The sequence below is a fragment of the Erigeron canadensis genome, chromosome 9 (assembly GCF_010389155.1).
Source record: "Erigeron canadensis isolate Cc75 chromosome 9, C_canadensis_v1, whole genome shotgun sequence".
In the NCBI taxonomy this organism is placed as follows: domain Eukaryota; kingdom Viridiplantae; phylum Streptophyta; class Magnoliopsida; order Asterales; family Asteraceae; genus Erigeron; species Erigeron canadensis.
This window is the reverse complement of record NC_057769.1, coordinates 25,688,774-25,749,721: the sequence shown is the minus strand read 5'-3', so window position 1 is coordinate 25,749,721 and position 60,948 is coordinate 25,688,774. Positions and strand designations below refer to the sequence as shown.

The 60,948-nt window shown below is 33.2% G+C and overlaps 6 protein-coding genes and 1 long non-coding RNA gene across 7 annotated transcripts; 4 read left to right on the top strand and 3 right to left on the bottom strand.

The window, feature by feature from the left end:
- Positions 1–1,339: 1,339 nt before the first annotated feature.
- On the top strand, positions 1,340–4,461 carry LOC122581391 (UMP-CMP kinase 4-like). The gene is made up of 9 exons (XM_043753616.1): positions 1,340–1,439; positions 2,790–2,850; positions 2,939–2,993; positions 3,114–3,231; positions 3,316–3,472; positions 3,562–3,642; positions 3,784–3,891; positions 3,987–4,058; positions 4,197–4,461. Exons 2-9 carry the CDS (start codon positions 2,821–2,823, stop codon positions 4,206–4,208), a joined length of 633 nt encoding a protein of 210 aa, XP_043609551.1. The 5' UTR covers positions 1,340–1,439; positions 2,790–2,820; the 3' UTR covers positions 4,209–4,461.
- Positions 4,462–4,979: 518 nt separating this feature from the next.
- Positions 4,980–8,165, bottom strand: LOC122583906. The gene is made up of 2 exons (XM_043756278.1): positions 7,835–8,165; positions 4,980–5,459 (listed from the first exon to the last, which is right to left on the bottom strand). The coding sequence occupies exons 1-2, from the start codon at positions 7,951–7,953 to the stop codon at positions 5,063–5,065; spliced, it is 516 nt and encodes a 171-aa protein (XP_043612213.1). The 5' UTR covers positions 7,954–8,165; the 3' UTR covers positions 4,980–5,062.
- Positions 8,166–8,229: 64 nt separating this feature from the next.
- On the bottom strand, positions 8,230–9,727 carry LOC122583905 (50S ribosomal protein L18-like). Its single transcript, XM_043756277.1, has 2 exons — positions 9,515–9,727; positions 8,230–8,787 (listed from the first exon to the last, which is right to left on the bottom strand). Exons 1-2 carry the CDS (start codon positions 9,665–9,667, stop codon positions 8,392–8,394), a joined length of 549 nt encoding a protein of 182 aa, XP_043612212.1. The 5' UTR covers positions 9,668–9,727; the 3' UTR covers positions 8,230–8,391.
- Positions 9,728–13,931: 4,204 nt separating this feature from the next.
- LOC122583418 lies at positions 13,932–30,943 on the bottom strand. Its single transcript, XM_043755823.1, has 2 exons — positions 30,832–30,943; positions 13,932–15,577 (listed from the first exon to the last, which is right to left on the bottom strand). Exons 1-2 carry the CDS (start codon positions 30,941–30,943, stop codon positions 13,932–13,934), a joined length of 1,758 nt encoding a protein of 585 aa, XP_043611758.1.
- LOC122581304 (protein transport protein SEC13 homolog B-like) lies at positions 29,829–33,183 on the top strand. The gene is made up of 2 exons (XM_043753507.1): positions 29,829–29,937; positions 32,022–33,183. Exon 2 carries the CDS (start codon positions 32,068–32,070, stop codon positions 32,971–32,973), a length of 906 nt encoding a protein of 301 aa, XP_043609442.1. The 5' UTR covers positions 29,829–29,937; positions 32,022–32,067; the 3' UTR covers positions 32,974–33,183.
- Positions 33,184–50,760: 17,577 nt separating this feature from the next.
- Positions 50,761–56,968, top strand: LOC122581694 (protein DETOXIFICATION 24-like). The gene is made up of 9 exons (XM_043753947.1): positions 50,761–50,942; positions 53,878–54,140; positions 54,293–54,834; positions 55,152–55,238; positions 55,328–55,384; positions 55,479–55,717; positions 56,322–56,440; positions 56,560–56,646; positions 56,748–56,968. Exons 2-9 carry the CDS (start codon positions 53,889–53,891, stop codon positions 56,820–56,822), a joined length of 1,458 nt encoding a protein of 485 aa, XP_043609882.1. The 5' UTR covers positions 50,761–50,942; positions 53,878–53,888; the 3' UTR covers positions 56,823–56,968.
- A 1,048-nt stretch (positions 56,969–58,016) lies between these two features.
- On the top strand, positions 58,017–59,257 carry LOC122580989. Its single transcript, XR_006320939.1, has 3 exons — positions 58,017–58,089; positions 58,491–58,551; positions 58,920–59,257. It is a non-coding gene; the product is annotated as an uncharacterized LOC122580989 (long non-coding RNA).
- The last annotated feature ends 1,691 nt before the right edge of the window (positions 59,258–60,948 follow it).

The window sequence follows — 60,948 nt, the reverse complement described above, 5'->3', positions numbered from 1 at the left end:
TGTTGAAAGTTACATGGGGGAAATGTCTAAAATGCCCTCCTATGTAATATTTTCACCTACAAGGCTACAACCCTTTAATATATTTTCACATACACTATTCTCTTAACATTAATAATTAAATTACACTATCAATCCTTTGATTTTCTAAAATATCTTCATTAACCTTTTAAATCAATTACTTTTATATGAATTATCTACGGCACTCGACGTCGCATCCACCACCAACACTCGCCTCCACCACCACACCGTCGCTGTCACGACCACCGCCGCATCGCGCGGGTACAATGCTATATATATAATATAAACCAATCGAATTATTTTGGTTTTTTCATTGTTCCATTTTTTATTGGTCCATATATATTTGTAAATAATATAATCTTCATCTTCATATATACTATAAGACAGTTGAAGTAATGACTTATTAACCAATCAAATCGCTCAATTTTATCAAATTGACCCTCGCTTATGTCATCATTTAGATTAACTATAAATTAAAAATCCTAATAATCATTATCCAAATATATTATTATATTGGTATTTATATTAATTTGTAAAAAAAGTCTTATTAATTTACACTTATTTGTTTTTCATCAATAATTAACACTTTTTACCCCTAAATACTTAAGTTATATTTATTTTTAGTCATCAATTTGAGAAGTTTTTCTTAAATTTTTTAAAAACGTTACAAAAAGTATTTATATTTAATTTTTTAAAGTTACAATTGTTACTCAAATCAAAAGTCCTATTTGTAATCAAACAATATGAAAACAATCCTAATTGTTATCTAATTATCATAGGACAGTGATTGAAAATAAACATATTCATGTTATGAGTCGTATCAAAATCAAACACATATACTTGAATGTCAAGTACAGTTTATATTTTAATTCTTAATAATATTTCATAATAATATCACATTATGAGTACAATTGGTTTCAAAAAATTATATAATAGAGAAATTATTGTAGCATATGCCTTGTGGAATGACTACGACAAACAATGCCATCAATATGCATTGGCTAATAATGACAATGACGAACATTGTACTACAACTTGCAAAGTATAACACTTAGAACTGTATATCTTCAAAATTATAATTTTTTATGAATTAAATGTATAAAAATCTAATATTGATAATAAATCTCACGTCCAATGTTGAACACGGGTCTAAAATCTAGTATTGTTTATAATATGCTAAATCGCTTGTGTAAGTCTAACACTTCTCCCTTAATTAACCTTCGTCGATAAAGAAAAGAAAAAGGAAATAGAAAAAGTGAGTAGAAGATCCCAAAAAACGGAGCGAGAGGTGTCGGTTACACAATAAAAAAAACGCGGTCCAAAAAAATCCGTCCCTATAAAACGAGCGAAAAATCAGCAAAAAATTTGTCAGATCCAAAATTTTCTTTCAAAGTTGCTAACGTCTTTTTTTCTTCAAATCGGTAATATTTTCATTCTTATTCTTATTGTGTTGTTTCGGTCTAATCATATGATCTTGTCTTGTTTTATATAAATCTCATACAACTTATGTCTCATTTAATGTTTTCTTTTTTTCTATTTATATAAACAAACTAATTACATACACATATTCATTTTAATATGTCACATCCATATGTGTTATTCCTTTTATTTGATCTAACGATAAATTTTTTTTTGCCTATTTATAATTTAGTTTTTCCTTGATTTGATTTAATAAATATGAATATTTGTTGGTTAAATATATTCGAGTATGTTGATCTATAAGTTTAGTCCAGGATTAGATGTAAATGTATGTTTTATGTTAAATGGGGTACACGATCTTGTGTCGGATCTGACTGTCTGATGTTGAATGTTTGTGTTTTGATTGATCCCCCTTTGAAATTTTGATGTGGATCTCTTCGAACGTAACATATTCGCCGAATGTATAGATGACAAAATTTACTAGGTTCACATTTATACAATGTATATATATATATATTTGTGAGGTGGCTTAGATGCACATTTTTAGAAATGCATATAAATCGGGACCCCTCCGTTTTTCCATTTAGCAGTGTAGTTTTATCCGTTATGCGTCTGAAAACTTAGTGTTATTTCTAGATTCCGTGACTTTTGCACCCTCTGAGTATTTTCCCTAGTGTTATTTTTTTGGTCTCATGACTTTCGGTCCCTCCTGTTAAATGGGTCAAGATCCTAATTAGATACAAGTCCGTCCGAGCTTTGTATATGTAATGGTGGATCTATGGGTTTATTCCATTTTTATGCATTTCTGAAGATCTGCATCCATTTTATCCACACCTATTTGAGATGTACGAACGCGAATCTAGTGAATTTGTCGACTTTATGTGTTAACCAATATTCAACCATATTAATGTTAGTGGCCAACTTTAACCCTTCTGTGTAAGTAAATGATTTTGCAAAAAAAAAAAAAAAAAAAAAAAAAAGAAGAAAAGTTGATTACTTTTGACTGTTTTTGACCAGTATCCTCTTATGCATAAATCGGATAGGCCTACACCCCAAAACCAATTACTCACCTAGTATCCGGCCAAATTTTTTTCCTCGATTGTACGGAATTAATTTAACACATTTGTTCGGGTGGGACTTGAATCCACTGGCAAAAACTTCTTCGTTGGTGAGTCACTTTGATATCTTGTAGAGCAAGGCCCTTTGGTTTCTTCATAGGTTGTTTTGATATTCTTCATATCTATTTGATTTTACGAATGTTATAAAAGGCCCTTTTGCTACATCATATGTAGCAGTATCGTTAACATGTCACACTGATATCATATGTATAACCATTGTCCGATTTAATGCAGAATTAAGTTAAACAGACGCTAGCTCAGACTCATGGGGACTGTTTTTGATGCTGCAAAAAAGGCATACAACGTTATTGTCTTTTTGATTTTTTTTAATCATGGGGTAAGTATTATTGTGGATCAGTTTTAATAAGCTTATTTGGTTGCAGGAAGAAACCACAAGTGCTCTTAGCATCGAAAAGCCCAAAGTTGTCTTTGTGTTAGGTGAGAATTTTTAAGTCTAGGTATCCATATAATCATGTTTACAAGAAAGGATTGATTTATTGAGATAATGTTTTTGCGTATAAATATGATTCTCACTCTTACTCAACTTACATTGAGCAGGAGGCCCCGGAAGTGGTAAGGGTACACAATGTGCAAATATTGTTGAGCACTTTGGGTATACCCATCTTAGTGCTGGAGATCTTCTGCGGGCGGAAATAAAATCTGGTTCTGAAAATGGGTATGTTTTCTTTTTAGAGATTTATTTTGTGCACTTAGTTTGGAAAGTATCTTTATTCTATTCTTTTTGTTGATGCTTTTATAGGACCATGATTCAGAACATGATTTCCGAAGGAAAAATTGTTCCTTCAGAAGTTACAATCAAGCTTCTTGAAAAGGCAATTGTGGAAATTGACAACGACAAATTCCTTATTGATGGGTTTCCTCGTAATGAGGAAAACCGTGCAGCGTTTGAGTTAGTCGTGAGTTTTGGATTATGGAATTTCATGGAAGTTATCTTTATTACATGTAATCATGTAGCGCTGATACTTGAATTTTGTGTATCTTATAGACCGGAATTGTGCCTGAGTTTGTTCTTTTCTTTGATTGCTCTGAGGAAGAGATGGAAAGGCGCCTATTGAGCCGCAACCAGGTTAGGCATATAATTTGTTTGAACATAATAACTTTGTAGGTTTATTGATGAAAGAAAAATACCTTGTCCAATTGACATATGGAAATGACATTTGAAAAGTTCGAACATAGTTTATAATATTTTATATTTGTGGCTATGAAGGGTAGAGTAGATGATAACATTGACACCATAAGGAAGCGGTTCAAGGTTTTTGTTGAATCTAGTCTTGCTGTTATCGAGTATTACAACTCTAAAGGGAAGGTGAAAAAGGTAAATATACCCCTTTTGGGTTATGTTACTACGCGTTGTTGTGATTTCAGAAAATGTTGTTTTTGGTGTTTATAACTGATTTAATGGGGTCTTAGATTGATGCTGCTAAGCCCGTCGGAGAAGTTTTTGAAGCTGTTAAGGCTATTTTCGCCCCTGTCAGTGACAAGGTAATGTAACACTTTATGTTACACAGATATAGTGTAAAGAAGCCTGGAAATGCCATATATATATATATATATATTCAGAAATGTCTGTCAGTTTACCCATTTATTGAACTTTATGGCATGTTTTTTTATGATTTGCAGGTTGCCGCCTAGGTATTGTCTTTATTACAATCTCTGAAAGGTTTTGCATTGAGACAAACAATTATTGTAACATGAGGGATTATTGTGATTTAGTTTAAGATTCCTCCAATTAATCATACTTGATTCATTCCATGCATTATATGCCCGAATGATCATGTATGAATATAGTTTATATGTATAATGGTTATTTTTACTTGTCAAAAGGATTACATGATGAGTTGTAACAGTAATATTTTACATCTATATGATTGATTGTTCTTGATAATCGAAAGTTTATATATATTTACGCGTACGTTTTTGATGATATTAGAAACACTTTGAGAGCGACGGTTGTTTAATCTGGTGAAACAATTGTAGAACCTAACTTTATTTTTACAGCGAACCTATAATGGTTCACCTCAACTTAAGGTCAACTTAAAGTTTGATTTGCATTTAATGTGTATACGACCATAATGGTTCACCTCAACTTAAGGTCAACTTAAAGTTTGATTTGCATTTAATGTGTATACGACCGAAAGAGGTTTGTATTAATCATGCGGCAAACATCGACTAATAATTTTCATCTATCTAAAAATATCTAGATTATTCGTACTTGACATATAACTTTAGGTAGTCTAACACTAACTAAATCAAATCAGGCCGTAGCAGTCGTGTTCATCGGCTGCTAAGCTTTAGCAGGTGTAGGGTAATCTATCCTCGTATAATTATGTATAACTGGATACTTTATTGTTTCTTAATTTTCAAAATTATATATTATTTAAAACACACATTTTTAGAAAAAAAGAAAAAAAAGAAAGAAACACTAGAATTTCCAGGATCTGAGAGTTTGAACATAGAATGTCAGCTATGATCATGCAAGTATCTAATTATAAAGATTTCAAACAATAAGTATCCTTGATGGTATCAAGAACAATAGCGAGCCTGTCTTCAATTCGTTCGTTCTTTTTTGCTTCAAAAGCAACTGCAAACACATCTGCTTCTTTTGATCTCTCGGCTTTAAACCTCCCAATGACTCTGCAAGCCTCATTGTCTATCCATGATGGCAAAGTGTTTCTTAATTCCTTTGAATTTGTGGTGGCCACCGATACCACTTTGCTAGTACCTGTATGCATCACTTTTGCATGAATGAATCTTTTTGAAAAGAAAACGTTTCGTTGAAATGGTCTCATGTACATATCCGTCCTCTGTTTCCATGATTTCTTATTTGGTCTTTTCTGCTTCGCTTCTTGATCTTCATGTCCATGCCGCTTGGACAAGTAGTCCCTACAAAGTAAGTGTTAAAACAAAATAAAAAAAAAAAGGAAAATAGAGTAAAGGAAACAAGACAAATACTGATTCACAGCAAGACGGCATAGCTTAGCAACATATTTAATGGAAACAAATCTTTTTCATGTCAACCAGAAAAGGAAACATGCAAGAACCGTTGTTCAATTTCATGTTAACATATCAGCTACATGGTCTTATGCTAATGACCTAATGTGATCTTGAATTTATAGGTTTCTTATTTTATAAACCAGTTCATGATTATGACTGAGCAAAATTATTGGAGGGGCCAAGGCCCTCCCCTGCCCCTTTCATGTTCTGCCAGACCAGACACAAGGGTGAGCAGGACAGCAAGAAGACAGACAAATCCAATTGCGTTATATGCCTCTGACATTTCCATTTCGACCGTGCACCTACAAGCTTTCAAAGGAGATCAAACACGTTTTAGAGAAGTATATCTAACACAGTATGCAAATGTAAGAGGCATACAACGGGCTCCCCTTTCAAAGTGTGTTAGATTTGAGTCATGTCCTGAAATTTCGAATGAGTTTCTGATGATTTATGGGATGAAGGATTAGTGTCGTCTACGCAATAATAGATTTAATACCCAACAACCATGATACAGATTTGAAGGAAACAACTCAAATCTCGATTCGAAGAACATGAGACTAACTTATTATACATAGGTAAACTTTATCCCCAAAATAATCAGCCATTCCTCACAATGGTTCTGATCACGTCAGACTCTGACGCTCAGAGGCTAATGCATATACATGTGTAACTACATGGATAAAGCAAAGACTTGGATTCATCATATATTCATATTAACAAGAAATGGGTCTATACCTTTTGACTCCTACATGAAAGGAAATTTGGAAGTAATGTGAAAGATTTAAATTTATCATATGTACAAGAAATGTGAGCCACCAAACATTTGATTCTGATATAGCAAAATGCATGGTGGAGGAAAATGAACTGCAAACGATAGCCAAGATGGGAACTTCTACCATTAGATGTGAGCATTAAAAGAAACTGATCTTGTCAACAAGTTGAAATCATGAAAAACTTATGGTTACTGATTCCCAAGAGGGACCTATGACAAACCATAGCTCCTCAACCTTTGTACTAAACAAACAACATGCAACAAACTATGCCTAGTTATGGCAACCAAAAGGTTGTACCAGAGCAACATTAACTTCCAAAGAGCAAGCTCGGCATCAACATGAAAATGAACTAACGACTACTCACGTACGAGGACAAATATATCTTGTGAACAAATGACTACTTACGTACAATGATAAGTATATCTTGCAGCATTACATATAGAAAGTACCAATACAAAAAATCTTCCTCACAAGTTCCCAAACAGTAGACTTACACTTACTCCCCAAGAATGTTAATAAACAACCCATTTCCAACTCTTTCGAGACTCAAGATTCTGCTTAGTTTGGTCACATGCTAATCACTAAGTCAGTCAAGAATGTCATCAAACGTGAAGATGAGTTTGTCACAAGAAGCCCCATCGTTGTTGTTGCCTTTAAAAAGTTAACCGAAATGGCTACAACGAGAAAACATAGGTTGAGTTAGCCTACTCACTACCCAGGGATACATGGGAATCTAGTTACAACTTCTTTTTCTCCACATTAGAACATCTCGGCTGATTCTCCATCGAATTGGTGGTTTTGATGCATGTTAAACCATAAGTGAAACCTAAAATCCTAAATCCAAGGGCCAAATCCCCATGTGGTTTGCTGATATACAAGGATGAGATTCGGCAATCCAAACCTTATGCAATACAAGAGACATTCAAGATAAGACACTCGGATTGTGTCGAGTCATTTCTAACATAAAATCCACACTTCAAAATCAGTATTAGGCCAACCCCTAGAACTTTGAACTAAATTACATCAAATACTAGCTTCAGCAGTAGGGAGTATGTTTTGACTTTTAATAGTCAAACAAAGTTATTAATAACTTCAATTAGGAACTAAACCATAACAAGCTTTCCAGAAATACTATAAACCCCATCATTTTTTGTACTACTAACATTATCAAAAACTTCAAGTACTTAAACATATAGCAAATTCACATAATTTTGTACATCATAGGCAGCTCATTTGACTTCAAAAAAGTCAAACCACAAAAACCAAGTTCGCCCAGTAGAAACATAAAAACAGAGGTCTAAGGTTCAAATCCCGCGCCATCTCCTTTTAACGCCATAGTGTCACGATTAGCCATCAGACCCATCATTTTTGGGTCAGTTATCCATTTACACACTTGTGTGAATTTTTATTTTATATATATTTTTTTTACTAATAAAGATTCAGACAGATTAATCAAAAAAAGAAACAAAGAAAAGAAAGAATTGAAGATACCTGATTCTTGAGGTTTCTATTTCCCCAAGCATTTGGAACCCGTTCGGGGCACCGCCGTGGACTGGGAAGGATCGTTCCGGGTATGGGAACCCAGGAGTATGATTATACTCATTTGACATAGGGAGGCCAGGGCGACAATCATCAGACACAGGGTAACCCGGCCGGCTTGTCTGGTGCTCATATCAATCTCAACTCCACACCACATGATACATTTGACTCTGACAGTCAATAATGTAACCTTCCGAGAATAAAAGACTGAAAGTCAAGGGAATCGAATGGCTCGCATTCAAAGTCAATGGTCAATAAAAAAGTCAACGTCATGTGAACAATATATATATATATAATTATATATATTGTATATGTATGTATAATAGCCAGATTAGTGTCCTCGAATATTTCGGTTTAATAGGATACTTTTATTGTATGTTAATTTCGGAATTATGTTATGTCATGCATACATTATTAGAAAACTGCAAAAAGAACTAGAATTTCCAGTATCTGATACTTTGAACTGAGAATGTCAGCTATAATCATTCAACTATCTAACTACAAGAATTTCAAACAAATATGATACCATTATCCTTGATAGTATCAAGAACAATAGCAAGCCTGCCTTCAATTCGTTCGTTCTTTTTTGCTTCAAAAGCCACTGCAAACACATCTGCTTCTTTTGATCTCTCGGCTATTAACCTCCCAATGACTCTGCAAGCCTCGTTGTCTATCAATGATGGCAAAGTGTTTCTTAAATCCTTAGAATTTGTGGTTGCCACCGATATCACTTTGCTAGTACCTCTATGCATCACTTTTGCATGAATGAATCTTTTTGAAAAGAAAACATTTAGTTGAAACGGTCTCATGTACATATCCGTCCTCTGTTTCCATGATTTCTTGTTTGGTCTCTTTTCTGCTTCGCTTCTTGATCTTCGTGTCCATGCTGCTTGGACAACCAATCCCTACAAAATAAGTGTTGAAAAAAAATCAGAACAGATAGGAAAAGAGTGTGATACTGTTTCACAACAAGACAGCCTAACTAATAGCTTCCTAACATATATAATAGAAACAAACTTTTCATGTCAACCAGAAAAGGAAACATGCAAGTACCGCTGTTTAATTTTGAGTTTCTAGCAACTATTAATATGACAAATTACCAATCCTACCAAGTAGATATAGGTCCCTAAGAAATCTAGTTACAACTTCTTTTTCTCCCTTTTATAAAAGCTCGGCTAATTCTCTATCAAACTGGTGGTTTTGATACACGGTAAGTGAAACTCCATCATTTTTCCTATTTATATTACCGGAAACTTCATTCACTAAACATATACAAAGTCACATCATTTTGTACATCAATGGCAGTTCATTTGACTTAAAAAAGTCAAACCACAAAAACCAATGCAGCATAAAAACAGAGGTCTAAGGTTCGAATCCAGCACCATCTCCTTTAACCATAGTGTTACGTGATTGGCTGTCGGAACGGTCATTTTGGGTCAGTTATCCATTAACACACTTGTGTGAATTTTTATTATATAATATATTTTATTTTAATTTATAAAGATTCATACAGACAAGTTCTAAAACAAGATACCCACATAATAAAGATCAAAACTTCATTCAAATTGATAAAGAAAACTGATAAAAAAAAAAAAAAAGAAAGAAAAGAAAGAGAGAAAGAATTGAAGATACCTGATTCTTGAGGTTCCTATTTGATGAAATTAAGTTAAGGGGTTGATTAAATTGAGGAAATGAAGAAGACCATGATACTGAAATTGGGTTTTGTGGTTTACTTTTAGACAAGAATTGTGAGTGGAGATTGAAAGATACACATGAAGCCGCCATCACCAGGCTGACTGACTGGAAAACAGAAACACTGAATTGGATTGAAGTAAGATAACACACTGGTTTAAATATTAAGTTTTTATAAAAGTGGTCCCTTTAGTTTTGATGTTTCTCGTATCTAAGGGGGGTGGGAGCGGTTTCTCCGACCTAAAATTCCCCAAATTTCCACATTACCATCTTTTAATAAAAACTCTTCACCTTAAACTTCCCAATTCACCTCAAATCACCCCAAAACTATGGCGCCACTCACCCCAACCCCAATTTCCAAATCATCATTTTTATTTCCATTTATTTTTACTCTATAAATTTAAAACATAAAAAAACATTCATTAATAATTAAACAAATACATAATAATATTTGGAAAAAAAAACAACGAAACTAAAAACAAGTCCAACAGTTATTCGAATGAAAACATTACACGAACGAAACTAAAAAGGGCATTGCCATCCATGTCTTGCGGCAATTTCGCGTTTCTTGCTAAGAACGATTTCCAACATCGCGGGATCGGTTATATGAGCATGCGAGTTGGTGAAAAACAAGATGTCCCGCTGTCTTGCGCGCCTCTCATCCGTCTCGTGTTTTTCTTCCAAGTATCTCGTCTTCCTTTTGGCGTACTCGCTAATGTCATCCGCCACAGTTGAAGAGGTGGATCCGGATGCGGATGCCTTCTTTTTCCCCTGTTTTGCTGCCGCTTGCAATGGAGGGTTTGGGTCTTCATTTATGTCGGGAATGAATTGCCCGGTGCTGGCCGTCTCATATTCTCCAGATTTCCTTTTTGAAGAGTCGCTACATGAAGGTCCCATGTCTTGGTATATTTGGAAACATTCTTGCTCGACCCATTTGTCGTGTATCTTCACAACATCCCATGCGGCGTGGTGAGGAAATTCCTTCTTGGTGCGGGTCTTGAAATCCGCCATAGCGACTCTCGTAATATCCAAGTCGTTGCCCCCGCTTCCCTTGGCTTGTTTCTACAAAAAAAGAATACTATATTACAAAACTATCTTATTTTTAACAACTACGAACAAAACTATATAATTATTAACAACTACGAAAACAAAACTATATAATTATTAACAACTACGAACAAAGCTATCTTATTTTTAACAACTACGAACAAAACTATATAATTATTAACAACTACGAACAAAGCTATCTTATTTTTAACAACTACGAACAAAACTATAAAATTATTAACAACTACGAACAAAACTATCTTATTTTTAACAACTACGAACAAAACTATATAATTATTAACAATTACGAACAAAACTATATAATTATTAACAACTACGAACAAAACTATCTTATTTTTAACAACTACGAACAAAACTATATAATTATTAACAACTACGAACAAAACTATATAATTATTAACAACTACGAACAAAACTATCTTATTTTTAACAACTACGAACAAAACTATATAATTATTAACAACTACGAACAAAACTATATAATTACTAAAAACTAAGCAAAAACTATATAATTATTAATAATTAAGCAAAAACTATATAATTATTAAAAACTAAGCAAAAACTATATAATTACTGAAAACTAAGCAAATACTATATAAGTAAGAATACCGCTTGATTGTATAGCCCGTTGAAGAGACCCATGGTGGCGTTCATTTGTTTCCACTTTGGCGTTAACCCATGAATGGTCTGTGTGGTCGGGCCGACAAGTGTGGTGTAATGCTCAAGTACACGACGCCAAAAACCATCCGCTTTTTGTTCATTTCCATATTTTTTGCATTCGGAAATTTGAACCCAAGCTTGTGCCAAAGCAACCTCTTGTGCCGGCGTCCAATTTTCATGCTTTGTCTTCGTCTTTTTCCTGCAATCTTGGACTTCTTGCACGTCATCATCTTTTTGAACATCGTCTTGTTAGGTTTCCGCTACAATTTCAACTTCTTCGTCATCTTGATGAACATCTTCCTCTATCGGAATAAAATCGTTCATTCTAGCCATGTTTAAGAAATGGGCGTTGGTTTGCGAAGATGGGCTTGAACCGTAGCCAAACATTTGTGGAGACGCCGGTTGTGGATAATAAGCGGATGGAGTTGAAGGTTGAGAAAATTGATATGGTGATGGATTAGAATAAGATTGATTTGGAAGAGGTTGAGAATATTGATTTGGAGGAGGTTGAGATGATTGAGAATAAAATTGATTTGGAGGAGGATTATTTGGTGGAGGCATGAATTGATTTGGATGAAAATTGGCATGTATTTGTGGATCATTTAGGCGATATTTTGATTTGTTGAAAGGATTTTTTTTGGTTTTCTTTGGATCCATTGGTAATGGGTGTTTATTTTTTATAAAGAAGAAGTGTTTTTTTTTTTTTATAAAAGTGGAGGTTTTTGGATTTGAAGTTTGTGTTGTGTGATGTTGTTTAAAAATGGTGTTGGATATATATAGTGAAAAGAAAGATGGGTGAGATTTAAAAAAAAAAAAAAAAACAAACGGTAACAACAACTAGCCGTTGGCTGGATCCCACGTCCACGTGGCATCTGCTGGTTGGTTGTTTGACTTCAAGCGGGCCCCCCACGGTTTTCTCTCTCTTCGGTGTTCGAACCCCAAACCGGCTTCACCTTTCCCCACCCCGACCCACCGGCGACGGTGTTCCCATGCGGGGCCGGGGTTCACCGAGCCTCACCCCACGTCGACTCCCACCCCCTAAGTATCTAACCACAAGTTATTGTCATCAAAGTATGGTACATATACGACTTATTGACTTTTTTTTAATTGGTAAATTTGTGCTTTTCATGTACCTAACTTCAATTTAAGAAAAAATTCATGTTGGAAAACTCTTTTATTCGTTATTAAAAGCATTTTACTCACATCAAAATTTGAACCCAAGAGCTCCCAGTATCAAATTACACCATATAAGGTTATCAAATATTGTTTGTATATATTTTGTAATCGCACTGTTCGGCATTATAAACATATTTTTAGATTTTATTTTAATATCTAGTTTTGTTAATCTTTTAAAGTTGTTAGGAAATGTACTATAAAACTTATCACAATCTATTTCGTCGTGGACAGACTGTTAGGTACTCGAGTCTCTAAAAATTCAGTTGAAAGATTAACCGTTGTTCCATACCAAAAAGTTATTTGTACCTTCTAAAATTAAAGACACCTTTAGCAAAATCGTAAAATGTCATGAATATTTAGCGACACCCAAAAATCGTCATAAATTATAGCAACATACTTTTTTTTGTCACTAAATGCAACATTGTACTAAAGATAAATCATTACTTATGTTCTTAGTCTGTGTTCTCGAGTTTATATGTAAAGGAAGGGGAAGAAGAGAAGGGGTGGAGTTTCCTTCCTTCCAAATCATCCCAAAAGTGGGAGGAAAATATCTTTAACAAATTCTATAGAATTCTCCTTCCAAATCTTTTCCCTTCTTTTCTCTTCTTCCCTTAAATAAAACTCAAGAACCCAAATATTTTTAAAATCCTTTACAATCTTTTCATTTCTTTTTAAAACAAAACTCAAAAACATACCCTTAGAGATGTTGGTATCCGTGTCTTACATTTGTTAGTGAAATTTCATCGTTGTAACATTATTTGGATCATTTTGTACTTGGGACTAATTAAGTTGCTACCTGTTGTTACATTTATTTTTTAGGAATGACAAAAATTTTAAGGTAATAAAATTTGGAAATTGACCTTTGATTTAATATCCTTGATCTTTGATTTAGAGGAAAGGGTGTTTACCAACTATCTTAAAAGAAAGTGTTACTCACCAACAAAGACTGCAACATTTTCATTACACTTCGTAGACTGATCCGATTTGTAGCTTAAACTACCTTCAATGTATTTTTGCCCCCACGTTGCATTCAAGTTGAGTTTTGGTTCATGAACTTTATAATAAAAGGCAAAAGCATTTGAGATTCAGTGTTATATCTGTATGATCCAAATCAATAAAACATACACTAATAGCCATTTAGTGGAAGCTATGTTTTTGACACAAGTATAATGCTTTGGATCTCTCCAAGATTCATGGACATTGAAAAAGCAGCTGACTGTTTCAAGATTTAGATCAACATCACTAGAACCAGACAATTGGATTTGCAACAATTTGTCAATATGTTTTTAAGTCCTAAGAACCAAGTGTCTGGCTTATCTTGATTTTATATTACCTGCCAAGATTAGACTACAAAATCAATCAAACCCGCGAGAAATAACTAACTTAGTATATGAGTATAAAACGATGGAATGCTAAACATATGATTGAATGGCGATTCGATCACATATTAGAATCAAACCCTTTCATCCCCAAGCCAATTGTCTCTCATCTTTGGACCTTGAGGCCCTTCTTGTCCAAGTAACTCAGCAGGAAGCTTATTCAAAAGTTTAATAGCAAGTGCTTTCACTTTGTCTGGCAGGTTGTTTATTTCCTTCTTTATAAACTTTGCAAATCCATAAGTAATCTTAGGACCCCATCTTCCTGTATATTTCAACCATGGTTTCAATTCAAAAGCCTTGTAATCCACACAAACAACGTTATAACTCGATGCAACATCCATCACATTGTCGCTTTTTGCAGTATCATCCCTTGCTCCAAACCCTGCAAACTTTTCTCCATTCACAATTGGTATTTTGCTTGAATCCTTATTCAACTTGAAGTATTCATCATATAACATTTGTACGTCCGTGGAGTCAATTTTGACAACCGAATGGAGATGATAACTTGGAGTATTGTAGTGTGTATGACCATGTAAAGATGCATACACTATTGGCCTAGTTCCATTTATGAACTCAAATTCTATAGCACTTACCCATTTTCCTTTTGAGTGTTGAGATAGATAAATCTCTTTTAAAATCCCACGAAAGTTATCGATTCTTAACGTTATATGTTCCCAATCGCCGACATGTTCCCCTATCTTCCCTAAGTTGATGGTAAAAGGTCCAAGTTGAAACTTACCTCCGCCGTTAAAAGGGTAAAATATCCATATGGCTAGATCCGTAAAAGTTCCCCCAAATGCTGGCTTCACGTGTATGTAAGCCATTGCACTTGCCAAATACCCTTTTTTAACTTCATTTTTTTTAGATTCATCAGATGGGAGGTCAAGAAAGGCATCATTAATTGAACCATTGGTTGGAAGGTTATCACCATTTTCCATAATAGGCCAAATACCTTGGCCCATTTGGTGTAACTCAACACCATTTAGAAAAAACCACGACACTGACGAAGGGAAAAACTCTTCGTCAGGATGAAAGTACACCCATGGAGCATAAGTATGGATCATAGCTCTAATCTGTTCAGAATTAGGCATAGCATAATAAGGATCTGTCCTGACCATCTTTAAACATGCTAACCCGTGCGTACTAAAGCCATTACCTCGTGCCAAAAATGTCCCTGCCCGAACACTTAGTTCTCTATTTACTGGTTTTGTAGTATATATATCGACATAATTACTTGAATCATTCGATACCTTTAACCCCCATAACCAATGTTCCTCTTCAGTTGAATCCGTGAAGTCTTTTCTAACACATCTAACGATGTCGACTGAGGGTTTTTGTGGGGAAGTCGTGACGATGTGACCAAGGGTCCTATAACCAATGGGTGGTATTGGGAGCCAAATGTAGCCATCTTCTAATTGTGTGATATCCAAACCTTTACTGGTCCATATAAGCCTAAAGTCGACGGGTCTTATTAAGGCGCCATCGACCAGGTCACCCGTGGTGTCTTTGGCCGCAAGGACTGATACAAACATGGTCATAGTGTTAGGTTTGCAAAAATGGCCAAGCAATTTGAATCCTAATGGGAAGGATGTTGGTTCATAAAATGATGCACCAAGACCATTTGGTCCACCAATTTTTGTATCCCAAATTTTCTTGAAATATTGAGCTTCATATACTTCTAGTCCTCCAAGATCAATCACCCCTTTTCCAAAATTCCCACCTAAACAAATAAAGTTTACATCAGTTACTATATAATTTTTAAAATATGTAGATCCTAAGTTTTAAAATCAAGAACAATAATCACGATTCTACTAAGTTGATACGTAAATCCGTGAAAGTAAAATACTCCATCCACTCTAAAACCATCGCACAAGAATTACACAGTTTAAAACATGTTCAATTACAACAAAATTAATATTCATTTTAAAAATTGGGAAACCTAAAATTACATCCCCGCGTCCTTGCACGGCTCGGCTCGTTCTTTGAGCCTTGCTTCGCCCTTCCCCCCTCCAGCTTTTCATACTTTTAGAGAACTTCCAGCTAATCTAAAAATTATGAAAGAAATTTTTTATCTCTAATTTATTAATTCGCGGAAAATGTGTTCTAGGTTTCCTTTTTTAATTTTCAAAAAAATAAAAGAGTTTTTCATATATTGAAAACAAATGAACATTATGAAAACGCATTCGAAACTAAAAAATAGAAAACAATTTGACGTTTTCAAAATTTAGAAAATGAAAAGTGAAAAACAATAAAAAAAATATATATATATTTTCTATTTTTTATATAAAAGTAAAAATAGTGTTTTCTGTTTTCTTAAGAAAACATTTTTAGAAAACTATGATTTGAACGCATTTTTTGTTTTCATATTTTTTTGGAAAACAAAAATGAAAAAACAATGAGTATTTTCCACAACTAAACACCCGCTTAGTCTATTTGTTCATACCTTAAAAATGTACATATATAAATTATATTTTGTTCATACCTTAAAAATGTGTATATATGAATTTTTTTATATTTACACGTGTGAATATATTTACACAATTGTAACAATTTTATATGTAAGAAAAGGTTAAGACTTATAAGTCGTGTTCAAATCAATTTGCAATTAGTATCACGCAAGATAGAGCATTAAAAACTTGGATATACGAGTAACAAATTAATTTTATTTCTCTTTTAAAGTCAATGATATATTTTATAATATTTAGCCCGAACTTCCTCTGGGTATCCCGATGGCTAAATGCAGCCGGATGCCCGGATAGAGCCAAGACATGTTAGTCCCATGTATTGAGAAAACCCCATCAACGCGCTCTTATAGGTACGATGACAAATTAATGATAAAACTCGATTTGTTATTAACATTTGAACTTGGTCTCCCCCATTCAAATCACTCATTGTAATATTATGCAAGATGGTGACAAATATGGGGATGGTAATATAAGACTGTTAGGTAGCTAAACTTAGGTGTGAAATACTTAGCTCGCATATTATTTTTTTAATCCTTAAATTTCATGCGGCCCAAACATTTTATTCATTAATCAAGAAATATTAGAATTTGTATGTGAGAGGTTATACACTACTTATACACTTAAGCTTAAGTGCCGAACAACCTTATATTCACTTTTCCCGACAAATATACATACATTCGTATCCATAATATGTAATATAACGTATTGAGCTAAAGTTTAAAGTGGTTAAATTAGCAAGAACTTAGGAGTACTATTTTCTTTGTTTCGTACTATATTGTCACTACTAAACAGAAATTAATCCCAAACAAATTTCATTGTATATGAACGTTTTATAAATGGTATATCTTCTGTTTTAGAATGCAAACATAAACTATATGACATAAATAACAAAAGGGGTTTGCTAAATACAACTCTAAGAGCTGTGTTTAAGGTGCATAAATTGTTTGTACATTTACCATGAAAATCAGGGGGCGGACTTTTAATATGGAAGGTACAAATTTTTTTATGCACGTTAAATACAGCTTTTAGGGCTATATTTAGCATTTTCCATAACAAAAAGACCAACATTACAAACATCATCATCATATACAAAGTGCTAGAGTCAATTAATATACCTCCAGGATATAAAGGTGAAGGATCGAGAAGATCAAATGATATGATATCATTATCATTTCCGACGACTTTTCTAGGATATATAGTTGATAAATCGTTGAAGGCATAAGACGTATTCAAAACAATTGTAAATGCTATTAAAATAGCTCTAGCTACAATACACACCATTTGTTGATTAACTCTCAGATTTTCAGATAAGATGTTCATCTACTAAGATCTTTGACATAAACTGATTTGGATGCAGAAAATTAACACCTTTATTTTTATATAGATTAATTGGATCAATATGGGCTAGAATTTAAAGGAGTTTTCCATTAATTGCTTAATAAATTAAAAGTACTTTAGTATTGATTTTCAATATATATATTAAATTGATCATATACCTTTTTTTCTTAATAAAGTGAATAAATTTGAATAGTATTTTATTTATTCTTTACCTTATAAAATTCATAATATATCATTTGTGTTTTCTCCCCATCTAAATGACTAAATGGTCATAGCCCATTAGACGCAAGTAATGAAGCATTTAAAAAAAAAAAAAAACTAAAATTGTCTAAAATATGAGTAAGCATAGTTAAATAATCATTAATTAGTACTCAAATTTACCATTTAGCTAGGTTGAAAAATCTTTTATATTTTAAATTTTCAAATACATTAAATGCACTACGCTAACGTTGACAAATCCGTAGTAGTAATAGCTAGGCAAACATTCCAAATACTACAAATCACAATAACCACGTGATCGCAAGTTCTCAACATTAATTAAAATTGGTTATAGAGTTAATTGGTTGGAGATGAATTTTTTTTTTAAATTCTATAAATTTGATAAATTAAATTAAAAATGATTTAATATAAATTATACAATCAACGAAACTTATACATGATGTATGATTTAAAAGAAAATTTGTAAATGTTGAACGACCTTCACAAGCACGTATTATCGTTTTGAAGAACAAAATCATAACAAACATTTAGCTATTGGTAATTCGTATCATGTGCATCCAAAATATTGAAAATTTTGATTTATAATGTTTATCCTGTAACTTGTAGTTTACTAATTACTCGTACTATGGATTGTAATTTATAAACAGAACTCAAACCAGAACTCAGGTGAAGCTCTAATTGATGGATGTAAAATCTTTCTTTTTTTTATTGAAAGCTGTCACTTATGATATTTGCTTCATTTAACAGGTAGATTTGAATTTAATTTATTACATAATTAATCAAATAGTTTGAATGAATATATACTCGTTTAAAAACCAACCTTCCAACTCACAACTTCTTAACATGAACACAAACACACAATTGTACGTTTGTTGATATGTTTAATGTTTTATTCCCTTGTCGATGGAGTGAAATCAAGGGCCACGATGTCACTTTTATGGGCCCGTAAAGATGGGCCTTAGAGCCTAATGGATGAATGGTGATGAAATGAGTCTATGTCTGTGTATCAAGCAAATTAAATTGCCTAGTCGTTTCGTTATGCATAGACTTTGAATTGGAGTACACCCTGGAGGACCACCTATAGCAACTTGTTAAGATGGTTTATTTTAGACTACACGTGTAGATAAGTTAATAAATAAGTAAACTAAACCGAAAGTCAGAAAGAGAAACGATGAAATGGATTCTTAGTAAATGATCATGCGTCTATCTACATATAATGATACGAGTCATATACTCGCGTACTAATACAGCGATGGTGGTGGTGACGATGACGGCGGCGATGGTGACAGGTGGTGGGGGCGACAATAGTGGTGAATATAAAGATAATTGATATTAGTGTAGTTATTTTAAAGATTGGGAGATTTATGTCTTAAATTATTTTATTAAAGGTATTATATCATTATATGTATGTTATGTAAAGACGTTTAAATTAATAAATAAAGAAAATGAATATTTTAAATAATTTAATTCTTTCATTGAGATATGTTGCTCTTTTATTATATATTATAAGTATAGAAGATATAGATATAGATATAGATAAATAAATATATAATTTGTATGTAGTCGTATGTATACGAATTTCTTTTGTGATATTTCCCTTTGCCTAGGATATGTAGTCTTCTCCCTTACCCTACCAATGCAAGTCTTCTTATTTGGAGAAGAAAAACACTGTTTTGCAAGTAGTTCTTCATTAGTTAAACAAAACTAAAGGCTAAAATTAGCCGCCAATATTCCATCTTCCTTCTTTTATTATTAATATATTTTTTCTAAAATATGACAATATATATTTAAATTCCTAGCTAGATGCATATTGCATAATGCATGCATTGAATTGAACCAACGTTGATCTCCTAATTCAGAGCCATCACCCAATTAATGTCCTTTTCATCCTACAAGAGCGGGTCAAAAATTAACTACCTTAGTACTTTTACCATTTTATTGAACATAACATAAGATTTAAAACAACTAATTACAGTCATGATAAACTAAGTCAAGATTAAGTAATAGAAATAACTTAACAACTCATAATTAACAGTAAATGATGTACTAAGTCAATATTAAAACCCAACAACCAAAAAGAAGAATGAGGACACTTGTATAGTGTGTGTGTGTATACATTTTAATTTTCTAGAAGATATATACATATGTTTGTCATCTTCCAATATATGTAAATGATATATATCCATCTTCCTGGCCTTTTCCTAATACAAAAAATACATACACATTTAGAAACACCCACACAAAACTTTTTAATATAAATATGCATCCCCTTCTCATAATTTATTGATCACATTGCATGTTATAATTTTTAGAGAGAAATATACTCTCAATATGGATGCACTAATTATGCTACACAAAATTATTAGCATAATTCACCATAATGCAACATTAATCATCGTTACCAACAAACTCACCATTTCCTTGACCTTATTTTTTTTCTTCATCCTCTATCGCATTTTTCACCACTTTTATCTCAAAAACCGCTTCCCCGCGATTGTCTTAAAGTCTAATGAACAAGTATATTGTGCCGTGTGTTTGTACGACGTGGCAAAAGGCGAACGATACAGAAAATTGCCTAAGTGCCACCATTGCTTTCATGTTGAGTGTATTGATCCGTGGTTCGAATCGAAGTCAACATGCCCATTGTGTAGAAGCCAAGTTCCTCTCAATTTTCTTCCTCAGTTGACAAAACAAAAGGAACCCAGTTTGGCTTCTATAATTCTTTATCATTTATTGAATGCACTATGTGATAAGATAAAACGTAGTGTATGTAAACATTCAATTTAGAGGTTTTTTTGTACATAATTGATAATTTGATTAATTATTTCTCTCAAATATCTCGATCAATGTATTAATTGTATGTTGATAAAGACATACTTTATGGACGTTAAGTTTGAGAATTTTTTGCCAACACGTACGTACACATATGATGTTTTTGAGTTATAAAGAAGCTTCCAGAATTGATAATGTTTCTTTTAATTAATGAAAAATACATGTTAGTGTTTTGAACGCTTCGTGCGAAAGCAATATAATATATCGGGTCTTTAAGAAATAGAAGAAAAAAAAATGCAAAGTAACACCCGGCACCATGTTTCGTAGGTTATGACTTATGACACATAATATCAACTTTGATGGTTTATTGAGAGATGTAAACAGTAGTTTTGTTTTTACTGGAAACATTTTAAGAAAACCCTTGATCTTTCAATTAATCGAAGCCTTAATTAGTATTAAATAGAGAAAAATATGAATATGAATACCTAAAATAGATGTATAATTATTTATTGAGGTATATTAAGCAACGAGTTTTAACTAAAATAAAAAATATTAAAGTAAAACAAATAAAACAATAAGTTTTACTCACTGAAAATCAACGTGCATCAAAATATATATATATATATATATATATATATATCCATGTTTCATGAATCTTCATGCATCTCTTTTATCATAATCTAAGGTTCATCAATATCTTGTACTACTTGTACCCCTAAATTAATAACAATATCTTTTTAAAATATCTGAGGTCTAATAAGATAATTAACGTTATCTTCTGAGTTCTGTTAGTCATAATTACAATGAAAACTAGTATGAAAAAAAATTTCATGTAAAAATATCAAAAAAATCATATCAACTTACAGTTAACTCAATTGGAGAAAAACCGTCTTAGGTCTAAATCCAGAATAGTCTCAAAAATATTAACAATCATATTAAATTATTATATCTTTACTCTTATACAAATAACCTCTTTTCCCTCATCTTTTCAAATTATGTGTTTGATATACCTAAAATCTCTCTCATCATTCAACACACATACACCTGACATACATGATCTATCAACAATAGTTTTAATGAAATAAATTAAAATATATATCGCTCAATTCCAAAGATAACTATCAAACTATCTATTTTTATATCAGTTACCTTTACATTATTAACCTACTATACATTTACTCACTTACTCCACCACCAGTCATTACCGTTGTCGCCAGTTGTCGCCATTATCAATTATATTTGTGCAGGCATGCATGAGTACAGCTTATAACAAGAACAATTTATTGCATCACATGAATTTTGTATTGTTAAGATTTTTAATTTTAATTAAGAAAGGAAAGGAATAGGAAGATAAACTGTATAAAATGCATTCTTAAAAATTTTAAAAATTGAAAAGGAGAGAAGAGAAGAAAAAGAAGAAGTTATAATATAAATTGTTTCTAACCCCTTTCCGCTTAAAATTGGGCTGTTTCGATTTTTTATCCTTTCAAAGTCAAGGTTAAAAATGAATAAACATACCAAATTCGATTTGGTCCTTCTTGTTCGCATACTCTTTTTGTTTTCTCACAACTGGCCCGCAGACTTTCTATTTTTTTCTCACAACTTGCGCGCAGACTTGAATTTTGCTCTCACCTTTTAAAACTTAAAATAGCACATGTTTAATAAGAATAAGAACAATGGTTTTCAAATTTTTACTACATAATTCAACTTTAATTAATTACGACAGCTAAGTACCCGTGCATTGAGGCGGTGAGATGATGGGGTGATAAGTCATACAATGTGATAGGTTATATGAAGTGATAGGTCATAGAGTGTGATAGTTAAATGTCTTAGCCATACGGGATCCGCTATTGGATTTAAAAATTGGTCGAAAATACATCGAATGACATCTTTAATGAAAGAACACGAAATTTTAAGAACACTCGTATAATCTTTATGATTTATCGATGTACGTTTTTTGAGATAAATGATTTTGAATGAATTTGAGGAATAAATGATTTATGGAGGAGAGAGAAAAAAAAATGATTGGTTGAGATTTGGGGAGAGAGAAAGGGTAATATAGTTATTTTAGATAAATATAGAATTGATATGGGGCATTTTGGGGAGGTACTTAAAATTAATATTGAAAATTTAAGTTCAATGTTAAAAATCTAGAGGTTTTTTGCTTTATAATATAGTATTGATAACAAACCAAAACAAATTAAAATATTTTCAATATATTATGTGAATAATTAGAAGGTCTAACATAGAAATAAATATTAAATATATATAGTGGAACGGTACCCGCACGATGCGATAGTGACGTGAGATGGTGGCATTGTAATGACGACATTGGTGGTGGTGGCACGGGGTGAGTCAGTGGTGGTGGTGCAGAGGAAATCGGTGGTGGTGGTGGCGGGTGGTAATATAGCTTGTTGATGTAATGTATTTTAGATGTATTGTACATCATGCATTAGCATGTGTATATTGTTGAATATTGAAAGTTAAAATTCTTATTTGCTTTATAACATAGTATAGATATAAATATATTGATAAAGGGAAAAGTGAATATGGTATTGTCTCACATACAACTTAAGTTAAAAAATGATCACATACTATTAAATAAACTTTTATTTGAATTATGAATAAATAATTGTACTTTCATGATTTTTATGAAATTAAAAATCAAGATACGAGAAGTTTTTCATTTAAATTAAATGGAGACAATACATCTTTCACTTTCCTAAATAGATATTTCCTATATTAAAATTGGTATTATAGAGTACAATGAGAGTATAAAACTATAAATGTGAGTGACATACAAGTTATGAACGGTTTGAGACTTTGAGCATTTCATCTTATTTGAACCATCACACAACTTATATTTTATCCGCACGTATTGACTTTTTATTTTATTTTAAAAAGTAACTTTTATTTACAGTAAATCGACAACTATACACACAAACAGGGAGTGGCCGAGAACAATTACAAAAGACTATACGTTTACCTATATATATTGAACGAAATTCCAATCCCTCAACTCAACTTACTAGAGTTACATCTATTTTTAAACCAAAGAAAATCGGTAGCCTTAATCTTTTGAATCACTTTTTCATCACGTATCGTAGCGTCTTCAAACTTCTTCTCATTTATACCTTTCCAAAAACACTAACACATTACAAAAACGATACCTTTAAACACTTTACTAGGCATCGATCCATTTATTCACACGTGTCTTCGATATTCACCTAAAGGATTAACATGTATTTTTTTTTTTTTGAACATAAAGGATTAACAAGTATTCATCATAAAATTCTTGGCGAGGCTCGTATTATTATTATGCAAATCAAAAACAAATATGATAGAAGTAACCGCCACCCCACCATTGCCGAACTCCACGAGCACTATAGCCGTGAGCCATCTTTATATATCTTCTTTATCTTTATCTCCTTTTTTATTTTTTATATTTGGATTTTTATTTTTAATTTTGATGATCAATAAGGGTTACAAATGATTGACAGTTTTGTTATTATTGGTTGAAAATATATCAAAAAATGACAACTTGATAATTACTCATTTACTCTTTTCACTATATATATAGTACTCGTAGTATATATATAAACTAGTAAAGATATATTTCATTAAACTATTTAACAAAAAATTAGAAACCATTTATTAATGTTAAAATCCCGACAAATTTTAACATTTAATATGAGTTCTTTGACTGCATAATTAAGATGGTCCATATTATTTTGATTTTATCACATATCATTTAATCAGTTCAAAATATTTTTGGTCGTTCTTTCCTGTCCAATTCTCTATCCCAATAATCTATTTCTGTTCAAGAGGACCCAATAAGGCAATAATCACGTGGAATACTCCTACAGTCCCACAACTACATACACTTTACTTCATATATATATGACATACATTAATGCCTTCTTTCTTATCTATATTTGTATATATTTGTATATGACTAGAAAAAAAATACTCAAATAGCAATGGAAGCTATTGAACTACACCAAATTCTTGCCACACTAAACCATACCTTAGCCCTTATTTATGCCTATAAACATATCATTTCCATAATTCTAACCCTTTTCTTCATCCTCCACATTTTTCAAAAATTTTGCCACCGCAACAACTTCCCTGTCATCATCTTAAAGTCTAGTACACATATCTTTTGTGCCGTGTGTTTGTACGATGTTGAAAAAGGTGAACGCTATCGGAAACTGCCACAGTGCCACCACTGCTTCCATGCTGAGTGTATCGGACCGTGGTTTGAGACGAAATCAACATGCCCATTGTGTAGAAGTCAAGTTCCTCTCAATCTTATTTCTCGCAAGACTAAACAAAAGGAACCCAGTTTGGGTGCTATTATTATTTATCATTGTTTAAATGCAATATGTGATAAGATTAAACGTAGCGTTTGTAAGCATTCAATTTAGAATATGTGGCATGTAATTTATGACGCGAGTATGTTTCTTTCCATTGTATATATATTCATTCATAGTGAAAAAGTTATTTTAGAAACCCTTAAAAAAAACATGAATCTTTAAGAACTTTTTAAATTAAGCCTAATTATTAATTATCATTTACATTTACATGATGATTATTATTTTATTTTTTTTATTGTTTTGAAATTTAGGTGTAAATTTGGATTTTATAATTATGTATAGACATAGATTATCATCCGTTATACAATTATGTGGAGAATAAATATTATGATCACATGTGCATGGATAGTGTTATGATCAAATGTATGCAAGTATTTTGTAAATAAATGTTTTTATAAGATTGATGGTAATCAAATGTATATGAACATTTGTAAGCAATTATATAATCATATGAACATGGGTAATCAATCATATAGATAATAACTTTAATTTAAAGAAGGTTTTTAGTTCCTACTTTTTTAAGAGTTCCTAAAATAACCTTTCCCTTCATTCATATATATAAATATATTTTGGAGTTACTCATTCATTATTATTGTTGTCTCTTTTTTATATATAATAAAGTTTAACAAGGATTCCTTAAAGTTACCCAACTTACTAATCAAGTTGGGTAAATCATGACCCTTGATTTAAAATTAAAGGTTAAGATTAAAAGATGATCATTTAATTTTAACCTTTTAATTTTAACCGTTGATTTTAAATCAATAGTCAAAATTACTCTAACTTAACCTATCAAATTAGTAGTAACTTTAGAGAATCATTTCCCAATAAAAAATTATTATTATTATTACTTGTATTTTCTAAGATAGTTTTTACTTTTACAAAGAAACATATATAATCTTATATATATATATATATATTCTAGGTTTTCATATCTTAATCAATATATATATATTACAATTCATTATATCTTATAAATCTTGGAGTACTTCATCTTCTTAGGTCGTTCCGGGTAGCCATGAAATTTAGTATGGTATCATATAAGTGTGTGGTGTAAGGCTAGTACGTTCTTTTTTATTTTCTTTGTTAAAGATTGGTTGAAATCCACGAAAATCATGTGGAACTTGGAAGATTGTCTAAGCATGTCCTGAAAGACATAACTTGTTTGTGTTTTTGGAATGATAGCTAGAAATGCAATAGATTTTTGAGCATAGCTCTGTTAACAAGTGAAACTTTTCGTAAGGAACTTTTGTCTTTTATTTCAAAAATTTGTCATCTATCAATTTACATGCATCTTTTTTTTTTTAATATAAGTATTTGGTTTGAAATTAACATTGTCCTAATATTTCACATGTTGTGTTTTGCCTTTGTTGCATCCCACGGGTGCTCCCTCTAATAATTTATACTCTCTTATAAAGAGTATTGGATTTCTTAAAATTCAGCACTTTTTTTTTTCCCAAAATATTCCTACTTAAACATAAAACCCTTATATACTCTCCTTTCCCCATTCTCTATAACATTACACACTCTCATCGACCTTCTATCACCCTCCGCCACTGCCCTTCTTCTCCACCGCCTCCCTCGATCTCCACCACCGCCTCCCTTTTACATTGTCTATCATCTTTTAGCCGCCGCAACGTACGGGCACTATGCTCGTTATGTATAAAGAGTTATCAAAATTAATTAAATGTTAATTAAGAAAATTGAAAATGTTGATCTAATGTTCAAGGAAAGTCGATCCGTATTAAATGTTAAATTGTAATGGGTAACTTATACTTTTTACATATTTAAAATGTAAGTAGTATCACAAGCAAACATCTATAGACTCATTTTAAGAATTTATAGGAATATTTCAATTAGCTTAAGACAAACATTTATAGACTCATTTTAAGATTTGCACATTACGAATATCATATATAGTATATTTTTTTTCCACTATAGATATATAAATGCAAACCATTTACATATGTGTGTAATTTAATTATGCTCCATCATATATAGCATCAGCATGCATGCATGTTTTAGTTTGACCTCATGAACCAACTCGTAACACTATTGATGGTAGACAGTTTCTTTAAACACCCCTTTCATGAATTGGAATGGGGAGTATATTTGATGTCCTTCAGTTTAATTTGAAAGCTTCTCAAACCCATGCCAAGTTGCCAACTACCCAGACCTTTTAAATCTTTTTCTTTCAATTTTGACCGTAAATATTTTTGTTTGTATTATACAACGCTTGATTTAACATATATGAATTGATTGAGTTTTAAATGTACTTTTTATTGATATAATTTTCATTAACTAATATATAACACAAACAAAGATATTTACGGTTAAAGTCAGAAAAAAAAAAAGATTTGACCAGTCAAAATAGGTTAATTAAAATGAGACGGAGGAAAGTAATAATAAATAATGGGTAAATACATGTCTTGTTTGAGTTATTTCGATCATCATGCAGTTTCATCTGGTCATATATACAAAAAATATTCAAAAATAAAAAAAATTGTATATATATGTTGTATACTATAATTGTGCATAATTTATAACTAGTAAATTTTGAGTCCCGCGTTTGCGAACTCAATTTTCACTTTGGAATAGTTGTGTTGTTTTATGTATTTGCGTTAAATCTCTAACCGTCTAATTAAAAATCATTTTGTCATGGATAAACTATTTTCAAATGTACATTATTTAATGTCAAAACCACATTAGCTTCCATCCGAGCATTGCGAAGTTTCAATTATTGTGATTACATTTTGTTACATATGATGTGTCGCTATATATGTTAGCTTCAAACTTTTTGAATATGAAATAGATACTTATTTAAAGCAATACCACAAACGCATTTAAAAGTTTATAGTATGGAATACATATATTTAATATGCACAAAGAAAAACGTCGAATAAAAGTTTTCAATATATCAGTTGAAACCACTTATAAGAAAGTGTGCAAAAATCAAATAAGGTACATAACATTACGGATATGACAATTAAAAAGTTGCGATATACTGTTTGGAAATTGAAACGGAAAAAGAGTGTGAAAAAACCAATAAGTAACGCGTAATAGAAAGCCCAAACAGGATGCGATTTGACAAAATCGTATCTAATGGTAAATGGTATGAGATATAAACATAAAATAGTTGCAATATATTGTTTGAGAACTCAAGGAAAAAAATATGCAAAAAACCAATAAATGACCCGTAGTAAAAAGATCAGACAAGATATTATTTGACAAAATTTTATAGGTTGTTACGTGCACGAATAGTAACTCGCCACGCAAACAAGTTAGTGTTCATCCATTCATTCCTCTTAATATTTTTATGTATAATATAATATAATTGTCATTGTCTGTTTCATTGACCGCCGATTAAAGTAGGCAAATTACGAAATTTAAATTTCCAAAATATAAAACAGAATATAGCAAATGATATAAATATAACTAAAACAGATTGAAAATTTTTTATTAATAAGTAGTGATGTTTTATGTGAATAAGTGAATATGCATAATTATACCTTCTAACTTAATTATTTATTATTCCTCTTCCAGAATTTTTGCTTTTTATATTAGCAATTAGCGGCCTCAATATCTTAAGCATAAACAATTAAACGCCATCACTGGACTTGGACTTTCTATGAAAAAACTACCATCAGTCATAATTTTAGTTTTATAATAGGTTCCTTGTGAATTTGTGATCAGGTATATGGTGTTTTGATTTTTGAAAACCTTTTTGGTATGGTTTACTACCCGCGGATCAAAAGTAGAGTACCGTGGAAATAGATTTAAATTTAGAAATTGTATATCAATGTTTTAAATACCAGTATAAATAGTATTATCAGTCATACCAGGTAATGGTCGATTATCCGGTACAACTAACTCGGTATTTTGTCCGGTTTTTCACTATTCAATACTATTGGTATTTTCCGGTTTTTCTAGCAATGTAAAACCGTTTTTTATTTCAAATTTTTGTTGAATTCTTTATAAAATTATTTTTGTGATACTTTAATGTTATTTTTTTTTAGTTTGTAAACTTTAAAGCTTATATTTTATTCTAAAATATCTATTTAGTATTTTTTTTTTCCAGTGGATTGTAATTGTATTTTACCTACATTTGTTGAAGTATAACAAGTTTTATATCATTTTTATAAAAAAAAATAAAATAAAATATAAAGTTAACCATACCAGTACGGTATATAGGTAATACCGGTACCACACCGATAGGACTAAAATACCGGTATTTAAAACATTGTTGTATATCAGGTTTTCATCATTTGAGTTTCTTGTAAAACAAACCTACAATATATACCAATAAATTAAAACAATATTTTAACATTTCTTTCATCAAAACGTGTCACGATATATATTTACGCGATGCGTGTACTTTTAATCTATATTAACAAGTAAATCCTATTTTTTAGATAACATTTATAACTAAAATTGATATAAATTTTTAGAAACATTTCATATTCATACTTGAGCCTAAATTATTGTCCTTATAACACGTAGACAAATATATATTAACAATATAATATAATGTTATATATGTGTCACTTATAATAATTGAATAAGTTTATTATTAAGTTAAAAGGAACATGAGAGATTTAACAGCTGAGTTAGTGACAAGGAATACTGCCAATGAAAATGGAAAATCGAAGGACCATTTGCAACGAAAAGTACACAGGGATAAAATGCGAATATGACAAACCACAGGTATCATTTGTGACATTTTCTAAAAAAAAATGATAGTGCAAAACTTAATAGTATGATACACCCTAGGGGTATATAATGAAATTAACTCTATTCACATATCGCCAGATACTAGAAAAGTAGAAAGCTCTCTCCTTAAATCGGTAATCACCAAATTGGCCGTTCGCCGGTGCCGGATTTCTCCTACCTCAGTTCTAATCACAAACATATAGGTAAACTGATATCTCTTTCTGTTTGTTTGTATATATATATTATTAATTTATGATTTATATTTTTTTTATAAACAACTTAGTTTGTTAGTTAATTTATCAACAATTTAAATTAATTGATCTGGTTATCTATGAAATCCTAAAACTTTTTTTTTTCTTTTTTTCTTATTTAGTGGGTTACAAAATATGATATTGCCTAATTTGATTTAGGTAATGGTCCAAACTTGTATTATATTTATTATTAAATTAATTATAGTTATTTGGATATGTCCAAGTAGAAAAATGTATTGAATTTACAACTTTTATTTCTTTCTGTGTAAGAGTGAGTGTTTTGTGAGAAGAAAGAATGTGTGTTGATTTCGGTTATTTGACGGTTGCTTTAGATTGTTACAACCAGAAGCAGGTAGTATATTATGAACTAGTGTCTAAGTAACCGACATCTGTGATCCGTCGAGAGTGGGGTGAAGACGGGCAGATGTGAAGTGGGAGTTTAGGCACTAGTTTTAGCTCTGCTTTAGTCATTTAGTTTTGTTTGTGGGTTGAGGTTCTACTTATATTGGTATAAGGAAAGGAGTGTTTGATTTTAGGTCACGTTATTACGATATTCGAACAAAGTTCGGTATCTTTATTGTACGTGGGTAATATGGCAGAAATGAAAAATTCAGCCAATAGTTGTCAAAAGCGAAGGCGATCTCAATGTGAATAGACCCCAAATGGGGCGAAGGCGATTAGTTGTCAAAAGCGAAGCTATCGTTATTCTTCTTTGCCTTTTGTCTTTCAACATATATAAGTAGTTCAGCTCTCACATCATCTGGGACCTTTTTACACTTCTGAACGTTTCTGTTGCCTCCTATCTGATGTTGTTTAGTTCTACGAATTCCCGCTTTGCTGACAAACCAGCAAAAGTTGCAACGAACAGCATTCTTGTCATTAGCATATCCCAATTGTTGTACTTCCACCCAGGGTCTTTAGATTTAGGACGTTGAGCAACATTACCACCTTGATTCATTGACTCTAACAAATGATAAGGAAGAATATTTCAGTAGAAAAAATCTGAGTTAGAAAAAAAAATAATATTTAAGAAAAAAAAGAAGAAAAGGAGATTATGTTGATGAAGGATGATCTGGTAATAATGATGGTATTTTCTGATTGATGTTGATATATGGAACAAATATATAGACGTGATTTTCTCTCTGACATGCTATATTAAATTGTTTCTTGGAAAACCAATGGGTTATATTGAAAATAGTGAGTTTGCTGTGGTGGGCCTGGGCCTAAGGTTTCAGGCGGCAAAGGGTTGCCTCACCATCGCATTGCGCCTAGGGACCTAGGCAGGCTGGGCGTACGCCTTTAGCAACACTGATTCAGTCCAAGACATAAGAGGATGGAGAGGTGTTGGTGGACGTATAAATTCTTATATTTTTCTTTGCTGCTATTAGGTTTCTTTGTTCATGGGACTTTTGTATAATTCGGAATCATTTTTTAGCACTTCTGTAGGCTGTAGTGAGTTGGTGCTATATATTTTTATTGTCGTTACTACTTGGGTTATGTAATCATTGTCAAGACTCGAGAACTATCATGTATATATTAATTCTCGCTAACAAATTACTGGACATCCATCCACCTCTAAGTTTTTCACTTTGAACTTTTGTTCGCGTGTTTAGTCTGGTAGTTGATTAAAGCATCCCATGATTAGACTTACTACTGGATGAGAAACATTGCTTTTGGTTTATCCATTTGTTCTTGGCTTTAAGGGACTAATCGGAGTTTCATCTTTTTATATTTGTATGGTTTGAGTTTTTTGACGGGTATCAGTGCAATCTGATATGGAATCTTACCTTTGGAGTTCTACCTTGAACTAGTGACATGTGATCAATCAGTTTAATTTCATATCATAAGCATGCTGTTAGTTATGAATTTGGTGACGTAATGACATTTCATAAACATCTTGAAGAATAGGATTAATTCATCTTTTGTCCTCTAATATCTCAAATAGTCAGATAATGGCTTAAAGAAATGACTTTTTGCTTTATTGTTCTATTGAGGCTTTTGCATTTACCTTTTTTGAATGTTTTTTTGTTATGTAGGATTCAAGTTATCTTTATAGCATAAAGAAGAGTCTAATAAAGAAACATGCCTGCACAAAAGATTGAAACAGGTCACACCGACATTGTCCATGATGTGTGCATGGATTATTATGGAAAGCGAGTGGCATCTGCATCCTCAGATGCCACCATCAAAATAATTGGTGTTAGCAACAACTCTACTTCCCAGCACCTCACCACTTTGAGTGGTCACAACGGTCCAGTATGGCAGGTTGCTTGGGCTCACCCCAAATTCGGGTCACTGCTAGCTTCTTGTTCTTATGATGCAACGGTAATTGTTTGGAAGGAAGGTAATCCAAACGAGTGGACCCAACTCCATACTTTTAGTGACCATAAGTCTTCAGTCAACTCCATCGCCTGGGCCCCACATGAGCTTGGTCTCTGCTTGGCTTGTGGCTCATCTGATGGGAACATCACAGTTCATACTCTCAGGCCAGATGGTGGATGGGACACCACACGAATCGACCAGGCTCACCCTGTTGGAGTGACTTCTGTTTCATGGGCTCCATCAATGGCTCCCGGGGCTCTGGTTGGATCTGGTCCTTTTGAACCTGTACAAAAGCTGGCTTCTGGTGGGTGTGATAATACCGTGAAGGTATGGAAGCTATCTAATGGGATATGGAAAATGGACTGTTTTCCCGCCTTACAAATGCATACCGATTGGGTCCGTTCTGTCGCATGGGCCCCGAACTTGGGACTTCCAAAATCAACAATTGCAAGTGCTTCTGAGGATGGTACGGTTGTGATATGGACTGTCGGGAAAGAAGGCGATAATTGGAATGGTAAGGTGTTGTGTGATTTCGAGATCCCAGTTTGGAGGGTATCTTGGTCTTTAACGGGAAATCTTTTGGCGGTGGCTGCTGGCGACAACAATGTCACTTTGTGGAAAGAAGCTGTTGATGGAGAATGGCAACAGGTGACTACCGTCAATTAGATTGTCTTCAGGTTTTACCCTTTTGTTTCCATATCATGTTTTATGTTAGAGTGGTCCTTTTAGATTTTATTTTAATTTGAACCATTTGAAATTCAGTTTCAACGAGATGTTACTACCTGAAGAATATATATTAAACTTTTTCAGAGTCCTTACTTGTATTACTATTATCAATCAGTTTGAATAGAAGGTTTGAAGCTTAAAGTTTTTACATGATTTATGCTCATTTCATGGTGAAGTTGAGGTTGCAGCTCTCCTTTATAGTTGTGTAAACATGAGATTATGGCAATAGTGGTTTTCATAGCATGACATCAAAATCATATAAGTTGGGTTAGCAGATGTTACTACCAGAATCTGGTCAGTGAGATTATTGCAACGTTGCACTTGAAGAGATGAAAGATGCCTGTCCAAACCATGAATACCTTGAAACCCAACTATTTTAAGCTGCCACTTGAAATTTGTATATGCGTGATAAGTTATATGATCCTTTAATTTCAGTCCTTCATGTAACTTGAATCCATCTAGGACTCGAATTAGTTTGAACAGTAACTAAATCTTCTATAAATTGTAAGGAAGTTTGAAAATTTGAACCTAGTACAGAATGCTTAACATAAATAGATATCAATTGACTTGCTAATGACAACCTTGGTAAGAAGGGTTAAAAATCTCAATGAAATGTCGGATAGCCGATGATAATGAATTCGTAAATTGCAAATTGTGTATAATCTGGATGTATGCCAACAGTGAGGCAATATTCATATCCTTAAGACCTTAAGACATAATTGGTTAATTTTGACATATCATTAGTAAAGATGCATGACTCTGTTCTGTACAAAGAAACGTCAACAAGATGGCAGTAATAAAAAAAATTGAATCCTGACATATTACATTTAAGATAAATGGGCAGGATATCAGAACCATAATTCTAATTTTCATTGTTTCAAGTTGTTTCTCCCTTTTGAGTGACCTTGATACTTGATGATATCCTCATCCTTTTTACATCATATATATAGCCTGCAAGATACAAGTCCTGAATGTCTGCATAGTATAGCCTCGAATGTGTAACATCCCATCTTACTACTACATTACTTATCTGTTGATTAAACGTTACACCCGCAAAATTGGAATTCAAGTGGAGTTGAACAGAGGTACAAATAACCTTAGAAAAATTCTTAGCCCTCAAATTTTATGGGAGATGAAGCTAATGACCACTTTCAATAGAAAACAGTGGTCGAATCGCAATTAAGTCCATTGCCAGTTCTGTAACTTTATGGGACATGAAGCTAAGGAATGTCGTAAACTAGCTCTCGATTCCTCAGAGAAAACAACGTTATTGTTGCTTCAAATAACACCACCAATCATGTTGCAGACAATGCTGCATCCCGACCTAATTTGGCAGCTCCTACTTGGATGCTTGACAGTGCTGCCTCACACCAAGCCACCCCTGATCGGGCCTCACTTCACAATCTGTATGAATATTTTGGGCGGATGAAATTGTTCTTGGTGACGGTAAAGCCTTGTCTATTTCTCACATTGGTAACACTAAAATACCTACCCGTTTGCGTTCTCTATCATTAGCCAATGTTTTATGACTTTATCCTTGCCAAAATTAAGTAACAATTTTATTTCCGTTGCTAAACTTTGCAAAACTTTGCCACAATAAATCATCTCAACATTTTCCATTGCCTACTGCTGACACTTATAATCGCCACAATCAAAACCTTTAAACCATGACAAAAAGTTTTTACTAATGAATGTATTTTATATTATTACAAGATTTTTATTATAAAAAATGATCTGTCTTTCAAATTGAAGAATTCATTTTAGATGACTTTGACTTTCAACTCATTTGACCCATGTCTTTTTTAGCCATTTTTAGTTCTTCATTTCTTCTTTAACCCATTAGAGAATCATATTTTAGTTAAATGAATAGTAGTTTTTCAATGGTTTTTTGTGGAATTGGTATTTAGTTTATAGTCTTTGTATCCTACAAAATGATGGTAGTTAAAACCGTTGGCGATTGTCGGGCCGTATTAGGGAAACGAGGTAGGGCGATCAAACTATCAAAAGACCACAAACCCAATTGTCCATCTGAGAGACTAAGAATAGAACATCTTGGTTGAGCTAAACACGAGTCAGGACGAGTATATAATTTTCTCAAAGGCGTATTGGATGGTAACACATGATAGGTTGGTAGAGAATATTCGAGCTCGACTCGTATAAGAATTTATTCTTATTTTTCTTCTGTTTTGGGTATTAATTTGCAAAATTTATGTACATTGTTTTTGTATGGATGGATTGGACTCTTAACTGTTAACCCATTGTTAATATCCCATGGTTTGTTCTAAATTTACATCATTAGTGATTTTTCTGTACATTAGCTTATCTGATATATGGAAAAAACTTCTGTCATTAGTTCATTATTTTAACAGTCTTATCTTGATATCGATGTTGATTGCATTAGAGTACTCTGGTCTGGAAGGGATTTTTACCCTCGTCACAGTAGCACATCATCGAAAAAAGGAAAAGGTTTCAAACCTTGCATCACTTTTAGCAAACAACATGGATCACACCCCGTAATACACGCCTGCCTCACGTATGACTATCACTTCCATGAATCACTTCTCAAACCTTACTTATAAAAAAAGGATTAAAACTATAAAACCAGAATTTTCAATAACATGTTGATTCTCAAACCCATATTCAATTCGAAACACCTACTTAGATTTTTAATGATTTCAACTAAATGATATTAAACTGAAAAGCATTGATGGACAAGAATTATTAATAACATGTTGGTAGATTTTTTTTATTATTAATCACTAGATGGTAATATAATTTGAAAAATACATACCAAGTCATCAATAAAGACCATCTCGAACATTTTGATTTTCTTCGGGTTGTTTCACTCCGAAAAGTCCATACATGCACAACACGGAGTCGTAAATGATGGTTAACATGTGTTGGCTTAAAATCTTCAAGATGAACTAATGTGGTCATACTTTTTTTTGTTGAAAAAAAAGTCATAACGAACCTATAATGGACAACAAACTAAATTAAAAGAAATAATAATGACAATAACATAAGAATTCAATGTTACAAAATAATAATAAGATTAATTATGTGAAAAGTATATAAAAAGAAAAACCTTTTTGTATTTGATCGTAGCTTTTTTTTTTTGGTCGTACGTGAGTTATATTATTGATTACCAATAAAACCGAAAAGTGTAATTTAATTATTTTTAAATTGGTGAAATTGTGAATTAATTATTTTTAAGTGTAAATTGGTGATAGAAAACCAAAAATTATAATTAATTATTTTTAAATTGGGTTAAAGTGTAAATTGGTGATGGAAAATCAAAAAGTGTAAGTCAATTATTTTTAAATTGGGTTAAAGGATAAATTGGTGATGAGAAACCAAAAAGTGTAAATTAATTGTTTTAGATTGGGGTTAAAGTGTAAATTGGTGATGGAAAACCAAAAAGTGTAAATTAATTTAGATTAATATTAAAAATTAGAGGATAAATAAGGATGATGGATTAGGCTAAAGGAGGAGGATTAGGGGTGCCAAGTGTATCCCCAACCCCCTCTTTTAGTTATATTATAGATGGTGTAATCATTCATATGGTTATACTCACGGGCTCACGACCTGTTGGTGCATATGGAAGGAGAGGTATAGAACCTGTTTTGATCAAGTCATTTCATCGTTGCAGAGGCTCAAGGAAGATGTCTAGAGTCTAAGTTTTCTTCTGTTCAAAAGCTGTGTAAATTATAAAGAGCTATCGTGGGAGAGATAGATGAAGTTCCGGTTATAACTAAGTTTCATCATTACTGAAGACATTGAGCAACATATGGCATATGGAAGTTACAGGTCAATGAATTAGAACTGATGATATACTCTTCCAGCGGTACGTAACACTTGCCACACAGAGGAGCGCTACTACGCTACGACACGAAAGCTTCTCCGTAACGAAGACTCCTGCAGTAAGATAAAAGAGATATAAATTGTTCCCCTACAATTTCGGAATTTAATCTTATCATTTCCGTCCTATAAAGAAGGAAAGAATCCTACTGGACTTTTTTGGCTTAAGACTTAGGAAAATCCTAAAGAGGCCGAACTTTTTCTCCAAGATAATCTCTCCCTATAAAAGGAGAACCTTAAGACCTTTCAAGGCATCATATCACAGATCGGAAACACATACACGTTTGACTGGCGTAAAGAGGCACGAACCATACCTTCAGAGAACCGTCAACAAACAACCAAAAACACCCATCATCCCACTTTCAACGTAACCTCGGTTTGGTGTACAATCATTTGGCGCCATCCGTGGGACCTCACGCTTGGATCCCATAACCACCTTTAGACAGAATCATTGTGATAACTTGCATCAAATCAAACTTGGAAGACATGACAGATGTACCACCTGAGTTATCTCTAGGAGGAAAGAATTCCCTGCAGGCTACCGGGAATGAACCTAGGGGTAACACCTCACGGCCAGCCCTCGAAGCACCCTCTAACGGTGACCAACAGGTAGATCGCCAAACTGATGCAAACTTGAGGTGGTCAACCCAGATCCAAGGAGAACGAGGCGGTTTCTCGATTGAGTCCCCCTCTACAGCCCCATGACTATTCGACACAGACTATATTCTTCGAACTATAGTCACATCCAAGAGACCATGAGACAGCTGCGGAGGATGGGTGCATTAGGCAGCACCAATAGGGTGGTAAACTTTGATGATGAAACTAAAGATGGTTATGATGTAGATACTGCCCCGCGAGGGGACGATATCCTTAGAGCCTATTAAAGAATTAAAAAGGTATCCTAACCGAAAAGAGATTAAAAAAAAGAATTCATGAATGTTTTAGAATCAATAAAACCCTTATAAGCATAAACAAAAAAAACCCTAATAAATAGATACAAAAGTGACAATCTAACAAAGATATATAAAGTTGTAGTGGGGTAAGAATATTTTTTTCTGTATGTCTAACACCCCCCACGCGAATGCGGGTACGCCGGTTCGACTCTTGACAATGCTTTACAGGGTTTGCTTTCAATGTGTTAGATGAGTATAGCATTGCTAAGCCTCCTCACCATAATTACATGTAGCTGGATTCGAACTCGAGACCCCATTATAGAAAACTCCTGACCACTGGGTTAACTCCCCAATGCTAGAGGTGTATGAATAATAAAGTTGTGGTGTATGAATAGATGATGTCTTTCGACAGTATTTCTTTTTCCATTTAAAGCGTACGAAGGATCCCATACGATCTAGTGATCTACCACAAGGCCAGCAACACCTTTAAAGCGTACGAAGGATCCCATACGATCTAGTGATCTACCACAAGGCCAGCAACACCTTTCTCAACGTTAAGTTTGTTAAACTTTGGGCTTGAGAATAAAGAGCTGAAAATAACTGACAAATGTATCAACTTCTTTAGGCCCATACCCATTAAATGGACTAGACCACTAGACTACATCAATCCGGACCATTAAGACAAACCTTACCAATAACGTGTGATTTAGACTTTCAGGACCTATGCAAGACGTAGTATGAATGTGTGTATAATACATCAACGCCATATCAGATTTCAAATTTCATCCACTTTATCATGTTATGGACGTCGAATGACACGTGACACCAAAATTTATTTCGTTTTTTCAATGTTAATTACCTTTGGAAGCTACAAATAAATGGACGTCGAGCTCAGCAATATAGCCAAGGACGCTTCACACCAAACAAACCTCGAACTCGTCGGGATGGTAGGGGATCGGTGTTGGATGGAAGTTAATTAGGCCCCATCCTGCAATATTTTTACGTTTTCTGTGATAAAATACAATAATAGTTAATATTCATCTCTTATATAGAATTATAAAATAAAAGGTCTTGTTTCAAAGAGAAATAGAACATAATTGACTTTTGGAAGTCCAAACCAATCGATTATATCTTTTTGTTTCACGACTTTGTTTATACGTCTAGAATTTCCTTTCCATTCTAACTAGGCCTTATCAAGCCATTTTTTTTTGTAACTTCATGTTAGTTGGTAATAGTTGTAATATATGAATTTGAGCTAGTATGTGTAATTTTTGTTTGTAAAATTACGCTTTACAATATTAGATGATTATGGTTTAACAACACATTTTATAATTTTAACTACAGTTGACTTTTTCAAGTATATAATTACAAGTAAATGTTATATTTAAAGATTTTAGATAAAATAAAATAAGTATTAAAGTAAAACAAATAAAACAACAGTATAAGGATCCCACATTTCTCTTAATCACTTTGACAAAAAAACTCATTGGTTTAAACGTAAGTTATATTTGATGGGCTATAGCTAGTAGTCCTTAGAAATAGATAGCATGGGACTTTATCCCTTAACTAACGAGGTGCGATACGCACGTAGGTGGTATATTAACTGCTTGAAATGGGCAATTTCCTTTTAGTTATCAACAAGTGGATGTTCCAATGTGATATTCATGACTTGAGATAAGGATAAAGTAATTATAATGAAATAGATCGAGATGTATGCGTCATGACATTCTGAAATATTGGCACTACTCAAATTAAATTTGTTTTGTCTTTCACTCGTGTCTTCCTGGAAAAATTAATGCTATTGTCTCGGTGCGGTTGCCGGTTGGTTATGGCTATTATGTTGTGTGAATAAAGGGTTACGAAAGATCGGAAGGTGATTTTTTGATAGATAAGTATCAAAAGTTGTTCCTTTTGTCAAATAATTATCTTGTTTGATTGCTAAATTCAAAAACTAACGTAAAGTTTGTTGTTATCCTATACAAATAATCTTTTTACAGAAGAGAAATATTATATTTACAAACTAATTACAAATATAGTTTACTAATTGATATGACTTATAAGTGGACCAATCATGTTAAAATTTGGATTCTATTTCTTCTTTCTTACTTTGTTTTTATTAGAGAATGAGTTTGTAAAAAGGATAAGTGCGTCGGAATGCAGCTAACTAATCCAAAAAAGTTATTATTTGCACAAACTCTAAGGTAGCTTTATTGTATTTAAGAAACTTGCAATTAGGTTTATTGTAAACATAAAATGGGATAGTGGAAATTTGCAACCGGTTGACTCTCCACGTCAGATGTTTTCTATACATAACCCTAAAAATATATACACCCATTCACAAAAATATGTATATACACAAACAGATGACGGCTTCAATCTGCTAGCTATATCGATCAATCGACGGCTACGGTGGTGTCTCCGAAATCACAAACTCAATCTAAATCACAAACTCAATTTAACATCAACAAACCCATCAAACTCCATAAAATAAATCAAAGAGGGGAGCTGGTTTTTCAAGCGAAATCCAAACAATAAAAGAGGGAAAGTTAGTGGTCGGCGACGGTGGTTGTAGCAAATCTAAATCTATCGACAAAAGATTATAAAAGATCAGTTTTTAGTGATGAGATGTGCGTGATTGTCTTCGAGAATACAAAGTCGATGATTAACCCACTTCGTATACTGTACCGGAATCTATTCCGGCGAAACTCCGGTAAGTATTGAAAAGCATCAACTTTATGACACCCTAATGAGCGTCCATTTTGTGATAAAAAAAACCCCTAATAAAATGCTTCATTTCTATGCTTAAATGAGTTATTATTCTGGAACTATCAGTACTTAATGAATGATGTGTTTATGCAGGTTCACGGAAGATGCGAGAGAAGGTAAATGACATCAAGTAACTCAAGAAGGAAGCCTATGAAGATACAAGACACAAGAAAGTGATTCGGGAGCCAAACGAAGACACACGAAGAAGAACAGCAGCCACCAGCGCCGCTAGCTACCTTGCCAGCGCCGCTGGCCATCAACCAGCGCCGCTAGCCCAGGAGAACCCAGGACCAGCGCCGCTGGTCGGCCCAGATCAAAACCGACTTTTGCATCTATTTAAGTGGAACTAACCCTCAAAACCCTAAGAGAGAGCCTAGAGATTCCAAGAAGGTTTTGGAGCTTCTAACACCTTCCGATCTTCATCCTCGGTCTAGATTTATCTCTTTTATTTACTTTTGTTATTGAATAATGTCTTTCAATTTTTCAGACTTTCTTATTCCTTTAATAATGCTAGGTAAGTAGGCTAAATACTTGTTTGGATCGATGGAATCATGTAGACGTTTATTGTTTTACTGTGTTTGTTTAGATTCTGTTGGAATGTGTTTTATTATTTATCGTAGATCCATGTTTATTAGTAATTCATGTTGCTATTGGTTTTATATCTGAACATATTAGTTTAATTCTGATGGTTGTCTATGATCATACACTAGGACAAATATGCTAGGATAGAAAACGACTAGTCGGTCTATAAGGGCAAGGGTGTAGTCGGCTTGTTTTATCGGCAAAAACCATCGGCAAGCATTGGCTAATCGGCTATATTATAGCATCTGCATCGGCTTGTATCGGCAAGTTTAATCGGCTTGTTTTGGCTATATATATCGACATGTTTTGGCCGATCCTTTCCCGGTTTGATGGGCACGCAACCATGGATCGCCATCAAATGGAGACGATGCAAGTCATTGATGATTCTACATCTTTCGAGTCGCTCCGCAAATGTCATCTTCAACAACAATCATGCAATAATAGACCCGAGAAGTTTTGTTAATCATGTTTTTATTTTATGTTTTACGTGTTTTTCCTACTACCCTTAGTTTATATGTCTAGTACAACGAGGGCGTTGTACAATTTAAGTGTGGGGGGATGGAATTGGAAAAAACCTTGGTCTAAATTGTCTGATTTCAACAAGTTTTCTACTACTTATTTCATGCAAATCTAAGTTTTTAAGTGTCTGAAACTATTTTGAGAATATAAGCTTTGCAAGTAGACAAAAGATGACGATAATTAAGCAATGATGATCTACCCCTCCGGAGCTCTATCTCAGGAGGTAAATCTGCCAGAATTACGGAGCTCACCTCCGTCAAGAACGGAGGTCACCTCAGGAAAACGAAGCTCACCTCCGTCAGGAACGGAGCTCATCCGTCAGAACGGAGCTCCGCCAAATATGGAGGAAATCTCTTATTTTCTTCCTCCTAAAGAAAAGGTATGTTTCCTTATCTTTTATTATTATAATATATTTATTATATGGCATGTAAATCCCATAAACATGTCTACCATATCTTGTACCTAAATAATTAGGGTATCCCCTTAAAACCCTAACTTATCCCCCAAGATACGTTAGTCCTATAAATAGAGGTATCCCCTCACGAATAGGGATAAGTTCTTTCTACGAGATACTAATCCATTCACCCGAACACCAAAGGTGGTTGTCTTCTCTACGAAGTCGTCCATCGCCAACACAAACACACCCGATCTCGTGGCATTAAGCTTCACAAAGCTTTACACCAATAGGGAATCGCCAGCGAATCGGTCAAAACCCTCACATTGTTTTGATCGGAGGACCGTGCGGTTCTATGATCAAACAAGCAACATTAGCTTGGTAGGATGAATAGTTAGTTAGAATTGTTAGCTTAACTATAGATTTGTGGTTGTTCATGTTTCCAACTGGATTAAAGCTTAGACTGAAACTGTATGCGATTATGTTTGCCATAGCACACTTAACCGGACTTTAATATGCCTAGCAATTAGATCTGTTTAGCCGTTAACATAGGTGTATTAATTGGACTTAATATACGTGCTTGTGTAGGAACTAGTTTAGATGTATGGTTTACCTTAATTCTTACACTATTTAATGTGAACTAGTTGCATGCAGAGTAGGATTATGAGTCATCTGGGTCTTTGATAATGTATGTTGCATGAATATGTAGTAAATCTAAATAAAAGGCAATAAGTGGATTAAATAAAAGTTCAAAGAACTATTAAAGAGTAAAATCAATAAATACATCAAGTTATGTCGCTCTGTGCGTGGGGAACCACTGACCTGACACCGCTGTCTTGATGTAAACTTTTTGTTGAGTTATGTCGCTCTGCGAGTGAGATATCACCGACCTGTCACCGCTGTCTCAACTATTAAAGACGATAATATTGTATGACTACTTTTGTAATAGCTGGCAAGCATGACTGTAGTGTAGGAGTATATCTAAGTAGTGACTTACAAGTACACACACTTTGAAATATAAATGCCTTGCTAGTAGCTAGTAGTTCTGATAGCTATACAAACTTGAATTAAGTGCTTAACTAGTCAGCAGAAGGCAGTAAGATTGAGCTTTAAGACATGTGGAAGTATAGAACTGTTTTAGAGGTATTAACACGAATAAAAAGTTAGCTTTTAGTTTTGATTGACTGGTTATCTAGCCATTAGCTATAGCTTACCGTTTTTGTCTAAAGCTTTCTCAAATCATTTTGCATGACTAATCTTTCAAATGTTTAATATAGTATATTACTTTAACACTTAAGATGTCCACTCATCAATTGTTTTACTTTTCTGGGACTATTTGCTTGAGGACAAGCAAAAGCTTAAGTGTAGGGGTATATGATGAGCGTCCATTTTGTGATAAAAATCCCTAGTGAAAGGCTTCATTTCTATGCTTAAATGAGTTATTATTCCGGAACTGTCGGTACTTAATGAATGATGTGTTTATGCAGGTTCACGGAAGATGCGAGAGGGGGTAAATGACATCAAGTGACACAAGAAGGAAGCCTATGAAGATACAAGACACAAGGAAGTGATTCGCGAGCCAAACAAAGACGCACGAAGAAGAACAGCAGCCACCAGCACCGCTGGTCAGCCCACCAGCGCCGCTGGTCGTCCCAAATCAGAAACCAACTTTTGCATCTATTTAAGTCAAACTAACCCTCAAAATCCTAAGAGAGATCCGATTCAGCATCCCTAGCCGCCCAGCAACAACCCTAGGTCGATCTTGCAGATTCCAAGAAGGTTTTTGAGCTTCTAATACCTTCTGATCTTCATCCTCGGTCTAGATTTATCTCTTTAATTTACTTTTGTTATTAAACAATGTCTTTCATCTTTTCAGACTTTGTTATTCCTTTAATAATGCTAGGCTAGTAGGCTGAATACTTGTTTGGATCGATGTGATCTTGTAGACGTTTATTGTTTTACTGTGTTTGTTTAGATTCTGTTGGAATGTGTTTTACTGTTTATCGTAGATCCATGTTTATTAGTAATTCATGTTGCTATTGGTTTTATATCTGAACATATTAGTTTAATTCTGATGGTTGTCTATGATCATACACTAGGACTAATATGCTAGGTGTAACACCCCACCATTGGCAGAAACATGAGGTGTCATGAAAATTACAGCACGACATAGAATTACATAGATACTGCTAAATGAAATATAATGTAATAAATATATTCCCAAATACATGAGTTCTAAGTCATAACAACGCTAAAATAGCTTATTACAACCAAGTCCATAAAGAAATAATCCAAGGCATGTAGCCTTAAAGTTTGAAAATAAATAAAAGAGCACTAATCTCCGAAGTCCAAGCCTAGCATAGTAGTCTTTATTCCTGATTAACCTGAGTACCTGAAAAGTATACTAAAACGTGTCAACACAAAGGCTGGTGAGTTCGTAGGTTTTATGTCAAAAGTCTTAGTTAAAGAAATAAGTCTTTTGTCGATTCTTTTAAATCTAAACAAGTAATAGTTCAATATATAACGAGCAGAGTTACGCCATAATAAGTCCAAAAGTCTCAAGTCTCAATGTCTCAAAGTCCGGCCTTACGGTACCTGCCTTAGTCTAAAGTCTAAAGTCACCAAACACAAAAGCACGTCAAATAAGCACGTCTTATAGCACAATAACAAACACATAATCACACACACACAACAAGACAGAAGCACGTCAAATGGAATAAGTATCTCTCTACACACAGGCTTAATATTGAACATACACAGAAATCGACAAAACTGTTTAAAAAGAACAAGTATACTTTCCACCCCAAAACATGTTAAAAGAAGGGCTACGAAACTCACCTGAAAAGTGTTATGAAAGTATAACAAACGAGCACGACAAGCACAATCAAGGTCCACGACAATCAACACCTATCAATAATACACGACAAGTCACAATGATAGTGTTTTGTCTAAAGTCTTAGCGTATTAGAAATGCCTTTAAGTCCATATGTCTTTATTTAACTTTTAAACGACGTTTAAAAATGACGAGACTCAAATAAACCGAATAGAAGTCTGGATTTGACACCAATGACCTTTCTTAAGTTTAAAATACATTATTTTATCAATACAACCTAACTTGAAATCATTACATAGCCCAAAATCAGTTTTACTCGAATTTAATCAAAATTAGATGAAACCGGAGATTTTAACCGAAAAGCTTACGAAACCGAAACGAGTTGAGGTTGAGCTCAACCTTATGGTTGAACTCGACCAACTACAACCCAAAAATGTTATTTTGAAACCATTTAATCATACGTTAATCAATTGGACCAAAACTACACTTTTTGAGAAAACTAGTCAAGTTTAAGAACCGATTAAGCGCTTATGGACACGAAAGGCTAATGAAATCAACTATATGAGTTGGGAAGTGGTAGAACTCGAGCATGACAGGTCTAGTTAGACCTGGACAGAGGTCAAAAGGAGTTTATCCCAAGTCTTAAAGGTCTGAGATTTAAAACAAGTCATTTCGGGTCAAACTAGGAACCTTACGAGCCGTTTAAGCAACAAAAAAACTATGGAGGTCGAGCTATACCTGGTTGAGGTCGAGCTAGACCTGCCTAGGTCGAGCTAGACCAGGTAGAGGTCGAGAAAGACCTGTTCGGGGTCGGATTTCGACGCATTTTGAGCAAAAACGAACGATTTCGATGCGATTTTGTTAAAACGACAAAGATTATAGCTAGCCAATTCATACCCATGGGTCTTGGATGCACAAAAGTTACACAATTTAGTACAAAAAGGGTGATGTTCGACCGATTTCATACGTCATGTGATTGACAATTGCACAAATCTTGATCTAGAATACGAAATCGACTAGTTTTTGAGTCATTTAGCCAAGTAAAGGATATCTTCAATTTGTAGTTGCACAAAACTGATTATATGAGTGCATAATGAGTCGAATCAAACCTTAATCAAGGTTCAATTTCAGTTCTTACACACAAATGTAACCGAAAGATGCACAAACAATAATCAAAGACATGATTTGCTTAGCTTTTGATAAGAACCGAAAAGTAAACATATATATATACATATAAAATGAAATAAGAAGATGAAAAACAGGATTTACCCACGTTTTTTATGAAGAATTTGATGGTACACACTTGTTTCTTGATCAGAGATTGAAGCCTCGAATGATTTGCAAACGTTTAGAACTGAAAATCAAGAGATTCTTCAAGAGAGAATTCTGAGAGCAATATTCTATATGTGTATGTGTTTTAGATCAGCCAACAAGAAGCTAAGAAAACACAAGGCTTGGCCTTGTATTTATAGGCAAGGCCTAGGGAGGGGAGGTCCGTCAGACTAACGGAACGTCTGACAGTTTTAGTCCTTTTTGCTTACCGGACGAACACCGAATGCCATAGAAATGATTCGGCCGTATTTTATGATATATTTTTGAATTACGAACACAACGACTAGTCACATGACCATATTTGACTCACGAAAGTATTTTAAGTCTTTATTTAGGCATTTCTATTAGACAGCTAGTCTTCCTCAAACATCCGCACCAAGTCTTAAAAGTCTAAAACACTACTATATAATAAATATGAAATGTCTTAATCATACTTTAATCCATAAACACTCACGTCTTTAGACTTTAGTTTGATAGTTGCTGACCTTATTCGAACGGAAAAGTACAGTCAGACGAACGCTCAGGTGACGGTTGTTACACTAGGACAGAAAACGACTAGTCGATCTATAACTAGAAGTAAAAAGTGATTCACTTGTAACCGAGGGATCTAGAACCATAGTAACTAGGATGAATTGAACATGAAGCTTAACAATGCTAGACGCGATCCTTTGACTTGTAACCGAGCACTGTGGTCACCGGAGGGAATTATATCTGGTCATGGCTTAAGAGTCGGGTAACTAAAAGATGAATTAGTAACACAAACTTTAGGTCATTAATGCTTAAAAATGAATCTAGCATGAATTTGTTTATAGGATAGTGTGAGTCTAACGACAACACTACTAATTAGTTAAATGGAATCTAACGAGAATCTGAGTCGTGATGAAGTTTCCAACAAACAAACCAATAGGATAGTATTTGGTCGTACAATGAGATCGGAGATGCTAAACAAGTATTTTAAATTAATCACTGTTATTTTCTTTTCTTCAATGTTTTCAGATTAACCTCTCGCTGAATAAGCGGTTGCGACTAGATTTTTATTTTACTGTTAAAAATAATTAGTTATTTAGGAGTTCGTGACAAACCCCCAAAATAACTAGAATTACACATACTACTAGATTAGGTAAAGCAACGCGTCCATGTGAATGATCCTGTAACTTACCACTAGGCTATATTACGCTGACCGGGTTCTCCGCTCGTTACGTGTGTTTATGTTAGATAGTTACTTGTACAACATAAATTTAAAGACAAAAATAAAACGCACATCACACCCTTTTAAATCTTGATAACAAAAACATGATTACTATCATCAAGAAACAACATTCGCCGAGAATTTTGAATTTTAACTCTGCTTTGACTGTCAGAATTTTGAATCCGATGTCTCCGCCGCCACCTCCATCCGCCGGAGATAAAATCCGATCCAGTTCAATTTGATATAATTAAGAACCACCGCCGTCATATCAGCTTTTACGAGGAATCAAGGGTTTCAAGTGGATCTAGGGTTTGGTTTGTTGTATCTGCTGCCGACCACTGTTAGGGTGGACTAGTTGACTTTGATGATTTTATCACCTTTGGGGTCTGTTCTTTTTTCCTTTTTATCTCCCGAATAGAAAATTCAAAGGGGAAGTTGTATATGGAAATAGAAATCGGGTTTCGTTGTTTGTGTGTGTGTTTGTAACTGCTCAAAGTATTACATAAACTATTTTATTTAATTATTTTTATTGTATAAACTATTTTATTTAATTATTTTTATTGTCGGAAATAGAAATTGGGTTTCGGGTTTCCTTTTGGTGCGAATTTCGTGGTCTAATTCGAAGAAACGAAGGTTTAATCGGATTTTTAAGTTTTCCGGCGAGTATTTGCAGTTTCCAGCGACTTAAGAGAAAGTGGTGACTGGCTAACTTCTTACCCGATCACTTTTGCATGCTATGGGACTCTTTAACAAGTTTTCTGAACATAATAAAGTTGACCTAGAGTTCGTACACACAATAACTTTTTATGATTAGTTGATTGCATTCCGGTGCACTAATCCCTTTGTAAAAATATGTTTGTAATTAGTTTGATACTTTGTCTTTCTTCTTTCTTCTCTTTCATGATACTTGGGATAAGTTAATGCAATGATTAATGATTGTGCATCATAGACTATGGCAGAAGATCCGAAAAAATAAATCAAACTCGTGACTCGGGATCGGATCGACGAGTAGGGGAGTCACGAGTTTTTAAAAACTCGGATCGGAATCGGGGAGAACCCGGATCAGGTTTTTATATAGAAAAATTATATTTTTAAAAAATTATATAGAATAAACTTCAAACTTAAAACATAATTGTTTAAAAACTTTAATATAATTCTTTAAAGTTCAAATTTCATTCATTAAAATCATAAACTTAAATCAATTTAAGATTTTTTTTATTTAAAAAAAAAAAAAATTTGACCAAAGTTGACCCGAGTTTTGACCCGATCCGGTCGATTCTTGACCGATCCACCTGATTTTTGACCGACCCAGGCGAGTTTGACCGAGTTTTACAAGCGACCAATCCGTTGACCGAGTTTTGACCCGATTCCAGCCAACAACAACAGAACCCAATCCCTACGCGGGGTATGGGGGAGGTAAGCTGTAGACAGTTTTACCTCAACACATATGTAGAGAGACTGCTTCCATAGGGACCTCCAACCACAAAGATGTACAAGACGGAAAATGAGAATTGTTTAGAAAAACCCTACCTGTCTGCCGAGAATCTGGCAAGAAGAAATACCTGTCTGCCGAGTCTGGCTACTTTGCGGATCGGAACGAGTATCAACCATACCCGAGTCCAGCCAACTAGACCCATTTAACCCCAGATTCCGATCCCGAGTTCCTGGCCGAGTCGACCGAGTTTTACAACACTGGCTATGATTAAACTAAAGAATTCTCTAATTTTTATCCAAACATCGAGATTTTCAATTTCAGATTCCATCGGATTTACACAATACTTAAATATTATTCCCTCCATCCCATTTTAATTGTCCAATTTTGACTGGTCAACTCTTTTTCTTCCGGCTTTGACCGTAAATATTTTTGTTTGTCTTATATATTAGTTGATGAAAGTTACATTAATGAAAAGTACATGTAAAACTCAATCAATTCATATATATATCAAGTTTTATATAACACAAATAAAAATATTTATGACTAAAGTTGAAATAAAAAGACTCAAAAAGTCAAAATAAGACACTTAATATGAGACAGAGGAAATATATACCAAATGCCACTAATATTATCATTCTAACTCAGTTATGGTGCATATAATATAATAATAATAATAATAATAATAATAATAATAATAATAATAGATTAAAAAAAACGTTCAAAATATATATAAAATGATGAATGTATTTTTAGATTGAAACATAAACAACCCATAGCTACGTGTTGGCACTGACACGTCACTTGGCTGCTCGGTTGCAAAGGCTTTTTATACAAGTGAATGTCCACAACACAAAACGAGGATTTCTCTTTAAAAGATGGCTCAATCACTTGCTTAACAATAAGAATTTGTTTCTTTTTAGTTATTAAATAACGAGCATGGTATCCGCGCAATGCGGCGGCGTAGTGGAAAAGACGGTCTAGTGGTGTCGGTAATGATATTATTGGTGGTGGTGGTGGTAGTGTCAAGTGGTGTAGGTGGAAATTTTTAGAAGATAAGGGCTTAAAGTGTTACGTATTAAAATAAGGGCTTATGGTGTAAATTAATTCATTAAGGGCAAAGTTGGTAATTTATAAAACTCTTTCCATAGTGGATTTTTATTAAGGGGTAATTTAGTAATTTCGTATGTGACATATGAGTAACTATTTCTATTTTATTAGGGGGTACATAATCTTTATAAAGGAGTATAGATAAGTGTATTAAGAGACTGAATACATATATAATATTTGAATTTGAATGTATCAAGTAAAATATAAATAATTGATGGTTATTTTTATTTATTAAATAAAAAATAAAACATTTAATTTGACTGATTGAATAAATTATTAATTATTAAGTTTATTAAATAAAAAATAAATAAGACGTAAGTTACTAACCCAACTCAATGAAAAGTTATTACTCCCAATTTAATTGTCATATTTTGACTGATCAAGTCTTTTCTCTCGACTTTGATCGTAAATATCTTTGTTTGTGTTATATATTAGTTGATGAAATTTATATCATTGAAAAGTACTTTTAAAACTCAATCAATTCATATTATATCAAGTGTTATATTATACAAACAAAAGTATTTATAGTTAAAGTTGAAAGAAAAAGACTTAAAAAATCAAAATAAGATAGACGTAGAGAGCATATTTTTTATATCAAATATTGACATCCTGAATCTTCCAATAATACAATCAAAATCTTAACTACAAAACTAAACTAAAGCAGGGAGTGATTGATCTCTAGTTTGTCAATTTAGATGGGTACCTAACCCTCCCACGTCCACCTACCATAGTTATAAAACGTGGACCAATCTGGACAACACCACAAACGAATATTACCATCTACCTTTTATATATTTTTGAAGGGTAGGTACACTTTTTATGATTTTATCACACGAGTCAAATATCTTATATAGCTACTACTCCAACTTGTGCACCTTGTAAACGATCTCTCTAAATCTAAATTTTCTTCTCCCTCCCTTCCACCACCAAAGTGGAAAGAGCCGTTGACCGTGGTTCCACGGTGTCTAGCGGCGTTGCTCCGGTGACACTTTCCACTACTAGTAAGTTCCTTTTCTTTAGCTACATATATCATGATATATATTTCATAAGTTGACATTATTCTAGCTCAAAAAAGGTAATAAAAACTAGCTAAGTTTAAATAGTACATATTTGATATCTTACATATCTTATAGAATTGTATAGTATGTTTTAGATGGTTTGATCCTTATAATAATGTTTTTGAACTTGAAAACACAATTTGAAATCTTTGATTTTGGCTTGTATCTATATATGTATGTATGTTTGGCCTGGCTTTTTTTAGAAATGGCCTTGAGTTTTATGAAAAAGCTTTAGATTGGATTTTTTTTGAAATTATTATCTTTTTTTACTCTTTTAAAAGTTACTATAATTGGAGTTTTAAAAAACTAAGATTGTATCATGTAGAAAACTCTTGATATATATTGAAATTTTTATCATACAAATTCAAGATTTTAACTTTTACCAACACATTTACCTGATAAGTTGGTTTTGTTATATTTCACAAATTTGTAGATGTACTAAAAACAGAGATCGGATAAGTTTAAAGTACAAAATTGGTGTAAAGTCATACGTACGTGTATCATAAGGAGTATTAGAATTACGTTAATAACACGACATGGTATATGAATAAATGTTAAACCAATGTCAAATTGTTCACGTCTTTTAAAAATTCTTTAAAAGGTTAGCTTTTAAATATATGACTACGACATCATTTGCAACTTATAAAACATGTTTTAATATATAGTTGGCTAATGAACATGTTACATATTAGATGTAAAAGCTTAGGATATGATTGATGAATTTGAAATGTTTCATTTAGTACATAATCTGAAGATCATATTATGTTTATGGTATATTTGAAATTAAAATACTATAAATAACAAGTTATTTATGGAATACAGTTTGTTTTGTACATTTGTGACATCATATAACTAGAATATTCATATAAGATGACGTGTGACATATAAATAACAATTTATTAATGGAATTCACTTATTTTATTGCACAAATATCAATTCTTGATCAACTTGTTACCATTTATGTATACAATTTGTCGAAAACTAAATATATAGACTTATGAATTTTTAACCAGAAAGTGTAAATAATTATTTTATCAAGAAAAAGAAAAATCCGAACAAAAACATTAAAAAAAAAAAAAGTAGCCAGCCAACCAAGTTGTTTGATCGGTATCGATTTCTGTATATTTTGTAAATGGGTATAGGTATATACATATTAAACAATAGTCACAACAATAAAACAAGGGAAATGATATTTGTACTATTAATTTTTATAGATGTACCACAATGTACAAATCATATTGTTAACTGTACAAGTTAAGAATGCCCAGTTGTAGTACATCTATCAACAGAGGTGGTTTGTATAAAACAATATAGATAGGTACTATGGTAGAATGAATCTAGAGTATCATAAAGTTCTAGTGGAGTTAGTTTGACTAAAATATTAAAGATGGCTGCTTTTTTCATGCTAGAAAATGAGTGGTATATATTTTTTAGTATTATAATAGGTGGTGTAGATCGAAACGCATCACATGAGAGTCATGGTTAGGTGTAGCGGAGTAGCCACATTCACATGGCTCACAATGCCACCTATATTCCTACCTAACCCCGTTATTTACCATAAAAATAAAAGTCTAACCTCTTTATTGTAATCAAAAGTATATATATTTATAGTTATACTTTTTACCTCTTCATAACCTATGCCACCATGGCATAACGTGATTGTCCTTTTCAAGTATAATTGACATTGTATCATATAATGTCACTTGTGCTGTTAAATATTTGTTATTTGTATATATACACTATAAGGGAAAGAAACGACAACATTTAGATTGTGTCAAGGATAAACAAAATAAATTTTTATGTATGCATTTACAAAACAAATTTTTCGTTTTCAAAATATATTATTCGTTTTCAAAATTGTTTTTTAAAAAACAGGTATATACATGTTTTTTCAAAATGGTATTTTCATAGTAAATTATATATAATAAAATAACCACTTCATAATATAATCCCAATTTCCAAACACCCTTAGTACAAACAAATTACGAGTAAGTCGTTTTATATATATATATATATATATATATAAATGGATCCGTTAATAAGTCCATTGACTAAGATGAAATATTTTTGTCCCTTTCTATCCATTTTTCCGACCGCTTCGAGACCGCTTCAACAATTATACTCGCAACAACACGCATTCCTTATTATTATACAAAAATAATTAAACATAACAAAAAAAATGGAAAGGAGTACATAATTTTTAAATTCGTTTAGTAAATCTAAATGATAAATATTGTTATTATGTGAAGACAATGTATTAAAGATGTCGGCTAAATTTATTTATTCATTTGCTCGACTTATGGATCTGGTCAGGATTTATTTGATATGATTAAGAATTAAATAATAGAAACTCAGGAAGCAAGAAAATTTTGAATTTTATATTACATAGTTAATCATAATATTATATATATTTTATATATATATGAAAATAAGATTAGAAAAGTCATAACTTTTTTAGATTAAATATACTGGGTAATTATTAATCTTCAATAAAACTTATTTAGTTTTATTTATTCTATGAAAATATCTCCTACCTACTTCCAGTAGCACATAAAGTGAGAGCACTCAGATATGTTATCATGTTATGGTATGATTGGTATCCTATACTTGATGAGTTTGAGGGTATACAAGTTTGTTTTCCTCATGGGCAATATTGTCATATTAAGTGAATAGAATAGATGCTTTTATTTTGACAATAAAATGTACCCTTAGGCTCAAATATATTGGCATGCATGTTAGATAATGTAACAAACATTAAAATTATTCTCACAAGGGGTAATATAATTCTCCTAAAATAAGTGACATGAATTACTATTTACTATGATCTTCACCTTGTTATCATCACTTCTAACTTGTCGATAAATATGTTGTGTTGCAGTTTAAGTAACGATGGATAACGGAATTGGAACAAAGCTACTTCGACATCATGAAGAAGAAGAAGTAGAAGGTGCCTTGACAGAAAGAGTATGGACCGAATCCAAAAAAATATGGAGAGTAGCATTGCCCGGTGTTATCTCTAGAGTTTGTGCATTTGGATGCATCGTTGTCACTCAATCATTCGTCGGCCACATTAGTGACATGGATCTTGCTGGTTACGCCCTTGTGCAAACCTTAAGTGTTCGATTCGTTAATGGAATACTAGTAAGTTATCAGTTATTCTACGCGTCCTGTTTATATATGAAACTTACCAAATGAAAGATAGATTTAACTTGCCACATTATTACTTGTTAATATGTATTGAAGACTAATATACGTTGCTAAACCATACCATGTTTGTTTGATTGGTCTAACAGTTGGGTATGTCGAGTGCAACCGAGACTCTTTGTGGCCAAGCATTTGGAGCAGGGCAACACCATATGATGGGAATATACTTACAACGTTCGTGGATTGTTGATTTAATAACGTTAACTGTTTTGCTCCCGGTTTTCATCTTTGGGACACAAGTATACAGACTCCTTGGTGAAGATGAAGCGATTGCTCAAAGTGGTGGATACATTTCTCTATGGTTCATCCCGTTTATCTACAACTTCGTGTTTAGCTTGACAATACAAATGTTTCTGCAAGCACAACTGAAAAATATGGTGATTGCGTGGCTTTCCATATTCCAATTTGGGATGCACATTCCTTTGTCATGGCTTTTGGTGTATAAGCTCGGACTTGGGGTGCCAGGGGCAATGATTTCATTGTCAGTATCGTCGTGGTTTCTTGTGATCGGAGAACTTATTTACATCTTTGGAGGTTGGTGTCCGTATTCGTGGAAAGGCTTTACGGTTGCTGCCTTCAAAGATTTGGTTCCTGTTGTAAAGCTATCGTTATCATCTGGAGTAATGGTCTGGTAAGTATTGACCCACAAGCATGTCGACTTTTCAGGTCAACGTTCTACAATTCAAATTCATTTTTGACTCACATTTGTTATGCTAGATTATCGTATAACTTTATCAAATAAACTTTCATTATACATTATGTGTTCTAGAATCCAGTTACTAATTGAAGTGTTCTGTGAAATATGAATCATTGTAGCCCAATTATGATGTTGATTTGACCAAAAAAGTCAAAGTTGAAGTAGCTTATGAAATTTGCTTTTTGTATCATCCATGTGAAGCTTATACTTTTAAGTTTTAACACCCTTTTTCCCTGTCCTCTATTTTTCAGCTTGGAGCTATGGTACAATGCTGTTTTAGTCTTACTTGCTGGATACATGGCGAATGCTGAAATTGCTATTTCTGCCTTCTCCATATGGTATACAAATTGAGAAAAGTTTATTCAGTTATTTAACTAATTAATATCTACTAAGAAATTAAGCTAAGTTTAATTTCAAAATTTTGCAGCTTGAACATTAATGCATGGGAGTTCATGATAAGCCTCGGGTTCTTAGGCTCTGCATGGTATGCAGCGTATCAATTAAATCATTATAAATGCAAATTTTATATTAGATTGGTATCTATATAACAGGTACCGTATTGTTTAAATAATATGCAGTGTCCGGGTTGCAAATGAACTTGGAAGAGGAAATGCTAAAGCAGTGAAGTTCTCTATTAAAGTTCTGTTGGGAACTTCCATCGTGATAGGAACATTTTTCTTTGTTCTTTGTTTGACGCTTGGCAAAAAACTTGCATACTTGTTTACGGATGATGATCGAGTTGCAGATACTGTATCAGATCTTACTCTACTACTTTCATTTTCGGTGTTGCTCAACAGCATTTATCCGGTCCTCTCAGGTAATTCTACTATTTGAATTCGTCTACTTTTTTATCTTGCTTTTTAAGGCTATGAAGTTTCTATACTAGGAAAGTATACTAGTTGTTTTGAAAAGTATATTAGTGATTCTTTTTAAGTTTCTACACTCAATATAAGGTTTTGTTTCATTTTGGATTTAGTGGTTGTCGATTCAACTTCCTATTTTTGGAAATACTAGGATCACTGTTCACTACTTCACTATAACGGATTTCTGCCTAAAACCCTATAAGAGTTAATGGAGAACGGCAATGTCAGTTAAACTGTGAACATACATGTCTTAATGAACATAATGTTGGACTTTCATTTCAAGATTTAGACCTGTAAAAGTATATATATTAGTTGTTAACTGTATTTTTTTATGTCAAAATTTTCAGTCCATAAAATCTTGCATAGTTATACTTGGTGAAATTCAGTTGAACGATGCTCTTTCTGTATATGAATTTCATCAAACTTATACCTGTAAAAGCTTATTGTTAGACTTCCGTTCAAATTAGGACCTCTATATTATGGGGAAGTACTTGGTGTTTATTTTCATTACCTTGGGTTTGTCAAACAATTTGAATCCTCAAATTTTGTTATCGTCAGGTGTGGCCGTCGGAGCTGGAATGCAAAGTATTGTAGCAGTGATCAACCTCGTTTGCTATTACCTAATTGGTATTCCAACCGGAGCATTGCTGGGATATATGACAAGTCTCCAAGTAAAGGTATACTTATTGACATCCATATATACAATCATGACAAAAACAGGATACCGTTAGGATCAATTATTTCCTCAATTTTTTGAGATAAATAATGATATTTTTTTTGTTGTATCACTCAACAGGGTATATGGATTGGAATGATTTTTGGAATTGTAACTCAAACGCTTGCGCTTATGTACTTGACATGGAGAACAGACTGGGATGATCAGGTAAACTTTGAGAAATCATAATAAGGTTCATAATTTAGAGTTTTAGTTATCCAAGATCACAAGATTTCTATATTTAGAAAATTCCCTTTTTCGTATTGCAGGTTAAGAAATCATTGGAACGACTCAACCGGTTTTATGTAAAAGTACCCGGAAATCTTGACGAGATTTCTAACTGATCACATTCTGATAACCGATGTAACGAGATTTTGTAGATTTTTGTTGGATTTTACAGCCATTGCTGGGAAGGGGGGTGATTCTTTTCTTGTTTATTAGATGTTCTTCACTTGCTATTATTGGAAATAAAGTTTTTACTAGTTTAATATTTTGATTATTTCCGTCAACAGTCCCTCTTATAAGGATATATGGCTGTAAACTCCAAATTGTATGGTTTTATAGTATTGATATATCTTTAAAGGTGGTTAAGATGCAGATTCTATCTGGAATCAATTTTGTCTCTACGAGATCGGTGAAAAATCCCTGTTTTACATCTTTGTTTCTTGTAATTACCCTTAGACCGATGCCAAGAAGCACATTGGCTGGCTTGCTGGTTTGTGGTGCCAAACCGATGCCATTGGCGCACTCTCATCGCTTGAGACATCAGTTAGAAGAGGTTGGTTAAGCGGCAAGGTTTTTATGAGGTCGTGGGTGTCGAAGTGTTCAACCCAATGGCTACATAGCCGTTTAAAGTTTTTATAAAAACCTTTACACTAAATATACATGTTATATCCACATCTAATTCACACTTTAATAACTATTACAAAATTATATAAACTTATTTTATACAATTGTCTTAAGTATTTACACAAGATTTATTATCATTGCTTAAAAAAATAATCAATCTCGTTCATTCACAACATAATGATATGTTTCAAAATTTATTAAATACTCAAATTCCATCACCGGTGAATTCTTCATCCGTTTCGCAAATGAAAAACTACTTGCTAGGGCTGGCATTACAGGTCATACGAAACTTGTTAAGACACGAACCTGTTAAGTGTAACACCCCAATAATTTTAAGGTAATAAAATAACTTTTTTTGTAGTTTTGACATTAAAATAAGTTCCTAATATTTTATTTTGGTTATAGGGTTAATTTAGTTGGAACCTTAACGGATAGCGGGTAAAATACCCACAAAAGTAAAAAAAAAAAAGGGGCGTGGCATCACATTAGAATGCCAGCCACTTTCCCACTTCACTTCCATCACCTAACTTACTCCAATATCTCCTTCATCCTCTTTGATTCTTCAATCCAATCTCAATTCATATAAACTTGACTTCTTATCTCAAATCAAAGACTCATCAAGAACCATAATCTAATATCATTCAAGAATTTACAAGTTAGGGTTTTGATGAACTAGTGGTGGTGGTGGCCGAAATTATCAAGAGAAAAGGGGGAGAAGAAATTGAGATTTCAAGTGTTAATTTAATCTTATATTCCTTTGAGGTAATTGTTTCCTAACCTAATCTCCTTTCCTTATTAGAAATTAGGGTTCTTGAATATAGAAATTGGGGGGTTTTGATAGTGTTGAGCCCAAATATGAATTTCCCCCAAATTATGGAATATTATGAGTTAGTTGTTGGGTTGCTTATGTTATTATTGATTGAAAATTAGAATGTTGATGGTGAAGCTTCAAATATGATAATGATGATTTTTTCTAATATTTGAAATAATGATGATGATGATGAAATCTTGGAATTGATATGAAAACTTGGTAAAGTAAGCCATTCAATGACTTAGTGAAATGGGTTGGAGGTTAGAATGCTAGTGAAAAGATTGACTAGTTATAGTGAAATAGCTAGGAAATGTGAATGATGTCTTATATGTGCATTATGATATGTTCATAGGTTGAAAGCTTGAATTTGTTGCTATTGCGGTTATCTTGGTTGTTATTGTGTCGCGAAGGAGGTGAGTATACTTGCATATATTGTATATTCGTCGGGTCAATTACCAATCATGTTGAGTGAGTCCATGGTGGTAATTGATTTGGCGTTAAGTCCCATGTTTATGGTTGAGTTTGATTACAGGCCTAATTGGTGGCCATAGGCTCATGTGGAGCATTTGTTATTGTTTTAATTGTGTGATTGTAATCATTTGCTTATATGGATCCATGTAAAGCCTAGCCCAAGGGTGAGTATTATGGATATGACACGACGGTGTCATAGTCCATATGCAACAGCCCCTTGAGCATTGCCCTCCTTCGTTTATATGATATTATGCAAGCATATTCACTAAGCATTCGCTTACCTTTCAGATGTTTACCCTTTTGATTATAGGTGGTTCTGGAAGAAGGAACTAGGTTTGCTTGTCTCGAAGAATAAAGAACGAAGTTGCTAGGGATTGTAGATAGTTGGAAGGTATCTTGGCTATTCTCGGAAGAATAGCATGATTTGGTTAGAAACCTAGTTGTCCCTCTTGACATTGGCTCATGGTACATTTTGGTTGTTATTGGCCATATTTTGATATGTTTTGTAAATGGCCATGTTCATGTCTTTTGGAGTTGATAAGGATAGTTGGTTTGGTTGTAGCATGTCAAATGGGTAATCGACCCATATAGTTGCGTGGTCGATCATGGATCAAACTAATTTGACAAATATGAATGTTTTCGGGTTAACTCTCTTACTTTCAATTCTGGAATGTAATTTGCTTATAACTTTGGTTGTGGTTCAAAGGTTTTGGTTAAGTCTTAAAGTGGGCCACTGCGGCGCAGTGGGAGCGTGCCAAGCCGCGCAGTGGGAGCGTGCCGAGCCCACTGCGGCGCAGTGGAATCCCACGGCCAAAATTTCCTTTCTTCCCACTGCGGCGCAGTGGGAGCGGGCCAAGCCCACTGCGGCGCAGTGGAGGTTCTTCCAGCTTTGGTCCGAAGTTTTGCACTGTGGCGTAGTGGGTGCGTGCCAAGCCTACTGCGGCGCAATGAGGGTAAAAAAAAAAAAAAAAAAATTCGTGTCTTTGAGTTTATCGAGTTTTGTCGTTTCATTAAGGTCAAACACGAACACGACCTGTTAACTAATATTTTTTTCAAACACAAACATGACACGTAAATTAACCGGTACACATGTTAAAACTTGTTAAAAAACCTGTTAACATTTATTTTATATAAGTCTTGATTAATTCTTTAAAAAAACCCCTTAATGATACAAATATTCTTACAAATCTTAATCAATACATAACCATAGTCTTTAACATTGCAAAAGTTTATAGACATCTTAACTAATGCTAATCATATATCAAATTATAATATCAATTGTTAGTATTTTTTTTTATATGTGTATAACCTTAAAAAGGTTTTAACAGGTCCTAACAGGTCGGTACTTGTTAAGACATGAATCTTAATAGGTCTGGACCTGTTAAAACACGAAACCTGTTAAAAACGGGTCATGTTATCTCGTGTTAACGGGGTTCGTGTCAAAATTGCCGGTCTTACTAGTTGCCAAGAAATATAGGGTTTGGCAAGTTGTAATAATCAATCTTTTTTTTCTTTTGTGAAATACTATCGTAAAACCGATTTTAACCCTCCAATGTTACCACAGTTATATCAATATCAAATAAATCAACCAATAACATCCCAATTCCATTCTCAGTTTCAACCCCATTACTTTTTCTATCCATCCATCTAAAATAAAAACCCTTGGTCCTTTTTTTAGTACTTTCCTTAACTTTTAACAACATTTCCTTAATAATAATACATAGTATTTAGAGAAATTATCACAAATCGTTCATGTGGTTTGCTCGATTTGCATTTTTCTCCTTGTACTTTTTTTTTTTATCATTAGGTGTCTATGTACTTTTCATTTTCATTGCTAGTCGTCTCTGTCACTAACAACCGTTAGTTTCAGCCGTTAAACCTCTCATGTGCAATGCACATGAGGGCATTTTCGACCGATTTGTAACCATAGGGACTATTTGTGAAAAAATATATTTGAGGGTTTACACACTTCATCATCTTCCCCCACAAAATTTGGCAATCATCTGTAACCGGCCGATCACCGCCGGAAAAGTCTCCAAAAGCCGACAACGTCGCCCCAATTCATCATCTTCACCATTTCAAACCCCAAACACCTCTATCACCTTGTAACCCTCCATAACTAACAAAATCATACACCCACCACCACCCAACAATTACTGTCGCCGCCTGTAACATCCTAAATTTATTAAGCCAATGAAAATTAACCTATATTATAGTTTTGACATTAAAATAGTTTCCTAGTATTTTATTTTTGAATATGGGATTGTTTTAGTTGGAACTTTAGCGGATAGCGGGTAAAATACCCACAAAAACTCATTTGGGTCGTGGCACTTAGAAAA

Excerpts from the sequence above, each read along its gene's own strand:
- LOC122581391 (XM_043753616.1), top strand. The coding sequence starts at position 2,821 with ATGGGGACTGTTTTTGATGCTGCAAAAAAG. Across the intron at positions 2,994-3,113 it reads CAAAGTTGTCTTTGTGTTAG|GAGGCCCCGGAAGTGGTAAG; the intron begins GTGAGAATTTTT and ends TACATTGAGCAG. Across the intron at positions 3,232-3,315 it reads AAATCTGGTTCTGAAAATGG|GACCATGATTCAGAACATGA; the intron begins GTATGTTTTCTT and ends ATGCTTTTATAG.
- LOC122583906 (XM_043756278.1), bottom strand. The coding sequence starts at position 7,953 with ATGTCAAATGAGTATAATCATACTCCTGGGTTCCCATACCCGGAACGA. Across the intron at positions 5,460-7,834 it reads ATAGAAACCTCAAGAATCAG|GGACTACTTGTCCAAGCGGC; the intron begins GTATCTTCAATT and ends CTTACTTTGTAG.
- LOC122583905 (XM_043756277.1), bottom strand. The coding sequence starts at position 9,667 with ATGGCGGCTTCATGTGTATCTTTCAATCTCCACTCACAATTCTTGTCT. Across the intron at positions 8,788-9,514 it reads ATAGGAACCTCAAGAATCAG|GGATTGGTTGTCCAAGCAGC; the intron begins GTATCTTCAATT and ends CTTATTTTGTAG.
- LOC122583418 (XM_043755823.1), bottom strand. The coding sequence starts at position 30,943 with ATGAATCAAGGTGGTAATGTTGCTCAACGTCCTAAATCTAAAGACCCT. Across the intron at positions 15,578-30,831 it reads GTTCGTTGCAACTTTTGCTG|GTGGGAATTTTGGAAAAGGG; the intron begins GTTTGTCAGCAA and ends TTATTTGTTTAG.
- LOC122581304 (XM_043753507.1), top strand. The coding sequence starts at position 32,068 with ATGCCTGCACAAAAGATTGAAACAGGTCACACCGACATTGTCCATGAT.
- LOC122581694 (XM_043753947.1), top strand. The coding sequence starts at position 53,889 with ATGGATAACGGAATTGGAACAAAGCTACTTCGACATCATGAAGAAGAA. Across the intron at positions 54,835-55,151 it reads TCATCTGGAGTAATGGTCTG|CTTGGAGCTATGGTACAATG; the intron begins GTAAGTATTGAC and ends TCTATTTTTCAG. Across the intron at positions 56,441-56,559 it reads TGACAAGTCTCCAAGTAAAG|GGTATATGGATTGGAATGAT; the intron begins GTATACTTATTG and ends ATCACTCAACAG.